This window comes from Pinus tabuliformis, chromosome 6 (genome assembly GCF_031772625.1).
Source record: "Pinus tabuliformis cultivar Carrire ecotype Pingquan chromosome 6, CPIR1, whole genome shotgun sequence".
NCBI classification, from domain to species: domain Eukaryota; kingdom Viridiplantae; phylum Streptophyta; class Pinopsida; order Pinales; family Pinaceae; genus Pinus; species Pinus tabuliformis.
In genome coordinates this window covers 1,634,967,819-1,635,039,907 of record NC_142292.1, presented here as the reverse complement: position 1 = coordinate 1,635,039,907, position 72,089 = coordinate 1,634,967,819, and the positions used below count along the sequence as shown (strand labels likewise).

General features: G+C 36.7%; 2 pseudogenes; both read left to right on the top strand.

Annotated features, from left to right (window-relative positions):
• Positions 1–44,643: 44,643 nt before the first annotated feature.
• Positions 44,644–45,030, top strand: LOC149265193 (putative pentatricopeptide repeat-containing protein At3g13770, mitochondrial pseudogene; annotated as a pseudogene).
• A 39-nt stretch (positions 45,031–45,069) lies between these two features.
• LOC149265192 (uncharacterized) lies at positions 45,070–55,063 on the top strand (annotated as a pseudogene).
• The last annotated feature ends 17,026 nt before the right edge of the window (positions 55,064–72,089 follow it).

Sequence of the window (72,089 nt, the reverse complement as noted above, 5' to 3'; positions counted from 1 at the left end):
ATCCTCAGTTAAATTCACGAAACAAGTTGGAAGAATCCACTGAGAAATCAATTTTCTAATTGCTGTATATTCCTTAAAACTACAGATGAAGCCTGAATGTCAGCCAAGTAGCCTTTTAAACTGTCTTTGCTTTGCATTGGCAGAAGTAAATAAAAGCTGCTTCAGTCAATCTTCATGCTAGTTTTAAGCTATAGATAGTTGTTCCAAAATTTGATCAGTTCCTTGCTAATTCTAAAAACATTCCCAGAAAAATACCAAAAAACAAATTCAGAAGCTGGCTCCTAAAAGGAATCCACGATATACAAGGACAAATCCAGATCCTAATGCACCAGCTGCTTTTGAAAATCTAAACTTAATCCCAAAGATCCTTAGGAAGCAAGAGCAAAGAGAAGATTTTGCTGATTTGAGTCCTGAAACAGCTCTCCCAAGCTGTGTTCCAACTCCTGTTAAGGTTTTATTTCGTTCAACCCCTACTTCCCCTTGTTCATCATCCACATCTCAAAGCACTCCATCCACACCTCCATTCACTGCACATACTACAACTACCACTACTGCTGTTCCAGTTACCCTTGTTATCCCTGTTGTCCTCGTTGTCCCACTTATCCCTGCCAATATGGCTAATAGATATGCACCCCTGCAACTGCCTGCTAATCCTGGGGCTTTACCTCAGGAGTACCAATCTAAAGTTACCTATTTTGATAGTACCGGTCCTTTCACAGCCCTTCAACATACCAAGAAGATGCAGGATTATTTTGAAAACTACGAAATAGATGATGATAGCGTGAGAATGAAAATTTTTGTTCAAAGTCTAACAGGTGATGTAAGAACTTGGTTCAGATCACTTGCCACAAATTCTATAACCACCCCTGATGAGCTTTACCAATCCTTTACCAACAGATGGGAGAAAAAGAAAGACCCCTTGCACATACTAGCTGAATATGATACAATTAAAAGAGGTCCTCAGGAGACCGTTTTGGAGTACTGTGCAAGATTCAATAATGTCTATAATGCAATACCGCAGAACTTAAGACTGCCCCCTGACCTTGCTTTGTATAAATTCCCTGATGGATTCGACCCGGATATGGCATATCAGTTAAAAGAAAGAGCTCCTCAGACCCTTGCGGACATGCAAAATGTTGCTGTTAGCGTAGAGGCCAACCTAATTGCCAAAAGAAACATAGCTAGAATGGAAAGAAGAACCACCTTTAAGGAAGAACCCTTAGCCTTAGAACAAAATCTTGATGCTATCACCAGTGGCATGCAAAGGCTGGGAGACAGAGTAGAAAGTGTTGAGAGGAGATCATCATGGGAAGGACAACAGTCCAATACCATAAGGAACCCAAACTTTAGGAAAACGCAGAACACAAATGCTGGTAGGTCAAGCCCAGATCATGACATAAGACCCCCTTTTCAAGATAACTATGTTGAAGGATCTACTTCTAGTGAACCTATAGAAGACACTCACATGAACCTGATGGATCTAAAGGGTGACCATCAAACTTTTCTGAGCCAAGAAGACCAAGATGAGCATAACTTTAGTCAATTTCAGACTAAGTCTGGTGAGTCTTTTGATTTTAAACAAGGTTATGATACTATTGTGTATGAAGTACACAAACAATATAAGCTGAGAACTAGGACCATTGATATTTTTGAACCTAGCAAACCAAAGGATGGCAAACAACCCAACAAGATTAAAGGCAAGGCTGTCATGACAGAACCAGCTGATATACCTATCCCAAACCCACATCATGTGACTGTAGAGGACATAACAGAAATGCAGCCTTCTATTGATCAGCCTCTGCCACCTCCCTCCTCTGAAGAAAATTCGAACAACGTTCCGAAAAGCCCTCCTGAAACTGAAAACCCGCAAACAGTAAATCCCCATAACGCTGACAAACAAGAGCAAATAGCAGATAATTCAAATGAAACAGAAAAAACTGCCATTATCAACACCAAGACTCCATTGGAAAAGCCATTTAATTTAGAGGCAGAAATAGCCAAGTTGAAGATATCCATCCCCCTCTCAGAACTCGCCAAACATGATGTATATAGGCAACAAATTCAAAGATCACTTCAAATCCCAGAGAATAAGGACGATGTAAATGTTTTGGATGATATCCCTGAACTGTTGTTTGGCCCAGAAGTTAATGAAAAATCAACATATGGACCTATTCCACCCTTTTATGTCAGTTTGCATATACATGACAAAGTTTTGCACAACACTATGTTTGATTCAGGAGCATCACACAATCTGATGCCCAAAGCAGTTATGGAAAAGCTGAACCTTGATATTACAAGACCCTACAAAGTTTTGTACTCATTTGACTCAATTCAAGTCAAGTGTTTGGGCCTCATCAAAGACTTGTGTGTCTCCTTAGTCCAATATCCCAACAAAACCATCCTCATGGATGTGGTGGTGGTTGACATCCCACCAAAATATGGTATGCTCCTGTCAAGATCATGGGGAGCAAAGCTCCAAGGATCCCTTCAACTAGACCTCTCCTATGCTACTATTTCAGTCTTTGGGCAACCAAAGAGGTTGTACAGAGAAACACTTATGAAATATGTGGTAAGTAGTGAGAGCAAGCCTGAAAATTTTCCCATTTACTCAATCCATTCTGATATGGATTCCTTTATTTTGTTTAATGATGATACAAATTCCCCAACTGATGATGAGCCTTTGGCTCTAGAACAACGACCACACATCAACGAAGAGTCAGTTGCCCACACCCAGGAGACTGTCACAACAGTCAATGCAACCAGCATGCTAGAAGAAACTCCCCAAACCGAAATTTCAAATCTGCCCAATCCTAACATAGCTGAAACTCTTAGCACAAACCACAAGCAAGAAATCACATGGTATTTAGAGTTTGATGGCTCTGTCAACAAGTTAGGAGCAGGGGCAGGTGTATGGATTCACAATACATATAACAACCATGCAGAAGGCCATTCCTACAGACTGAACTTCAAATGCACAAATAACATGGCAGAGTATGAGGCTCTGCTTTTAGGTCTTAAACTGCTCAAAGCTTTAGGAGCTGCAAAGGTGTCCATTCTAGGTGACTCTGATTTAATCATACAGCAGATGAAAGGTAATTTTGTTACCAATGACAATAGAATGAGGGCCTATAGGACTGCTGCCACTAATATACTCAATGCATTCACTGAATTCGAGCTTACCAAGATTTCAAGAAATCATAACATTCATGCACACAGTCTAGCCACCTTTGCAAGTACATGTAAACTTCCTTTTGACCCAAACCATCACTTCACAGCTGAAATAAAACATAGGCCTGCTGTCCCAAATAATGTTAAAGATTGGCAAGTGTTTGAAAATGATGCCCAGATCAACAATTTCCTCACTCTTGAGCATGAGTTTTTGAATATTAACATTGACATGGATGCTATGAACGATGCCCAACAGCAAACAAATGAAAACCAGCAGGCTGTGACAAATGCAACAACCAAACAAATTCTAAACCCAACTGTTTTTAACACAACAAACATAGAACAACTGAAACAAATGCATTTGGAAGAAATTGCCAAAACAGAGGCAGAGATCATTAACTTAAAGGACAATTTTCTGCTTGCTGGCCTAACCCCATTAGAAGACATGTTTGACGCCAATGATGTTCCCAGAAAGCCAAAATTACAACCATTGAATGCTGCTATAGAAGAACACAACATTGGGACAGCAGAGAATCCCAAAATGATCAAATTGTCCAAAAATTTACCACCTGATCAAAAGCCCAAGTACATTGATTTGTTCAAAGAATTCCAAGATGTATTTGCATGGAGTTATGAGGATTTGAAATCCTATGACACCTCGGTGATCCAACACACAATTCCCTTAAAACCAAACCAGAAACCCTTCAACAGAAACTTAGAAGAATTAACCCTATGCTTCTTCCCATGATTGAGAAGGAAGTAAAGAGGATGTTTGAAGCAGGCATAATAGCACCCATCAGATTTTTTGAATGGGTATCCAATCTTGTTCCTACAAGGAAAAAGACAGGCAAAATTAGACTTTGTGTAGATGTGAGAAATTTAAACCAAGTCTCCCTAAAAGACCACTATCCTTTGCCCAAAATGGATAACATCCTACAAAGAGTAGTGGGGTCATCTAGAATCTCTTTGCTAGATGGCTTTTCAGGTTTCAATCAAATACTTGTTCACCCGGATGACCAAGACAAGACAGTCTTTACCACACCATGGGGAACATTTAAGTATGTTAAGATGCCATTTGGACTTAAAAACGCTGGTGTAACCTTTCAACGAGCAATGGATATTGCATTTGCCAAGGAAATACATGATTTCCTAGTTGTTTACCTTGACTGCTTGACCCCTTTTTCCAAATCTGATGAAGAGCACCTCAAGCATCTTAGGCAAATATTCATGACATGCAGGAAATATGGCATTTCCTTGAATCCCAAGAAGTCTCTCTTTGGCCTTGAAGAAGGCAAATTACTTGGCCACATCATATCAAAAGATGGGATTAGAATTGATCCTGAAAGAATCCAAGCCATCCTCCAAATCCCATATCCGAGAAACATAAAAGACCTGCAAGCATTCCTTGGAAAAATAAATTTCCTAAGGAGATTCATTCCAAATCTAGCCGAGCTGATAAGATTATTAAGCAACATGTTAAAAAAGGATGCCAAGGTAAAATGGTCTCTTGAGACCAAGCAGGCCTTTGAGAGTATAAAATCTGCCTTAACCCAAACCCCTGTCCTCACTAGCCCACAATTTGACAAAGATTTCATCATTTTTTCTTTTGCATCTGATCATACTATAGCTGCAGTCCTTTTGCAAAAGGATGAACAGGGAACTGAAAAGCCGATTGCATTTTTTAGCCGAGCCTTAAGAGATGCCCCTTTGAAGTACCCAATCATGGAAAAGTAGGCCTATGCACTTGTTAATGCCATCAAGGATTTCAGAGTGTACATTTTATATTCACATGTGATTGCCTATGTCCCACACGCTGCTGTAAAAGACATATTGACCCAAGAGGGACTAGAAGGCAAAAGAGGCAAGTGGATAGCAAACATCCTTGAGTATGACATAGAAATAAAACCAACCAAACTGATAAAGGGACAAGGTTTAGCCAAATTGATGTCTAAAACAAACTTTCAAGCCTTAGACATTAACCAGCTGGACAATGAACAAGAGCTGGCGACTCCACAGATCAGTGAGACCTTTTTGCAATCTCCATGGTATGCTGATATATGTTTTGTACTGTTAAACCTGTTTGCTCCACCAAGATTGTCCAGAACCAAGAAAAGATTCTTGAAAATGAAGGCTTTAAAGTTCTGTGTCATAGATGATGCATTATTTTGGAGAAATCATGAAGGTATATTGCTTAATTTTTTAACCATGAATGAAACTAACAAAGTCGTGAAAGAATTCCATGCAGGTGACTGTGGAGGACATCTATATTGGAAGTCCACTGCTGATAAAATTTTAAGAGCTGGTTTTTACTGGCCCTCTCTTTTTGCAGATGTAAAGAAGTTTGCCATGTCATGTCACAAATGCCAAATCTTTGAGGTCAAAAGAAAGTTGTTGCCCCTGCCCCTGAAACCCATATCAACCGAGAAGCCTTTTCAACAATGGGGTCTTGACTTCATTGGAGAAATCCATCCCTCTTCCTCAGGCCAGCACAAATGGATTTTAACAGCCATCGACTATTTCACTAAGTGGGTTGAAGCCATTCCCTGTAGGCAAGCAAATGACACCATCATTACCCAATTCCTTGAGTGAAATATCCTTTCTAGATTTGGCTGCCCTGAGAAAATCATCACTGACAATTCCGCTACCTTCAAATCCAAAAAATGATCAATTTTTGCCACCAATTTGATATTACCTTGGGCCACTCTACAGCCTATTACCCTCAAGGTAATGGCTTGGCCGAATCATCTAACAAAAGCCTCATCAACATCATAAAGAAAGTACTAGAAGAGAACAAAAAGAACTGGCACAAAAAGCTGGTAAACGCCCTATGGGCAGACAGACTTTCAACTAAGAGGTCCATTGGGATGAGCCCTTATGAGCTAGTATATGGCATGGAGGCTAGATTTCCTTCATCCTTGGGCATCCCTACTATCAGACTGTTACAGGAAATTCAGGCTGAACCAAATGACATTCAAAGAAGGATTAATCAGACCATTCATCTCCAGCAAACCAGAGAGCAAGTTTATGACAGAGCTCAAATTTTGCAAGAAAAACTCAAAAAGATGTTTGATAAGAGAGTTAAAGCTGAGGATTTCTACATTGGTGACAAAGTTCTAAGGTGGGACTCACGAAGAGAAGACAAGGGCAAACATGCAAAGTTTGATTTTTTATGGAATGGGCCATTGTTCAGGGAAATAACACTTATTTTCTCAAATATGTAGAGGATAGTTCTGCTGAAGAAGGCCCCGTCAATGGCCGTATGCTGAAACATTACCATGATCCGTTTTAAGGGATACAGTGCAGCTTTGTATATATCTTTTGTACAGTAATATTTGTATATATCAAAGTTTTGTTTTATTTTTCTGAAGGTTAGAGGAGCAGCAATAAATCTTGTGAAGACACAACCAAAGCAAGTATTCCAGTATTAAAAGCTCTGTCTCGGCACTAATTTCAACAAAACAACAAGAGTAGCACAGTCACATCACAACAATTAATGGTAAAGGGAAGCTGTTTGCAGTCTTCAGTCAAAAATATCAAAACAGAGGAGTGTTTTAGTTTCACATCAGCACCCTTGGTCAAAGCAAAAGTAAAGCAAACACATCAGTTTTGATCCATGTTTTGAGAATGTTTCAAAGGCAATGCTCAAGCAACATTCTACATAATAGCAAGCACGTAGAAGAAAGCAGGCAGTGCTATGCATTTCACAATATTTCAGTTGAGGAGAAGGTTGTTCATATTACAAAGTTTCAATTATCTAACAGCCAGCATAAAGAAGTTCCTTCAATCCACAACAACCATAGAAGATCAAGGCAGTCTGACCTGTTGTTCTTGGCCTTTCACAAGGAAAAGCCATCCCCAAGTGGAGCCATTGTTAGCCTCCTATTGCGACAGGTGTTCATGTTTCATGATTGACATTTTTACATGCCAAATATGTCATCTTTCATGCTACAAGGTTCCATATTTCCAAAAACAGGTCAAAGAAGAAGCTGTAAAAGTGTGCTAGTCCAAATGCCACTGCTGAATTCCAATTTTGATGACTTAACCATTTTTGAAGAATGTTCTATAAAAGGGAGGGCCAAACAGCTTAACCTTGGTCTCCCTAGTTTTCAATTTCCTGTTTTAGAATATAGAGAATAATATCTGTCCAAACAGCTTAATCTTGGCAGATTGGTAGATAGGTAGAGAATCAAAGGAGCCCAATTGCTTAATCTGGGCCCTTGGCAGAAATAAGTGTAGATTTAGATAGGAAAGCAATCAAAAGAAAAAATTGTAAAGCTGGGTCTGCAAGTCTAAGTGCACCGAAACCGAAAAGAAGAAAACATATTAGGAAAGTAGGCTGGGTAGGTAGTTTTTGAGGTTGCAGAATGATGATTCATGATCAATTTTGTGTTTCTAAGTGTTATATCTTTTCAGATCACAGTCATGATGTAGTTTTTCATCTGGAGGAACTCAAGCTGGACATAACTAACTCCCCTTTCTTCTTATTCCCCAAATCACTCACTAATTTTCCCAAAGAGGTCAAGATCTGCTTGAGCCTCTTAGTCTCATCATGTTCCATAACATTAGCCTTGGTGAAAATCTGCCTCACTCAAGGATTTCCATTCTTCTTTTACAAAGTTCTATTCCCCCAAAATAGCATAAGGTTCTTTACCTTAGCGCTTTCTCATCATCTTCATATTAACTACTGACTCTATTATGTAAATCCCCATTTATTTTCCCTCTTCCCCTACTAAATCTATGTTAATAACTCCCCTATGTACATATCCCACCTTGTAGCACTATAGCTATGTATTTTTCAGTCCTGGGACATAGTAGTCCACCTGAGACTATTGTGAACCCATCCGTGTCATGAAGCTGGGATTGGTCTAAACCTCTGGTTAGACCAAGAACCTTTACCCACATCTCTGTCCTCAGAACCTTGTAACTTTACCCCTCCGCAATCGTTTGCACAAATATAATGTTTAAAAGTTTTAATAAACATTAAGTTTTGTTTTTCCCCACTTGTATAAACCCATAAAACCCACAAAACCAAAGTTTAACCCTCCCCGCGGCATTTTATGAAGATCCGAATATCCGCGCAGATCCCCCGTATAAACCCGCCGTCAGCTCCGCGCTCTGTCAGCCCTCCGATCCGCCCCTCCTAGATCTGACGGCTCTCGGCGATTTCAGAGCCATCCCATCCCCCGACCTTTAGCGCCCGATGGCTTGGCGGTTTTTCCGTCATGCAGGAGGACGCGCGTCTGCCTATGATTGCATCGGAGCCGCTCTGACAGTTACCGCCCTCGTACAGAAGGCGGTCCGATGAAAACCATAAACCGCCTTCTGTCCCTCCCCCTGATGACTGCACAGGACACTACCACGTCATCTGCACACATCGGCCTCCTACCGAGTCACCCATGCCACGTCACTTCCACCGTGTCCCTGCCACATCATCCACCGTACATGCTGACATCACCCTGCTGACGTCATCCTGCCACATCATCCACCGTACCATGGTCCCACTCGCTAATGTCATCATCAGTTTTTGGCGCAAAAGGCGAAAATCATGCTTAGGAAGCCCAGATTCAAATTCTGAGGCAGTTTTTCATGCGCGATTAGCGCTAATCGCGCATGGCTACGGGAAATGGGCCGAAATGGGAAACCCCTCATTGTGCAGCCCCCAACAAGCCTAAAAAACGCCGAATGACCCATTTTTCTTCGCAAGGCATACAGAAAGGATCAAAAGACAGTTCTAAAGGAAACAGAGGGCCGAACAACGGCCATTAAATTTTGATTTGACCCATAGCGAAGGACAGAACTGGCCCGATTCATTTGTCAAAGAGTATCAGAGGAAAGATAAAGCGGCAAAGGGTATCAGTTAAATTTTTTAATGGAAATCTTCAGTTCCCAAAGCAGGTCAGCATTGAATGGCCTCTAGCAAAGTCAAATCAGGAGGTGTAAGCCCATCCCAACTCTCAAATCACAGTTAAAGCGGTTAAAGCCACCGAACTACAATGGAGCAGAAGTCCATGCACAGTTATTGCAGAAGCACTGCACCAAGCCACCGAGGACAACGCATTAATTCAGTTTTGATATGGCTGACCTTAGCGCAGCCCATAGATATTTTCTTGCATTTATTTCTGGTAGGTTTAGGTTAAAGTAATCTTTTACTTTCAGACATGTTTAGGTCAAAGTTGTAATAAACAAATTTTGGAGAATTTTTCCTAGATATACCACCCTCTGTATTGTTTCAAGGGTTGGTCGATCGATATTTTTCACTGGAGACTCGCACTGTATACCTGATATGTTTTACTTAATCAAAGATTGCTGAAGAGATTTGGAGGAATGACTGTCTGCTCTGTGTCTAATGATCTGAGCAAGTGAATGTGGAATTCTTGTGCTGCAACATGACTCAATAAGTGCTTCTCACCTCTGTTTTCCATCTTTCACCATCTAAATAGCAAAAAGAAAGATTAGCTTAGAACTTGTTTAACCGCACTCTAGGCTCAATTTCTGCTGTTTCTTTATGTTTTTTCATTTGAATTGAATTGGACATGAATATGAATTCCCTGTGGCTCATATTTACCCTAATTCACATGTGTTTGACAGTTATCTAGGGAATCTTTACTGCCCCGAGATAGAGCTCATTCACCCTTCTCTGCTAAACTGATTGAGAGATCCTTAATTGCCTCTCCTTCCTTAGCATTCTTTCCATCCTTTAAACTTGAAAAATTGTTCCATGTGCAGCTACCTTGCTCCTTTTTCCTCTTGTGACCAAGAAAACGCATCAGCAGTCCTACTCCTTGACTCCATGCCCAATGGTTTGAATCTTTCACACTATACCTGCCTCTTTACCTGAAAATATCAATCTTCCCACCAAAACACAAACAAAACCCCTGAACCCAATAACTAGACTAAAATCATCATCAACAGAGCTAAATCAGAAAGAGAGAGCCCTCTCTGATTGCAGGTGGGCTAGAACTTGTAGTCCAAAGTTGGTTTGTGGTTACCTCGGCCGTATCCCTTTACTCCAACCTGAGGGACAACCTAAGGGATAACAGGAGGCATTCACAATCTCAAGGCTACACCAAAGCAAAGTTTCTCTCGGCCCCTGAAGCAATCTATGGGAAAGACAATGAGTGGTTTTTCCAGCGCAGGAGCACCTACAAGATCCTACAGGAGATCCCACAAGATACGAAATAGTCACCTACAGGATTGGCAGTGAGCATTTTTAAAGGGAAAAACCAAAATTTGGCTTCATCAGGCAGTGACAAGGAGGTAGGAGCTATACCTTCCCACCTTTTCCAAGTAAAAACTATATATAAGAGACTTCTATTTTGTTGAAAAGATTGCAGTCTAGGGGAATTATACACATAATTTTCATTTAAAATTCCTCATCCATTAGAATTTGGTAGCATACATATATAACCCTCCACACCCATTAGAGAAAAATGACAGGGGAATTTAACAAGAGGGATCTCACAAACACACTGAGACTTCATCAGCACCCTCCTGTACTAGAGATATTCACAACGCACAATTGGATGGGTTTCTTTTAAAAATTGAGGGGATATGATGATGAAGTGGCCAGAGCCCTGAAATCATAAGCAGAATCACCACACTTCCTTTAGGGTTGCCTTGGAGAAAGGAAGATAAGGACAACAGCCAAATTGCAAAGAAGAAATTCTTTTTGGAAGCAGAGGAGGCAATGGAAGACAAAAATGGAGTCAAAAGAGCAAGCCTGCCATATCCTTGGAATGATATTAGCTACCACCTCATTAAGTATATATCATGTGAATGTAGGTACAGTGTGGTATATGGGTACCATTTTAGGCTTCTCCAAGAGCTGAGGTTTGGAGCAAACACACCTCCTCAAAACAGACTAAGCATACCCTACTTTCTTCTTCAATCAATGATAGATATGAGCATTAAGGTGCAGGGAGGAAACCATCAACAACTAGCCCATCATGGGTTAATTAGACTTATCATAGAATATTCCCTCCAAAACCTAAGACTCCCTATCACATGGGAAACTTTCAAAGATATGCAGATAGAGGAAGACATAAATGCCCTTCAATATGACAAATGCCCCACTACCAATGAAAGGGATGAAGAATAAAAATAGAGGGATGAAGAAGAAATAAAGAAGGATGAAGAGGAAACAGAGGAGGAAGAAGAGGAAGAAAAGGAGAAGGAAAGTGGTGAAGAGACAAAAGAAGATGCAAAGGAAGAAACTAATGAACAGAGTGAGGAACTAGAGGGAGAAGAAGAGGAGAAAGACAAGAGTGAGAAGGAGAATGGAAAAGGGGAGACAAAAGACAAGAAAGAACATAGGTCTACAATGCAAGGCAAAGAAGGGGAGGACTCACCCAGGGTATCTCTAGAACCCACTGAGAAAGAGGCAACAGCTGCCCTCACTGCCCTAAGTACCCCTATCAAGAAAAAAGGGAAGAGACAGAGACAAACTCCATTGTACTTTAGGATAAGAAAAAGTACAAGGATCAGGCAAGGAAAACCTCAAACACCCACCAAAGTTCCTATTATCATTGAAGACTCACCAAAACAGTAGGAAAAGATAGCTCCTCTTGTGAAAAATCAAGGGGAAGGATCATTAGGACAAGCCTCTCCCAAGTCTCCTATCACTTATGTTAGGAGGCCTATCACTAGATCTGCCTCATCCAAAGGAAAAGGTATCCTACATGAGACACAGAAGGACCTACAGGAAGCAGAGGCCATCCTACATGAAGTTCTTCCAGACCTATAGGAAACTCAAAAATTGGACAAAGAAGGTATCATGCAGCAAGAAACAAAGAAGGAGGATCCAGAACTAAGGGAACCTAGTCTTCAACCCAACCTTGACTCCTACTACAGGTTCATTAAAGGGGGTAGGGTCATTCCATAGAAATTTTCCATCCCCTTATTCTTTTATCTTGAGAAAGAAAGGGAAAGAACACATAGGTGGATGAAAATTGCCAAATCTAAAGGAGTGGGGGACATAGGTCACATGGAGGACGACGTAAAGGAGATGGGCAGAGAACTGAGCAGCCTCAGGGACAGATAGGAAATGATGAAATCTCAGTTGGAGGAAGAGAATGCAAGGTTAAGGGAACAACTACAAGAGAGAGAGAATCAATTAGCATCCATGGTCAGTCTATCGTTAGAGGCAATCAAATGAAGGATGCTAGCAAAGTCCTATGCATTGTATATTAAGGAACAATGGTTGCAGTTCCAAATCAAAACTTTAGCACAAAGAGGAAATATTCCCTTCCAATATTATAGGAAACTAATTGATCTCTGTGATCAAATCACCTTGGAGGATAGAGCTAAAAAGTCTAAGTTTTACCTACACAACTTGGCTTTGACAGATCTGAATGTGTGGGACCCAAATTCAAAACTAGGGGACTTGCAATTGATGGCCTTGGCATCATGAATGAATAATGAGGAGGCAAGAGCTGCAGAGATGAAGAAATTAATGGCAAGAGAAGATACATAACCCCTCATGATAAGAGCTGAGAAATCAAATCCAATGGTTGTCATCAACACCCACAACCTGACTGCAAATGACCATAAACTTGCACCTAGGTACATTGCTACCCAAGAGCAAGCAGTCACACACTTTGAAGACATGTTCAGGTTGTTAGGGGATGACAACATACAAGCTTATCAAAGGAGATGGAACACTTTTCCCTACAGCCTGAAAATCAGATAGTACCATTCTCCTCAGAGAATGCGAGAGGCACTAAACAGAACACCCATGTATAAGCAAGATCTCCAAAGACTCAAAGTCAATTTCATTACCTTGAGACTCAGTCCACCACTGCTCTTAGGAATGTTGGAAGGAAGAAAGGAAGAGGAAAAAAGAAAGCAATGGGAGGAGATAGAGAGGAAGGAATGATTCTATTCATAGGAAGAGGAAACTACAGTAGAAGCATGGGATGTCAAGGAAGCCACTAGAGCAATGAAGGACATGGATATAGATTGAGTTGCTCATAGGATGAGCAACACTTTCAATAGGGGGGTGATGATGAGCCTCATCATTGGGTAACTATATGTACCTTAACACACCTCCAAGCTTATTTAAATCAACTCTTCTCATAATTCCTTACATATCTTGATTATATTTTGCTTAATGAGATGTTATGCCTAGCGGAATTATGTGCATTGATTGCAGGTTTTTGAGAGCAAATCATGACAATTTTGGCTAATTAAGGGCAGAAACTCAAATGAAACAAGGAGGAGAGATTGTAGGAGATAGATCCTCCTCATTGACTCCTCACTCATTCAAATATTCCTCCATCAAATCACACTAGCTTGGAGTTGCAAGCAGCCGAGTCATGAAGATCAAAAGGCAGTTGAGCCAGTGACAGTTAAAGAGCCAATTCATCTTGAGTTTGGGAGCGAAGTGTCCCTAGATTTAAGGAAGTTGTTGGAGACTTTAGTTGTATAAATGAGGCCTAGAGCCTCATTAGGATTTGAATTTTGGATGTAAAAACACTAGGAAGTTTCGAGTTCAAGACTTGTGGAAGACATTGTTAGGTAATTTTCTATTTTGATAATGAGAATGAGCATTTCCTTCATCTAGCACTGAGTTGAATCAGAGGGATGAAGCTCTTGGGTTAGGGCCCAACCCTAGCAGCAAAGGCTCCTCTTCTTGTATTTGTATGCTTAGTTTATTTCATATATTAATGGTTAAATTGTATTTAGCATTATTTCAATACAAGTAGTTGTGGATTTGATTAGTTTGCTTCCATTTGTGCATTGCTTCAGCATTAGCTTAGGAATATAAAGGAATATCAAAAATATGTTAGTATGTGGATTTGGCCTCACTCCTCCCTTCAGGGAGCATGGTTTGAGGAAAGAACTCCTGTGTAGCCCTAAAAGACAGAATTCTGATTTCTCATGGAATTTAGGGTTTTCTATTACTTAGGTCAGCATTTTACTAGTTTTCAAGAATAGGATTTAATTATCGTTTCTGTTATCTTCAGTCTTACATTAGATCTCATCAAGGTTTCATATTATTCTACAATTTTTCCCATGCATGAAATAGGTAACTAGCTCATGAAATTATGTTTTCCTTAGTTAATTGAAAAGCTTCTTGTTTACATGATTTATGGATAAATATGAATGATTGATGCAGTGCAGGAGTTTCAACAGTGCGGAGAGATTTCATGATCAACAACCCCATCCTAACCTCATCCATACATGGTTATCAATTTCTTTCACTAGATCTCTCACTAAATTCATCATCCCACAAGAATACTTCTCCAAGCTTGTTGAGCAAATCCAACCATCTCACAACTCTTTTTTTTTTCATTTTGAAGGAGTCCTAGGAACTCCCTTACCTCATTTCACCCACCATTCACCTTCCCTAAGCCTTACATCACCTTCCAAATCCCTCCTGTTGCTCATGGTTGTATCCTGTAGGAATACAGGGGATCCTGTAGGAGCATTAGGACATCGTGTAGGATGCATTAGGACATCTTGAAGGTTGACCTGTAGTGGCCTGTTTTGAGGCTGAATTGTGGAAAAATTACCTAGGAAGCTAGAAAAGGACCCCTACTTGCCTCCAAGCCATCTGACCATCCACCATTATCCCTAATCCACATGCCACATCACCAAAAGAAGCTAGCATTCACACTTTCACACAAAAAAAAAAACAAAAATGAAAAGAAGTCATTTTGTTCATTTACATGCATAATAGTAGAATGCTTGATGTTTCAAAGTGCATGCCTAGGATAGTAGGATTGCACATATGATAACTTAGCATTCTCATGAAGCAAAGCCTCTTAACAGTTAGATTAGATGAATGGTGTGTTTAAGCATTTGATTTTCAATCTTTTCCTTACTGCAGTAGACAAGATTTCTTTTAGTGTATATTTCCCTTTTCCTCATTGGTAATCAAGCTTCTTTTGGATCAATAGAAGTCTGGTTTGAAAAACCTTAGTGGTCTATTGCCATATTAGCAGTGACAAAGAGTACACCCATCACATTTACTTTTGTATACAACATTGTCACCTCCAAGTTTGTACGAACCCTGGGTTGATAAAGTAAAATTGGTAGCCCCAAGAGTTGAAACAGTCTTGCTGCAATACTGGTGTTCATCATTGCCAGAGTAAACAACTAGCTTCTTCAGAACTCATTGTTGCTAGAGAAAACTGCCCAAGCTCCTAGTTATTCTTACCATTTCGTAGCAGGGGTTTTGTCATCTTTTAGAACACATTCAAATAACATGCATCAATAGAAGTAATGGAATAGTGTTCCAGTTACTAGTAAATCAAAGGTGCAAAGGGAATCGTGTTCCGATGACTAGTAAAGCAAAGGTGCAAGTTTCAGTAGTTCCCAAAAAATGATAGCCAAGTTTGGTGTCACCTATTACTCAATCACCACTAGCTAAGAATCAGATAATTGGCTATTAGCTTATAGAATTAGTGGCTCATTACAAGGGAAATACTTACTTACTTTAGGTCATTTAAGTAGCACTCATGGGTAATCTAATGCTTCACACATCCATCTTCCATGTTGTTGTTTCTACTTTCTTGTTATCACTAATATAGCTAAGGGGAGACGAAAGGGTGGAAACCACTACCCAATCATGGATTCATATAACAATATATACTTACCTAGTTGTAGCTCCTTTTCTAGTTGGATTACACACCCTGTCCATTGGTCATTCATATAGATCTCAAAGGTTGAAGCCACCTCAGAAAACATTGCCAGAGTAAACTACTATCTTCCATAGAAATCCTCCTTAGAAAACGTTGCCAGAGTAAAATATGTTGATTATAATTTAGACAACTTAACAAAAATAACTATTTTTAGGTATGTATAAGCCCTCTTAAAAATTTTATCATTTTAATAGAGATATTTTGACATTTTACATTTAAAGTTATTGAATTAAAAAATAATTGAAAGTATGTGAAATATGGCATTCATTAAGGTCATCAAAGTATTATGGTCATGAAAGTATTGCTTCTAGTAGTGAAAGAGATTGAAGAAATAATGAGAAAACTACATGACCAAGATGGAAAAAATATACCAAATTCTTTGTGTGATCCCATAGGTCATATTCCAAGTGAAATTCTTTAGGTTGCCTGAGAGAGTACATTCTCCTTCATTTGAATTTCACATCATACAACTAGCTCTCGTAGTGGTACATAAGTTGGCTTGGCTAGCTCTTTATGGCTTCGCTTCCTGTTGATCCTTCCTTTGGAAGGCCCTCATCCTTTCCTTCCCCAGCCTGATTGTCCTTTCATTACCCTAGCTAGTTACTCACTTTCTAGAGCATAGTAGTTGCATAAGGATGCCTTGTCTTCTTGTAAGCAGGATTTCTAGTTGAGAATTTTCTTAAATTTTTTCCTGGCACATCACCTCATTCGCTAGTTACTCTCCCTACCCTAGCAAGCTTGATAGGGTCTTGGAAATTTATTAGGTCTGACAGGATCAGAAGCACAAATCTAAACCAACTTGAATTTGTGGTCCACGAAGCATTACACGGGTACTAACCCATTGTAAGAAAGACATGATCTTACTTAGAAGCATAGGCGAAAGCACCAAAAATAAAAAGTGATTGTAGTTTACCTACCAGCAACACCAGTAGAACACGTTTAAACACCCATAGTAGCAACCTTACTAGTTATGCAAGCCAACTAGGTTGGTATAAAAGTACTATTGAAAGAATCTAAGTAGGGAGTTCCTCATGCCTTACACTATCGTGGTTTTCGTGCAGAGATGAGTGGTTTTGATTGATGTACTTCAGCTTACACTTATTCTTGAATGGGGGGGAGTTCCATGCTATATCTAAACATAAAATGTCATCCATCTTGATGTTGCATATTGTTTCCTCTAATTTGTTTCAAATCAGTTTCATTATCCCATGGATTCACTTCCACAAGAATTGAAGACTTCTCACCTATTAATGGGTCCATGGGTTCACCTACATGGGATAAAATTTTGCAACCTACACATAGGAATTTATGAGGGCTCGATGCCTTTTTTGATGGTTTTAACAAAGCTACTAGTGCTAAGGGGTACGTGGGACTTGCATGCAAGCCCCATGTCGCTACGGGGCAAGTTTTATTTATTTATTTATTATTTATTTAATTTTATATTAGTTTCAATATTTAGTTTTTTATTTTTAAATTAATTTTCCTCGAATTGAAAATTTGATATAAAATAAATTGGTGCATGCATCACATGTGTATACCTCACCCTCTCTCCATTTATAGGAAAATAAATGTTACCCAGTACTCCTTTCAGCTAGTCATGTCCATTGATAATGAGAAGCTTGAAGTGTGTGGAGAGGAATTTTTGATTGAAGAACGGCATAGTAATGTTGTTTATTTGTGTTATTTTGTCTACAATCACAACCCATCTCATAAAACTATCCCTTCTGAGAAGAATATGACTCTATTGGTTCTCTTTCTGGTGCCCATGTCATAGGTTCTCATTGTTTCCAACATTTTTTTCTTGACAAGAGTTCTTTTTGTTTTTTATGTGAGTTTCTAAAATATTTTGATAGTGTAGAGCAAACATGATGAACTTGAAGAAAAATTGTTTGAGGAAAGAGAAGCAATGGAAGCTAGAGATCATAAGTTGTATGAACCACTATTTTCAAAGGCACTCTTCTAATTTGACAGTTGTTATTTGAAATTTCCTCATAGTACATCATAATCTCTTGTAGTACTATGATTGCTGGTTGTTTCAAGTTCTTAGAAGTCATGTTTACTTGTGGTGCTAATCTTTGATAGTTTATTAAAATAGTTCTCCATTGATATGAAATTGTAAATGGTGTCATTGATATTGACAGTAAGGGTGATCATGAGAATAATACTTTGAATAATTAGAAAAAATTATGAAAATAGAGAAGAAGGTAAATTGATATTAAAAATTATGTATTTTTGTCATTCATCTATAGTGATGGTATCCTAGAATGAAGCCTGCAGATGGTACCATTTTAAGATAATTATATTGCAATTTAAATGCTATGGATTGTTGTTTGGATCTTTTGTGCATCTTGACATGTTTCGTTTCTCCAGAAAAGGCATTTGTTGAGGGAATGTACCAAAAATAAACACATAAATAAATATTACATGGTACACATTAATATTTAGTAATATATATTAAATAATACCTCTCAACACATTTAAGTTAGCTAATACAATAATTTATGGTTAATTGTTACTTTATTGCATAATATAATAATGGATGGTTAACTACTTCTCTGCATGATGTTTTGCACTATGCCCCTTATCAACTGTTGTTTTGATGATGAACAAGGGTCATAAACCACTAAAGATCAATCTACCATATAGTTCCACCTCTGAATGCTTTAATGTGCTTCCCTTGATTCAATATCTTCTCCAAATTAGGTGAATATTTTCGAGTTACAAATACTGGAGGTGTTGCTGCAAATTTCAAACTATGAATTAGCATCCTTTAATGCCAAATGTCAATAAGGGGATATGCTATTTTAATAGGCTCAATGTTTTATAGGTAGTAGTGGTCTCGAGTATTGCAAGGATATGTGAAGCAATACTCATTTTCTATGACCTCTCTTCCAAACTTGAATCTCCCTAAAACTATTTGCATCTTCAGATTTCCATATTCTTAGTCAAATATGGATCTCTCATAACCATGCAACATCAACAATCTCGAAGATTCAATCTACTACCAGTTGTACATGACTGTGGAAAAACTAAGACATAAATGTTGGTTGTTTAAGGTGCTTGACATGGGTCTGAAAGGTGTATTTACAACCTCATAAGAGTACCTCATTCTCAAATGTTTCAAGTCAAACAGTAGATGATAGGTTTTCTTCTTTGTAAATTCAAGTTGTTATTAATGTTTTGATGTGCTTTAAGTGATTAGTTGCTTGCATGCTTATTGGCACCATGAAATCTTGAACATGTTACTTCACTAGATACATGTTGACATGTTATAGGCATCCCTCCATGAATTCTAGCTTGAAGCCCACCACATATGATGTGCATCTGGAAATTAAAGATATGGGAACCTTAGTTATGTCAAGGTCATACATCAGACACTTTGCAAAAATATTTGGGAAATAATACTATGTTTCCTCCTTGAGTTTGTGGCAGTAGGATAATCAACAAAACCAAAACACTCTCCCTCCATACACTTGGATGAGAACACCAAGCTTGTCAATTGAGTATGTAGAAAATACTTGTTGCTTCTTTGAAGGAATGGTTGTGTTTCTAGGAATCAAAACAATCATAATAATTCCTGATGTATCATGACCAAGAGATAGAGGAGAAAGATGTAAGAAGTATTGTATATTCATTTCCTCCTCCACTTAGAATGGAAACTTGCAATGCAACTCCATAAGAAACAATCTCATCGGGCTTAATGCTTTTGCCAAGCTCATTCCCATTAAAGAAGTATTGCAATAAATGTTATACTTTAAGAATTCCCAGCAACCAAAACAACATCATGGATGAATCTCTTACCATCTTATCATCTCAAACACTTTTCTACAGGCTCCCTCCACTTTCTAAATATATCGATATTCAATTCTTTAGGCCTAGATTTAGTTATAGTTGAATAAAAGTCCATGCATTCATATAATGATAAATCTATGTGGTTGTATGAGCATTGGATGAATAATTCCTCCTCGGAAATATTGTTTTAATGCTCATGCCAAGCAATTTATCAAGACCAAAATCTAGTTCAATGGCTTCAATACATTCACACGATTTTTTTGACATATATGATATTGAGCATAGGTCTTGTTCCAATCAGGATTGACTTCATTCTCAAATTTGAAATTTGTGCGCAAATACCCATATAATATAATGGATAACATGGTGTATCTTATAAATTGGTGGACGATATGGCCTATCTTTGACTGTGAACTGAATAATATTCATTACTATTTTGTCATGCAATGCTACACAAAATTGAAAGTAAATTTGATTTCCATTAATATGCAGCTTTGTTGGTGTTCAAGTATGAATCATGCAATTCACACAATCCACATTTAATTTTTAAACCGGGGTTCTACTAGTTATTTCAAGGCTATTGTGCATTGTATATGCAAGCCACAGTTTCCCTACCCAACATTGAACATTAATTATAAATTCATCAATGTGTAACAACAAGCAATAACTGTAACAACAAATAAGAGTAACAACAAGTAATAACTGTAACGACAATAAGAGTAACAATAATTAGGACTCATAGAAACACACTGATAAACATTCACAACAACAATAAAGTCATGGAAATAAACCTAAACACACATTTAATCTAGCAGCACCTGGTCATGAGAGTGGGCCCAACTTCCTAATCAGGGTTGTGGTGAGATCAACGAATCACAATATGCTCAGAAGATCAAATTGTCATTAATTAAAGAAATATTACAAGTATGTTGTTACAGACTCAAAGTTAGAGTATTTCTCCTATAAACTTAATGAATCTTAACAACGATAGCTTTCACAGCCCGCAACGTTACTTTATACATCTCGTCAATAATATAGTTCCTAGAATTACGGTGTTGTTTGCCTTTAATTACATGGTGGTTTTCAGAACGAAAAATAATGTAAAAGATAACAGTGTGTCAATCGAGATATTGATTCACCATTGCAGCCAATGTTCAAGGATAGCACTGCCATCTTTGATGGTATCATTCAGTGAATCATGGTCTTGGTCATTCTTCCTTCAAATCTCCATAAATAACTGAATTAGCAAGCCACTTAGGTAATAATCCCTATGACTATGCTTCGTTGACCAATAATCCATAAAGACATGTCAATAGGTATACATGTGCATCTTAAGATATCGATTAACCATTAATGGTGTGAAATGGGTAAAAAGAACAGGGTAAAAGGGTGAGAAAAAGTATGCAAATCTAGCCACCAACAAGCTCTGTAAGCAACAACCTCATCGGGATTGATTCAGTATTTCCATAAACCAAAACAACATCATAGATGAAGCTCTTACCATCTTAGCATCTCAAACACTTTTCTACATGCTCCATGCACTTTCTAAATAGATCTATATTCAGTTCTTTAGACCTAGCTTTATTTATGGTTGAATAAAATTCCATGCCTTCATAATCAATCTCTGTGGTTTTTGAAGCAGTGCATGAAGAAGTCCTCCTCAACAACAACATTCCAATGTTCACATCAAGTAGTTTATCAAGACCAAAATCTAGTTCAATAGCTTTAATCCATTCACATATAATTTGTTTTCACATATATGATATTGTTGAGCATAGGTCTTGTTTCAATCATGACTGACTGCATTCACAACTCTGAAATATGTGTACAAATACCCATATAATTTGGTGGATAACATGGCCTATCTTATAAACACGTGGAAAACATGGCATATCTTAGACTGCAAACTAATTAACATTCATTACTCTTTTGTCATGTAATGCTACACAAAATTGAAATTAAAATTGGTTTGCATTACTATTTCCTTGATTGAGCTCAAAGTGGACTCATGATGAGATTAATTTCATCTGTTGCAACTTTGTTTAATTTATTGGTGCAATTCTCAAATGAGTATCTTAGTGGTTTTTTTCATTATATGCAAACAACGGAAAAGGTTTTCTCATATTATGTATTTTTAGATCTGCATGTTTTTGCAATCTGAGGCCAATTCACTTACTACCATTCTTTCGTTATACCATTTATGATCTTATTCAATTTAAATGCATCTAAAGTGCTTCCTTATTAGACTCATTTGTGATGTGTTTTTTTAAGCACCATTATCATGGTTCCAGTAGCACGAATGCCTTATTTTCTATGAATTTCACCAATGAATACATCCATTGTTTGAGTCTTATGTTCAAATTGTAGTATTGCACGATTTAAATATTTTAAAGATAAAAACATGTAATCATGTTCCTCATGAAAAGCTTCATGAATATGTGGAATGGTCTGCCTTTTCAAATTTCATTGACATTTATTCAAAATACAAAGATCCTTTTGCATACAAGAGGAATCAACAGAGTTATATTTCGTGATGAAATAAAAAGAGATAGACTAAGTTTGGGGTTGTTATTGATCCCATCTTTATATCCTTGCATGTTTTCATGGAAATTTTTGTTATATTATCCCCCCGCCCCATCAAATTCTTAATATATGTAGTTTTGTATTGGAATCTACATGGGGTCACTGGCATGTTTAGATTTTGAATGACAATAACCCATTATTTGTTGTACCTGTTATATTGTTTTTTCCTTCAAATTCTTAATATCTATGGTTTTGTATTAAAATGTGCATTTGATAAATGCATTTTTTTATATTCTAAATGAAAATAACCCATTATGTGTTGTGTGTAGGTATTTGCAAATTTACTTTTATCAAAAATTTGATCAGGAATGACATTGGCTCACAATTTTCGAAATGGGCACATATGGATTGTATTAAATCACACCTGCAAGGACTGAATGCATTTTGTATTCAGTTAGACATTTCCATTTCTTTTGGGTTTCAGGAATTCTTAATCTTGGCCCCTCTTTTCCTTTTATCACGTTTTAGATTTGCTTATTTCACAATCACTAATTCCCACGTTCATCTTTAGGAAAAATGCATTCAAATGTTGCCTTCTTTGCGTTTCGTACCCATATTCACATTAACCTATTATGCCCCCTTCAAGAAATTTATGTTTTAAACTCTTTTTGCATCCAACAAATGAAACAATATTAGCATTATAGCTCGAACTCCCCATGTAATATATATGTATAACAATTTATTTCTTCGTCACTCTCCAAGTACTGCAACATTTGCAAGTTTGAATTCAATTCTACAAAAGTGAACAATGAGTTGAAAAAAAAACACCTCCAAGAAAAATACAAGTTTTCTTACTTTTTTTTCTCTATCTTTACTGATAAATGGAAAGATACATGGATTTATATTGATAGATACCTTGTGTGGGTTGGGGTCTTAGGATTTAGTTTTCAGTGTCTCACCTAATTACAATGTTGGAACTACATTGGATGATCTTTGGTATGGGATCTTTCAATTTGACAACAATGTTAAATGTACTTAGAAAATCTAATTTTATTTTCAGTATATTTCTAATATGGGGTCTTATTTCCCTGGGTTTTGGTGGAAGGGAATACGTCCATTGTATTGCATGCACATTTATTTATGTGTCCAGCCTTGCAATGTTTTTAGAGGAAGAAACTTCTCTTATATTTTTTTCTAGAAAAGTAGCTACTTAATCTTAGTCCTTGGCCTGTTTCCAAAGTAGCATAATGAGTACCTCATTATTTTCTATAGCTTGTAATTGATTTGTATCTTCCATGTTTTTTTATTAGACAACTCTAGTCCAAATTGAAGCCCTAAAATTGGTTTTCTTTTGCTCTATATAGAAGTACCTACTAGCAAGGACTTAAAAACACCTATATTTACAAGTAGGTTGTCCTCAATTCTTGGTTTGGAGTTTGATCTATAACATACAATAATATTAGTATCTTATTATCCAATGGACTTGAGACTAATGATGGGAATGAAAAGTTTCACACCTTACTAGTCAAGGTTCAAGGATTGACCATAGATAGTGGAGTTTCACACCCTTGGTCAAGGTTCAAATGGGTTTAAATATCATAAAATACATTCCATACTTGCATTCCATTTTTAATATCCATGTTACATTCCCATTGTCCACAGTAATTCTTGCAACTTAAAGCAGGTCAAAGAGAAGTTATATGGAACCAAGCCCATCCAATGTTTGCCTCGGGCTATTTTAATGTCAATTGGGCTATGTTCTAAGTGTTAGAGTCCTATAATTTTTATAGGGTCGCTTGATTATAGCTGATGATTATTATATTTGAAATGTTGTAAATAATATTTTATCCTCCAAATTATTTCCAAGAAGGTGGTCAAAAAGATAAAATGTGGTTAATTTTACATGTAATCCTAATATTTGAGTTCATTATGTCTCTATCCAAAGTTCGGAGGCATTATGTATTATAACCAAAGCTTTCTGCTCATGTCATAAGGGTCAAAAATGACAAAAGGAGTTTGTTGCTTATGGTTAAGTCTCGTGCATCATCCAACCGCCTGATCGTCACTCCATCAGATCAATAGGGTTTTGCAATCCCCCCTTGCCATCCTACCTTTATTAGCGGGGGGTGTCCAAAAATGGTTTCCTCATCATCGACCCCACCCATACGTGTCCTCTCCTAAACATTTTAGAACCCCCTTCACTAATACCACAATTTGCCCTCTACCCACCTTCAAAAGCGATATCCGCTCCTTCCCGTAAACCGCCTTCCTAGTTACGTCAACCGCCACGTCCACCCGACATGTACCTCATCATCTTCCACTCCTATTTTTCCACCTAATCATATTTCCTCCAACCATGTGCCTCCATGTCACCTCCCACCTCCACGTCATATGTCTGTTTCATGGTCAAGTCAAACTATCTTTTTCCCTATACAAAACAGTAATTTCAAACATCGTTTACAGACAACTAAGAACGAACTTTTAAAACCTGAAAGAGGTTTTATTTTATAATATCCTCATGTAAAAAACCCTCTCTCACTTTTGTAACAACTATTATGGTTTGAGAGATTCGGATGAATCATGGCAGGTATATTTTCTCAGATTTTCTTGTTTTTAGTCGGTGTTTTCAGTCAGTGTTTTCAAAAGCATTTTCCGAGCAAGAGGAAATGAATTTTCAAAAACAGAAAGAGTTTTTTGTTTCCTGCATAATAATTTACAAAAGTGTCTCTCATTTTTCTAACATATATTATGGTTTCGGAGAAACAAAGGTATTACAGGACCCTATTTTTCAAAATTTTGAGAGGAAAAAGCTCAAAAACAATTAGTGACTTGGATGCCACCTCATCAAATAAGTGTTGTAATCAAATTTGAATTTCTCTTCTTTGTCACCAAAAATCCATAAAGATAGTGCCAAGTAGATTCATTAGTTTTTAATGTACTATATTTTAGTTCTGTTTGTGTAATACAGTTGGAGATATTTGTAATAAATCTTGATAATTTTTCAAGATATTTTAGTTTAGGATTTTTATAAATACTTCATCATTTGAAGTAAGAGACATTGATTTTTGCATATAATTTTCCTTCACCAACAGATTGTAATTTTCTAGTTGCTGGAAGCATCAATAATACAAGGACATTTTCACAGGATTCATGTGGGGTACAAATTGGTGATGTTTTTCTTTTGTTCATGTGTTTAATCATTGTCTCCTTTTCTCTATCATTTCTGAAAAGCTTAATTACATAACAAAAACTGTGATGAATAGGATATGTTAGTAATTTATATGTTTTATGCTGAAGTCAAATTAAGGAATTCTTCATTGTTCCTTAGTTTCTATTGAATCTTATATTTCTTCTATTTCATAATCCATTTAAAATTATGAAAGATCCAACTAGTGCAACCTAACTTGCCCTATGAAACTCCAAAATTTGATGCAAATTTAGTTAATCTTTAGACTCCATAGCCCAATGGAATTATAACAATTTAATCAACCAAGCAATCCAATAAAAAACAATAAGTATAGTCATAACTAGCCTAAAATTCACATCAAACAAAGCTAAATTTTACAGAGAGATCCCTCTCTTAATCTGGCAGGGCTAGATCCCAACTTCCAAAGTGATTTTGATGTTTTCCTATGTGTTTGCTCCTTCAACCTCAAAAATACAGAATGACAACACTAAGGGTAGTTAACTAGAACCATCCCATGTTCCATCATTATCCATTTTTTATTGGGATTTACTTGAAAATCCCTAAAGCAACACGAGCCAAAAGTTTACTTCTAGCTCTGGACTTTAAATATTTGTAGCATATTTATTGTTAAACTCCATTATTGGATATTTTGTGCCTTCTATGATGATTTTTGTCTTTTCCTATTTTAAAATGCTTGACTGTGTGGATGATTGATCAATAGATGATAATCATAATATTTGTTTAGGATTTTTATATACTATAATAGTTTTGAAGAATGAGGACATTTTGATCGTTGCTTCCAACATATTGAATGTTGATCAGTGGGTTAAACACAGTTTTTTAGCACACTATTATGCAACAAGTATTAATACCATAAATGTTGGAAACAAAATCCTCACGGACTACAATAATCGGGATAGATGGTCTAAGTTGATTTCTACTTTGTAGAACATGCATAGTTCACTTGTACATTGGAATCTTATTAAATGGATTAATGTGCCTACAATTGTATCTATGGATTCCCTTAACTCCTTATAAACTCATTCTTTATCAAGGTTTAGGGATGGAATTGCTGAAAGTGTGATGAAGCCTCTTTTATGCTTTATCTCCTATTCAAAATCCTTCTATTTTGTTAAAGCTTATCCATATTTTGCATGGGTAGCCAATAGAAATAAATTTCCTATAGATTAATTGCTATATTTGGAGAAACTAAGGAAACATTCCAAGACAGAAGATTAAAGTATACAAACATGTTTTCCGCTCAATTGGATGCCAATTTACCTTCCATGGATTGGATACCCAAATGTGGAAATTGCAATCGGTAAAATAGGTTGGCTACATTAGGAGGTCTAGGAGCAAATGTTGATTCAAAAGCCACATATAATAGAAGGTTAATTGCAAGAATGCTTGAAAATCCACCTTTGGGTACTCCTAAAAGGCCTAGAACTTTTATTTCTAATGAAGATAATAATAAACATGGCACAACAATAAACTAGGTTTGTTGTACCCAAATGGGTCTTAGGTATCTCCTGTAGACATGATTGGAAAACTTATTGATTCAAAATTTGAATCCCTCAAGTCCATCAGGCCTTTCCCTACCCAATTAACTCTTATTAGCTCATCTATTAATAGGCCTTCCCCTTTAACTAGAAGTTATCCAAGTCATGTTCCCTCATATTAATCTAATTCCCCTACATTAGTCAATTATCTAGTGGCTTCACCTGGTGTTGATAATATATCATTCAGTTCTCAAAAATATTATGCACATCCTAATCCTCATCTAACTTCCCCTATGCCACCATACTCACCATATCCTATTTCTACAAGTCATCCTATGTTTCGTCTCCCTATTGTAAACTATCCACCCCCTGTATGTCCTACCCTCCTAACCATGCACCCTATACACATTCTCCTACAACACCTATTACTACGCTTTCATTTATGCCATATTCACCTTCAAATCCCAGAGTTCCATACACTCCCAGTCCCCCATAAACTACTCCCTACTCACCTTATCCTCCCAGCACACCCTTTACACCATCAAGTCAATCCCTCTAGTGTGTAGAAAAACCTACTATGCCAAATCTAGTCTTGGAGTAGGTTATGAACTATGCATGTGGAGTAGGTTCCAACTATAAATCTATCCAACTAAATGGACTATGTTATTCACCTAACGCAACAATTGCAATTTCTTCCTTCTTGGATGGTGCTTTTAGGTTGTTCATGATATCTCTTTCAGGTCATGATAGTGTTGTCATGCAAAAATGTAATCCTACTTTCAATTTCAATCTAATTTCTCTCCTTCTACATTACCGCAAAGCTAAGGCCGTAGATATTCTCTATTTCCTATGGCTCACTTTTAATTTTAATCTCATCTCTCCCCTTCTCCCCTTCCACAAAGCTAAGGCCAAAGGATGAGATCACCAAAATTAGTAGCAAAATGAGACAACAATCCACAATAATTCTTATTCTGCAATCTGTTGTTTCTCAAAGAAGCCATATCAATAAATACAACTGTAAGTAACACATATGAATTAACAACACATTATGTAATGTATTTTGCAATAGTATCAACAATGTTTACACGTGCTTCCAAAACAAAGAGCTCAATTACAGCAACAACCATTACAACAATCTCAACAATATAATTTGCATGTTGGCCCTTGCAAAATCATGAATATGTGAGCCTGGAATCTGTGCCCAACTCATTGGTAGGGACTTGCTAATTTGAAACTTCCCTTGTTTAATAGTATCAATCATTATATAAATTCTTAGTGATATTATATTATCTACAAAACCAACTCTTAAACTTATTATTTATAAACAAAAAATAAATATATACCAAGCACATCAATAGAAATGAAATATAATTTTATATATTATAATAAATATGATGTAATAATATATACTAACAAGTGATCATCAACTTGGATTAAAGTATATTACAATAACCATTAGTAGAATCACATACTAGAATAATTATAATGGAAACTTTGATATTATCGATTTTAAATATTAATTTATTATTTAAAAAAAATTAAGTTTATAGAACTCTATATTAATGTATAATTTTGAGTATAATTTTAGTCTAAATTTTGATTTCGTTCCAATTTTTCAATAGAGAAATTAGACCAACAATAAAATAAAAGAATTTTAGTTCAAAGTATAAGGAACCTAAACCATCTAATTAGTTAGTCCTTAGTACTATTGTTAATACAAAATAAAATTAACTGACAACACCATTTATAAAGTAATTTAAGGAATTTTTTACCTACACCAAATTTAGCAACAGTGAGAACATTAGAGGAAAGATAATTATTCAAACAATAACATGTATCCATATGGAATAAAATTAAAAGGAGGTGGAGACTTGAATTGGACCCATCGAAGTGCCAAGATACACTGGGGCCTTCCCATGTGTAAGGATGGCCTCAATGGAAGTTAGTTTTAGAGCCATATCATGGTGTTCTAGAGCCATGTTGCTATGACATGCTTAGAGGTCATCAAGCTGAAGGAGAAACTCTCTTAGCCTAATTCCTCTCAAGGAGGACTTTTCCAGATAGCATTTTTATATGCCAAAATAATTCAATAGTGTTTAAGTAAATATTTTTCAGTGATGGGTGTGGTTGGTATTCAAAACCCAACAAGCCACAGAAGGCACCACCTTTGCATCAATGAAATACTCGATTTTCTAGGACATATTCTATTGCATACAGCATTAATCCTTAATAGTACATAATCCTTGGGTCCACATAGATTGAAATCCTCTACCATCTCGCATACAATCTTCTATGTTAATGAAATGGAGGGAGGGATGGCCACATATCCATCATTTATTCTTGATGAGATCGTGGCTTTTCCCTCCCCCATGTGTCCCTTCCTTGACCCCTAATATAGATAAAATTATTTTCAATAATTTAGTATGTCCACTTTAGTAAAAATGTTGAGTTCCCTCTAGGGTTGGTCACCTAGAAGGATGGGTTGGCTCTTGAAGGTTCTATAGCATGTGTAGAAGGTCAGCTTGGTTCAGTTCCATCGGTTCCACTTCCTTAACTATACATGGGAAATCAAATCACATCATAGTAGCCTCTCATCGTATGTTTACCCCAATGGACTAGGTATCTTGGGTAAATGTGTGAGGAGGGTCTTACAAGGTGGTATCAGAGCATGTTTCACCCCTTGGACTAGATGGGTAGTGTGTTTGTTACACATTCATGTCAGATGCATATGTGTTACTTATACCTGTGGTCTATGAGCTTGTTGCATATGCATGGTGTTGGTCATGGTTACAGTTGTTCCACCATGTGAAATTTTATGGTGTTGTTGTTGAATGTGTCAACATGAGTGCATGTTGGTTAAGCATTATTTATGCATGATAGTGTTTACATGTTGTTTGATATGGTTGTAGTTGTCATGCCTGAGGTCATGATGTGTGGTTGGTATGTTCATGCATTGATGAATGGACTATGGTTAGGATGATATCTATATGGTGTTATGATTATGATTATACATGTATTGTGCTAATATGGTTGATCTTGCAAATGAGATATCCTCCCATAAATTATATTGAGGTATGTTGGTTATGTTTATGTTTTTTTAGCTAGTATGGCATACTTTCGGGAAAGAGATCAAAGATGACTATCAAGATGGTGGACTACAGTTCACGAGATTATCCTTATGGATCATATGTGCAACATATTATTGGGCATTCTTCGTACTTAGTAGACACATTGAGAAGTTTGAAGGCATAAATAAGAAGTTGCAAAGTAGAAATTGATAGAATCATGTAGTCATAGGAGAAAAAAGCAGAATTCAATGCAGTAATCCTTCCACATTAAATAAGTGGCTATATTAAAGAAGTGGTTGTAACACCCTCCTTCCACATTTATCCAAGTTACCTGGTCCACTAGGGTAAACATGTGACGAGAGGCTACTATGATGTGATTTGACTCCCCATGAACAATTAATGAAGTGGAACCAACATAACTGAACTGAATTGACCTTCTACACATGCTACAAAACCTTTAGCAGCCAACCCACCCTTCTAGATGACCAACCCTTGAGGGAACTCAAAACTTTTACTGACCTAGAGCCCCAGTCTCTCCCTTTCCAAGCCCTCCAAGCAACTGAGAGCCCCAGTTTCTCCCATGTGCCTGCCTGAGTGCGACTATAGCTTTTTTTTGCCATTGTTATGCCAGTGACTGCGAGATTTAAGGTTATTTTCCATGGCTAAGATTGAGTCACTTCTTAGAAACTTATGATAACAAACTCTATCAAGGACTTGACTAGGCCCCTACTAGCGATGAAACATATTTCATTAAACATATCACAAATATTCATCCTACAGGTTATGACAACAAATCTGTGTATAGGGGTCTCATACTTATCTGATATTTTCTAGGAAGCATTGACACCTTATCACATTAGCTACATTATCATCTATACAGTCATATATTCAATGTTCATTCATTTATGAATCAAAACATGATCAGAGCTATACATCATCATTATCATAAAACATACTCTTAACCATCATATAAACAACAGAAATAACATAGATATGACAACCATAAATACCACATATGAACCAGTACATTTGCACATAAAATACCAAGGAGAAGAAACTCTTATTAATGAATGATTAGGCCAACCAGGTTTGATACTTCCATGTTCCACCTAACCAAAGATTGGATGAACCAAATTTCTCTTCAGCCAATCACCCCTGTGCCATATTCCAATCATGAATGTGGGATTCATAACTAAAAATCAACCAGGGCTTCCTGAGGCTACACCATCTCGCCCTCTTCAATAGAATCAAGCTTTTTCGTAATCCGCATTGGATCACTAGGTACTAAATGGGCATGGATTCCTCCAGACTTCTCCACCTAAATTGCGAGGAATTTTTTTGTCTCAACCTCTCTGCTTTATCGTGTATCCCACCATTATTAGTCAAGGGATTCCTAGGCCTATGAGGTCTCCACCCTCTGGACTTTGTTGTGTATACCATCCTTGGGTTCCTAGACACCATCAAGGGCACTCACCACTGAGATTTACCATGTATCCTACCATTCACCGGTCAAGGGATTCCTAGGCTCAATTGAGGTGTTCACATCCAGGCTTTACCATGTATCCTACTAGGATTCCTAGTCCTTATGAATAATCCTAAGACCACCCCACTCAGCTTCGAGTCTATCTAGAAATCCAACTCAACTAAATACAAGAGAACCCACCACACCATGGCTATCTGGAAATGGCAAGGAAAGGCTGGAAAACACTGTCACACCTGGCAAAACCCATGATAATGACAACAAGAGAACCAATAACACACATGTATAACCATGCATGCCAAAACTAGCTAGGAATCCATACATGCAACTCGATACCTACAAATAATCCCACTGTAACCTCTTGATCCCACTCTTCCTTTCTTGATCTTTGCTTCCTCTTTTCCTTCTTTTCCTTTCTTGATCCAATGTTGAAGTGCTCCAAGAAAACTCTAAGTGTCCAAGAGTGTGAGAGAGAGAGAATAGAGAGAGAACTCTAAAACTAAACTAACAAAAGGTACCAACTGATCCTCAGAAGCCTTTTTATTAATGAGGCCTCTATTTTCTTCATTTTTCCATTATTTTCCTTCATTTTCCTCTTCACATGCAACATGTGACCTTTCACCTTCCTTTTCTTCTAATTTCCATTATTTTCATAAATAAAATGCTAATTAATGCCATTTTTCCTTTTCAAATACCTTTTCCATTTCCTTTGCCAATTTCCTTATCCATAATAAACCAAATGAACACCCACACTAAGATGTTTTGCCCAACACTCAGCTTGGAATAATACTCCCATAACTGTGGTTATTATTTTGCATTTCTTAACTTTCATTACATGAAATTTTCACCAGGGTTGTTACAAAACCCTCCCCCTTGGGGAACACTGTCCTTAGTGTTCAATGACACCTACAACCAACAAGAGTGCTGAAAGAAAATCAAACTGCCCATGGAACTATATAACTTAGTTCATTGTAGTATTTACAATGATAAACCTGCTGAGAAGAAAACTGACATGACAACATAACAACATGACAACCATAATGACATGAAATCGATACCGCTTATTTGATCTTTATAACACAACTCGTGGTAGCATTTACATGCATATACATTTGTACATATACCAAATCATATACCAAAACATATATCAAGGGCATTCACTCAACCAAAAAATAGAGAAGGATACATAGCCCGCATTTGATCCACCATATCCCATGTGGCTTCATCGGGCCCAAAGTTCTTCCACTGAACTTTAACCTGCTCGTTTGCTCAGTTCCAGAGTATGAGAATCTTTCTTTGCAATATACATTGTGGTTTCAATTGAAATTCTCCTTCAGGCTCCATCTGTAATAAAGACAAGTCAATCACATGATAAACATATTTAACATACTTCTTAAGCAATCACTAGTACAATCACATGATAAACATATTTAACATACTTCTTAAGCAATCACTAGTACAAAATGGCTAATTAATTACTAAAAAAATGACTAAAATTTGCATATAAATGACCAATTTTCAGTTAGTGACCACTAGTAGTTAATTTACAGTATCTTATAACGCGACCAACTTTTAGTCGTTTTTAACTTAGTCATTAATTGGTTTTCTCAATTTTATCGTCTAGTATTATATTTAGTTATAAATTTGGTCATTGATTTAGTCATTAATTGCCACAATTAATGACCAAATATACAACAAAATATATTACTATATTGTTGCTCGAGAAAACCAATTAATGGCCAAAGAAATATGACCAAAATGTTGGTCGTGTTATAAGATACTGTAAATTAGCTACTAATAGGCATATATGTGCATATTTTAGTCATCGTTTGAAACCAATTAATGACCAGAGAAATATGACTAAATTTTGGTTGTGTTAAAAGATACTGTAAATTAGCTACTATTAGTCATATATATGCAAAATTTAATTGTCCTTTGGAATCACATATTTACCATTTGCAGTAGTTTTTTTTTTTGTAGTTTCATATTTATTATATAAATGACTAATTTAGTAGTTTATATTCATTTAATTTAATTTCATTAATAATGATTTTAAATGACTAATTTAGTCGTATATTCATTTTATTTGTGTTCATCATTAATCAATATAAACTACTAGTTTACTAGTTTTAAATTGATTTTATGTGTTCATTGTTAATCAACATAAATTAATTAGTATGATTTTGCAACTAAATTTAAAAAATTTCATACAATGTGCATGCTCATCTAATATGAAAATGCAAAGTTTCATATGTTAATTATAATACTAAACAATATCAAATGCATCTATAAATAATTTCAACCACATAGTTTCCAACTTAATATTGTTTGAACTACAATTTACACATGAAATGATGTTTCATCACTTCAAAAATTATCATTGTGTTTCCAAGGCATTACAAGTGAATTCACCAACTCTGAAGACTTGACCATCAATGTCTATGTGTGTGTCTTATGTGGGATATTGAATCTAAGAATATCACTAGACCGGTTCTATTCTCTCTCTATTTTTGCATTTGTCACTCCAGTGTTCTTGCTCTCAACCTCTTTCTTCAATTCCTGCTTCTTAGCATCGATACTAAGTTAATTTTCCCAAAACAAAAGATGATACAATGCAGAGTGTAAGACATGAAATACAATGAGCAGTAAAATCTAAACTAAAGTAGACTATAAAAAGTTTATATGCCATATACCTCAACATCAGTAATATCAAATCAATTTTCCCCATACAAGCAAGAAACTCGAACAAGTTTTCTTCAGTTGGGCGATAGTGGCCACTATAATGAGGCCAGATGACCTGTATAAACAAAGAAAACAAAATGTCACCATATAAAATAATACCTTAGTAACTTAGTATTCAACCTTCAGGGAAAGCTTAAGCACAATCATGCCAACTAAGTTACATGCTAAAAAGTTCAAGTTGTAGGTAACTTGTGAAAACAAATAATCTAAGATGTGATTTTTAATCCTTGTCATTCTATTCGCAACAACATTTCATTTTCTAATGCATGAACTTGGTCAAGTAAATAAACAATATGTGCTCAAATAACAACATGAATGTAAACTTTTTTGATAGTCATGAAAATCTTTTAACACAAAAATAGTTATAAGGATTCCAATCAATATCGTGTAATACTGATTTCATTTTCAAGCTTTGGTTGTTGTTTAAATTGACATGATACCAAGTATTTTCAATTTCCTAGTTAAAAGACAAAAAAAATCATAAGAAACGTTCAAAATACAGTTAACAATAAAGAGAGGATATCATGGAATGGACATTGCAATTATAAAAAATTTGTTAATTGTCCACCGATGTCTTGTCTGGAATTCTTAAAACATTTGCTTTACCAAAATAACCATGAGGTGAAAGAATCACAAGATTAAAAACCATAGGAATGCCTACTAAAAAAATTTCCAAAATCGATGGCTCAGGTGCCTAGAGGACCTCTAACAGCAAATGAATCATATCCAATACATGCTCTGCATTGTCTCCCCATCATTTTTCCAATCACATTTCCTGTAACATGCCCACAACAGAGTCAAGTAACAATCAAACAAAGACATTGACATTTGTTTTTATCTTTTCTATCTATAAAATTTGAATCTGAATTGTTTCAAGAACATATTAATTCATATTTAAAGTCTTCCTGACATATGAGAAGGTACCAATCAAGCATGACATTAGAAAAATCAACCTCAATGAGGTCCTCTAACAATTTCTACAAAATATTTTTCTTGCTATGATATCTTGGGTATAAAAAAGAATATATTTGCAAAAGAAAAATACATAAATTACTTATGTTCAAACTCTGTATATGGTGTATTCTTAGGCATTTTTTTAATATGTTCCTTCGGATTTATCAAAGAAAATTGTAGTTTGGTTAAACTCGATATCCTTTCATTCAACATCAATTTTCGCAAGATAAATGTCACACATTATTCATTCCCATTTCTCAACATGCTACATATGATAACTTAAAAGTCACATAAAACCAAGAGCAAACCCTTTTCTAACCAAAACAAAGAAGCAAATAGTGCCTCTAATAAAACTTCATTCTAATATCAGCAGATGAAAAGAGAGTGGACCATTTTTGCCTCTTGACTTTGCCTATTTTTGTTATGAAAGTGCTCAAGCTTCAGGAACCAACAAATGTGAGGGAAGTTGTAAATGTGAAAAAAATTATGTTGACCTTTGTAGACTTCTTCAAAATGATGTGAATGATGCCATTTTCAGATGTGGTAAATCTCATAATAAGAAATGGCCACATTGGATGTAGAGATTAAATATAAAAACTTGTGGACATGGAATGTATTCTAATAAATTGCATTGCAATGACTACCATGGGCCTCCACCTATTACAACTCCTCCGTATGTTACTCTTGATGATGACAGAGAGATGGAAATGATAAATATGGGTGGTCCTAGTCTGCATGGTGGATATCTTCAAACCAAGGTCGTCATCTTAATGAACCTAGGTTATGACATGGTAAACCTGGATCTGGTCCTCACCCAGGGTCTATCAAGGATATTTTCACAAGAGTCTCACAATTTATCTAGTAAATAAACAGTTAAATTGTATATTAAAACAAATCAAAGCGAACTGCTCAAAATCCTCTTAGGTGGGTTGTGGTCAAGTGGTTAAATCAAAGCACTTTCAGTGCACAAAACTGGGTTCAAAGCCACCCGAAGACATGTTACTGAATTAATATGGCCAATGAAGTTATCTACCTCATCCAAAAGTGGTCCAAAAGTGGGTGGAAGTCTTAACAGCCTTAATGGCCCATGGTTGTGGTCTGTCTCAACAAACGAGGAAAGATGCAAGTATTGGATGAATTTAATGTGGCCAACAGAGTTATCTACCCCATCCAAAATTGGGTGGAAGTCTTAGCAACCTTGATGGCCCATGGTTATGGCATATCTCAAAAGACAAGGAAAGATGCAACCTTGGATGAATTTAATGGAAGAGATACCCTTTGCCATGGCCTCTAAGAAAAGGTAGAGCCCAATTCATTAACAAAATTCCTTTTTTCCAACTGTAAAAAATAATATCACAAGATCCTAAACTGGATGGAAAAATACCTTTGCTATTATAGCTGTCAAGTCATGCATGGAATGTGTGACCTCGTATGATTCAAAGAAATATTCTTCTTCAAACTTTTCTATGGCACTTACATAAACCTATGCAAAAGTACATTAAATCAACTTTGAATATCAGATGGAAATAAAGCAGAAATATCAACTATGGTGTTAATATTAGTCCCAACAAAAAGTTATTATTGGCTAAAAATGAATGTGTTACACACACAATAGTGCCAGCTCCTTTTCTTGTAGAAAAAAGACAACCAGTTGGATCAGTTGAAGGTCGAGCACTGATGCTAACTGATGTCCACGACAAATTTGGGCAAGCCAACACACCCTCAAATTATTAATTCAATCAAAATGGGAAGGTCTAAGCCCTCATCCAAATGCTAAAACAATATGAAATGAAGGGCCTGAACAAAACCCCACCCATATAAAATACTAAAGAGCTCAGTTAATAATTTTACCATTACATAAACCAAAATTGTTTCATAACTTTGCAACCAGATTGAAGCTCGGGCAAACCATGTTTGGAAACACCCATTTTCAAGAGCATATGCCTTATAAAATTTACAACATCTAACTTCACAAAACTATATTGCTAATTAATTCAAGGTGTTGAGCTACTTTGTGCCTCAAAAGAAAACACATGAACTGAAATAATTATTCTGAAAGGAAAAACTCAAAAATTCCAATCAAAATTTGGCGCAGACCTTCGCTTAAATCTGTACCAAATAGTGCATATCCATGACAGATCCTTCAAGTCTTCAAAACCAGAGATAACCCCACCTTCACATGGTTGTGAAAGGCTTTGGTGTCCACCTCACCAGAAAGAGTAACAAAACTTTTAGGCCTCTACTCATGCTGAAGTATTGTAGTTTTCATTCCATAATTATTGAGGCACCCCTTAATTGTTGTTGGTGGGTCCAAAGCATGTTGAGTGCCTATGGTGAACATATTCTTGTTCCTTGAAAAGCTATTTCATATCTCTGCTCCAACAACAATATTTTTTAGAGGACTAACAGTGTGTAAGTAAGATGCCTTCAAGGTATCACCCTTACCAGTTTTGCAAAGCATGAGTCACTTTCAGTATGACACCAAAAAAATTTCTATGCAATGCTTCATAAAATAGTTTGCAATTGCCCCTAAATCTTACCAAAAAACCCACTAAAATTTACTATTTTAGTTTACAAGAATGGCAAGCCAAGTCTTACAAGGTCAAATAAGAAACAAAATGAAGCTTTGAAATACTCAAGCCTTCATCATATTTCAAGAAGTTTCCTGATGCAATGTAGAAAGCAACTTCACCCCCTACAGAAAGATTCTCGTTTCCAATTACTCCTGAGAAATGTGTTATTGGAGATGGTGTCAATACAATGCTTGTATTGACCCCTACATAATCATGCATATATTGAATCTCAACCTATCAAATTTACAATATATAATGTAAGCAAAGTTAAAGTGTAATCTGTCAAAAAAAATTACAAAATTATTTTTATCACTATAAAACATCAAGAATGTTGTTAAGCATTGTGTTTATCACAACATACCAGCATGAAATTTTACCAAGTAGATAACCTTGTGACTATTTATGATCAAAATTATGGGGCATGCTGAAGCCCGACTAATATAGATGTCTGAGTAAATGTCTACAATATTACAAAGAAAAGGCTCCAGATAGAAAAAAGAACAAGATGTTTTGTTGCAATGGTTCTCACATATAAAACCAATTATTATTTTTCATATCCTTCCAAATGGCTTATTTCAAACTGTAGAACTGGCAATTTGATCCCTTCTTAGGTGAGACTAAGTGGAAGATCACACTACAGATGAAAACTACAACATATTACAAATATATGCATTCAGGAAAATGGCACAATTGACACAAATGTCTAATCACCTTAATTGTCATGTCTTTCTAAATGGTAAAAATGAATGCCATAATAACTAAAAGAATGTTTTAACTTATAGAATGTAGTAATGTCCCAATTAATACAAAGTACTGCAGGTTGTTACTTTACAAAAAAACACCTATATTAAGCATGCAAATTGTTCAAAGTTAAATATGATGTCAAAGATAACTTTTATTGTTCAAATCCTACAATTAATATAGATGACATCTTGCACAACTAGGTTTTCTCTCTCAAGTTCTCTATTCTTAGGGGTAGCCATGACTTCCCTAAGGAGGGGTGGCTCCCTCTCCTCCTTTGATCCAGCCTTTGAGGTAGCCACAAAAGCTTTCAAATATCTTGTGGCAGCTTCTTTCTCAAAAGAAAAAGAGCCATAACATCATCCAAATGATGGTTTGTTAAGAAATGGAATAAGTGCTTAAACTCATTCCATCAATCCAAGGAGAAAATCACTTCATTGTTACCTCTAAAATCTGTGCTTTGAAATATAGATTCAATTATCAATTATAAACCCCAAAGTTACTTGAAAACATCACCCATTGTCACCATGGTGATCATCCTTGTCACATAAGGCTAGCTCTCCTCCAACATAAGGGAGGAATCCATGATAAGCCTACAAACTTGTCCTTCAAATGCTAAAAAAACATATTTGCAAAATGATATTGTTTTTGTCTTTTAAGATTTGAAATGGAAAGCTAGGCAAGACATAGTGCCTGGTCCCTGGGCTATAGACTCTAAGCAACAAACAAAACTTTAAAATTGATGAATAAGATGTGAGTCATGACAAAACAACCAAACAACAAGTGTTATCAGTCAAGAATAGATCCAATAAATATGTAACAGTGTTATCTCCTACTAGATGGAACACTTGAAGACAGTGTGCTCCCCCAACTTGATCTCTTGTAAGTCGCATAGCTGAAAATTCCTTTGAGGTGTGTGATGTCGTGAGCTATCTCAAACCAAAACTAGTGGGAGCCCACACTGAATGAACCAAGGGGAATCCTAAGGTTGTGCATCCAATCTCTATCAGTATAGATAGGATTAACAATAAGAGTCACTTAGCTACATAAAGCACTCAAAATAATAAAATGACATAATCAAGCTAACGCCCTCACACCTGGTCAAGTTTCCTATCACTTTTTGGTTGGACACCAAAATGGAAACTTTGTACCTACATATGAGTTAGGTCCAGTGTCTCTTGGTCCTATCGTAGTTACCAAGGAGCTTTCCTCTCAGTTAACAAAAAATAATATTTCTTCCTTTCTCAAAAATGTCAATGTCGAGGAGAAGTATCTATCAAGTGAGGAGACTTGAAATTGGTGGAAGAAAATATTTCAGGGAAATTGCCATCAAGTAAAGGGAAAAAGTCATAAAAAAATGCAATATATGATTTGAAGTCCAAGTACACAAATTTCATGTCAGGAAGGTTTCCTGATCTGCCAGAGGAAATTTCATTCTAATAATGTGATGGAATATTTCTCTTAAAGATTGTTGTTTTCATTCATCTGTTTTTCTATGATCTATGACCTCTGCAAGGCTAGCCAAATTCAAGATGCAAACAACCAATTGAAATAAATTTTGAATAGGGGTTTGTTTCTGAGTTGTACTACTTATGGGGCATTCACAGGAAATATGGAGGAAGGTGAAAGGTTGCTAAGGGAACAGTAGTTAGCAATTATTGTCAAAAATGATTTCTACTATGTATCATACACCATCACTGCTATGAGTAATACTTACTTAATGCTTGATTTAGTGCAAGTACAAAATGATGGAAGATAATTGCCTCTGGACCTATCGCAATAAGTTTGGTGTTCTACGGATCATGCAAAAAATGGTTGCAAAGTTTCAAGTTTTTAATAATGTTACCAAAATAGAGGGTATGAAAAATGATCACAAAATATGATTGCATAGAAGTTTTGTAGCTGCTTATGTTACAGAGCCTACCATCTTCTGCTCTTATTGTGAATTACATATTGCCACTGACATTGCATACTACAAAAATTCAATGAAAACTGTGCTATTACTACCATAAAAAAAATGCTTTTTGAGAAAGTTCAACTTGGAATAAATCCATTTACTAAGAGACAACAATAGAGTTTGTTGATAAAGTATTTGGTGTAAAGAAATAGAAGCACAAATTCTATTATGATTATTTCGGCACATTTCTTGCCCAACAGAGATAAAAACAAATAGAAATAAAAGTACAATTGTGCTTAGGATCACACACAATCATTTACAAAAAAAAATAGATCTCTAGGTTAAAAAGAAATTTGGCACTCACCGTTACAAATGAATAAAACAAAGTAACAATGATATCATAAAGGTTCTATCTAGATGCATTCATAGAATATCCAATTCTTGAATATGAAGTAATATGATCTAAATGTTTTGACTTGATTAGAATCCTTTTTGCAATTGTTTCTAGGTACTAAGTATAGAAATTGATACATTCCATTACTTCTGGATTCCTTTGAAGTATATATTGACCTTTACTTGAAGTTGTCATTGTTGGAAACTCATGGTTAACCAGGCAAGCTTGTAGTCCATATAATGGGTTGGGTGAAGTTTGTATTAGTTGAGGGCACTGTTCAAAACCCTAAACCTAAACCTACCCACCCCCCCCACCCACCCAAAAGAAAAAAAAAACATTATCCCTATTCATGGTTAAGGGATATCGTTAATTTCAAATTTTTCTAGGTTACTTATTTTTTATGTTTTTTTTCAAGGTGAGGGGGGTGGGGGTTAGTAGAGCTTATATTAAAAAATTTGTGGCCATACGATACAACTTATGTTTAATAAAAATATATAGTCTTGGGCAAGTATAACCTAGAATCTCTAGTAAGGATGAACCAATCAAAATACTATGGAGGCCTACCTATATCTGCTTCTTAGAATTCCACAAGTATACTACATAACATACTAGCATAATAAAAATAGTACTCAACAAAACATACTAGGTTACAAAAAAAAAGGTAAAAATGTAATGCTCATTTTGGGCTTTAGTTACTTGGTCCACATGACATGCCAGGACTTCATATTTCACAATTGTGGAGCCAGTATCAATGTATATAGCCACATAATTGTCTTCAGTGTGACTTTCCAGTAGCTTTGAGATATGACCACTTAGGGTGTATCCATAGAATGAGGTGGGCCAGAGGAGGTAGAGTCTACAAAGTTGTTTCTTAAGTTGAGAGTGGGAGATTGCTTAACCTCTAGGTGGAGTTGAAGTGAACCAATGTGCACCTAGCCATCATTTATAGAGACTCCATAATAGAAGCCATTTTCAACTGGTTCCCTCTAAAATGTTCATGGAGGACCAAGGTTCAGCCTCCCATTTTCCTCAAATTAAAAATATGATTTGATGTTTCTGGCATGCATTATATAATTGCTCTTAGTGTATATGGTTGTGGATGGCAATTTGGGGCAAGCATTATTGTTGAAATAGGTCTTATAAGTCAAATTTTTTATGCCACCATTGTTAATAATGCACCAGCCCAATATAATTTTAGTCTGATGGTTGTCACTAAATAATGCCTAACTATTTACGCACGAGTAGTCATTGATCAAGTTTAGAATGACAATTATTAACCAATTGTTTAGTCTTGATTCATCTCTTCCTTCATTGTCACAATGAGTTCAACTTTTCACACCTTTCTAGATTTAGACATTGTCCACTTGAATGCAAGAATTAAGAAAATGTTACATTTCAACAAAAAGCAGAGGTGGGCACAAAAATTTTTGTTCCCAACATGTTATTGGCATGGGTGTTGAGTCTCATTTTCTAGTATATTACCAGCAATAAGTGAATTGTTTTCTAGTATTTTTCAAGGTAGAAGAGGTTAGTGGATAAAATAGAATAAATAAGTATATAAATAATTTTTATTATATGTAGAACGAGTTGTGTTTGCTACAAACCTTGCTGAGTATATCAATATCAATGGTAAATATTTGAATTTATTTATGTATGTAGATGTATTATATTGAAAATCATATTTCTGCAAACACTCATCATCATTTCGAAAACATTGCTTGATTATCATATCTTATGGTGTGTGGGCTTGATAAAATCACTGAAAACACAGTTGGGACAGTCATGCTTTGAGGAACCAATGGGAATATTTTCAAAAAAAATTTCTATCCTAAATATCCCTTTATGTCTACTTTCTAATCCAATTTGAATCACTCAATTTGGATTTGAAACGAAAAAGTTATGACTGAAACATTGACAGTATGTCTAGTAGGCAGCTCAGGAACAGAGCTGGGACAGTCAGTTTTTGGAGGCCTAAATGACTAGATTTTGAAAAAACAATTCTATGGTATATTAATCTATTAATATAGTTTACAATGCAATTTGAATCACTCAATTTGGACTTGAAACGGAAAAGTTATAACCAAAATACTGACTGTCTATCATAAATCTGCACTTTTAAAACTCTGTTTTTTCTCGCTGTTCACTTGCATATTTGACCTATAAATTCTTATTTCATTCAAAACCTATTTAAATTTGAGATATTCCTATGAATCCACTTTCATTTTCCTTTGGAATCATTCAAATCGGATGAAAAATAGAGTTATGAATAAAAAATTGTTGGTTAGTATACTGGCCATTGCTTTCCCGCAGGTAACAAACACATTTTTCTTTATCCTTATGTGGATTTGTTTTACAGAGTAACTACTTGTGTTTTTTCTTTTCATATTTATTGGATTAGGAGAGCCCGTACACCTCTCTTCTTCCACGATTTAATGTTTTATTGCAGGTAGACACTCATTTTTTGCAGGTTCCAGGAGAATAAAAGATGTTAATTTATGAACGAGTGATTCTTGAAAGACATGTTAATGAAACAAGGGAATTTCATCCAATTCATTACCTAATGGATTCAAATGGAGAGTTTATTTCTATTTAAATATTAATCTTGCTGATGTCAAAGAATTTTCTTTTATTCATTTACCATTGACAGATTGTTGTTTCTTGAAATAGATTGATATTCTCTTAGGAACAACATTGCTGCAATTAAAATCATAGCCGTTGCAACTTGAGCTATTTATTTATTTACTGTTTTTCAATAAAATTGTTGTTTCTTTTCTGATTTATTTTATGATGTTGTTTTTGTTTTCAAAATAAATGAAGGAAGTTCTCAGGTTTCATGATGTCTCTCCATATCTATCCAGTTGTTCCCGAGTCTTATCAGTATATGGTTTCCTTAGATCTAACTGTTGTTACTCCGCCGGTGCTGTTACTCCACCAGTGCTGTTACTCCACTAGTGCTGTTACTCCGTCAGTGTTTTTACTCTGTCACTGCTATTACTCCGTTAGTGTTGTTACTCCATCGTTGTTGTTACTCCATCGATGTTGTTACTCTGTCGTTGTTGTTACTCCGCCAGTGCTATTACTCCGTCGGTGTTGTTACTCAGCCAATGTTGTTACTCCTCCACTGCTGTTACTCCGCCGATGTTGTTACTCAAAAAAAATTTCTAAGTACTCGGTGTTGTTACTCCTTCGGTGATGTTACTCCTTTGGTGTTGTTATGCCGTGGTGACATTTTTTCTAAGTACCCGGTTCTGTTATTCCTTCGGTGTTGTTACTCCTTTAGTGATGTTACTCCTCTGGTGCTGCTACTTCGTGGTAAATTTTTTTCTAAGTACCCAGTGCTATTACTCCATCCATGTTGATACTCCGCCAAGGTAAGTCTTCAAGTACGTCCCTAATCAACTTTGTGTATTTTATTGATGTTTCAATTGTGACCGAGGATGGTCATATCTTAGTTGGGGGGAGGTGTTGCATTTGATAGAAATGTATTGTATTTAATATCAATGATGTCATGTCAGCATTGTTATTAAAATTTCACGTCAACTCATACATCTCACGATTATTACCACCATAATCCATAACAATCCGTAACCCCCACTTATCCACACACATTGGAAATTGAATCATGCACGACGACATTAACTTGGTGAATGGGGAAATACATTTAATTGTCTAGGTCCTCTTTGACATAATGATTGGGTAGTAAATTTATCTTTGTTTATCTATAAACATAATTTTATTTTTTAAGGAATAATTATGAAAAGATGATTTCATCATGGCAACTTTCAACTTTCCTAATTTGTCAAGTCCCTGATCTTGTCAAATTTATGATGGTGACCACAAAATTATACTTAAATATTTCCATCACTATCTAATGAATTATTCCTCAAACCCCAATCTTAATAAAGAAAAATATATTTATCAATAGCCATTTGAAGGTTATTAGTATTTCTCTTTTGTTGAGAAATGGAGAAGTGCGGAAGCATGGTGGTCGCTCGCAGGGTTTTCGTTCAAATGCCTAAGCGTGATGTATGTTCATGGACTGTGATGATTGGATCTTATGCAAAGAATGGCCCTCCCCAGGAGGCCCTGTATCTTTTCCACCAGATGATGGGAACAGGCGTCCAGCAGAATCACTTCGCCTTCGCCAGTGTTCTTCCGGCATGTACTGCCTTGCCATCTCTGCAACATGGTATGGAGATCCATGGCCGAATCAGAAGGAGAGGATATAAGCTTCATGTTGTTGTGGCGAATGCCCTTCTGCATATGTATACAAAATGTGGGAGGGTAAAGATTGCACGCGAATTGTTTGACGAAATGCCGGAACGAGATGTCATATCCTGGACGGTTATGCGGTCTGGATATGCGTAGAATGGGTTTATAGATGAAGCTCTGAAGCTCTTTAATGAAATGCCTGAGAAGGACGTGGTCTCGTGGAATGCAATGATTACGGGGTTCGAGCAGAATGGACGCGCTAACGAGGCCCGGAAACCATTTGAGGAAATGCCCCAGCGGGACATAGCCTCATGGAATGCAATGATTGAGGGGTTTACACAGGTCGGGCTTGTTGACGAGGCCCTGAGACTTTTTTGGGAAATGCCGCAGCATGATGCATTCTCGTGGAATACTATGACCGCGGGGTCTGCACAGAATGGGCATGTGGACAAGGCCAGCGGTTTCTCTAGAAAAATGCCTTGCAGGGATGTGTTCTCATGGACTGCGTTGATGGCAGGATTTACACAGAATGGGCTTGTTGACAGAGCCTTGAAGCTGCTTAAGGAAATGCCTTGGCCGAATGTAGTCCCGTGGAATGCAATGATTTCAGGATTTGCATATAATGGGCATGCCGAGGAGGCAATGAAGCTCTTTAACCGAAGACATTCCCCAGTATTCTCCCGGCATGTGCCAACTTAGCAGCTCTGGAGCAAGGATTTGCAACAGCCCTCTTTTCGGTGGAGAAGATATGCAGCGGAAAGCAGCAGTCTGATCACTCTGCCTCGTTTCAGATCCAAATCGTGCTCCTTTCTAGAAAAACTCTGCTACAATGGGCAAGCTCTTCGGATCTAGTGTAGGACCTCAAGAAAATCCTGGAATTTAGGCTAGGGATTCCCTCGGCTTCTCAACAACTCCTCCACAAAGGTAAACAACTTGAGGATCCTTATCCCCTTTCTTTTTATAGCATTAAGAGAAATGTCTCCATATTTTTTACCCTTTGTTTGAGAGGGGGAGTTGTTGGACAGTCATCTTCAGCTGCGGCTTTTTCTTACAAAGATGTTGTCAATGCTCAGAAGCCCAAGAAAACAGCTCCTCCAGCTCAGGCTCCCAAACCTTTTTTGGTGGACAAACTGGAGGAAACCCCCTCCATTGAAATAATGCATCCTTCGCTGGATGAGCAAAACCAAAAGTATGCAGAGCATGCCATTATTTGCAGGTTCAATGGGCTATGGCCTCACACAGCAGATCTCTACCAATGGATTCACTCTAACTGGACCAACAACTGCAAGGTTTTTCTCTGCTTAAAGGTTTTCTTCATTGTATTATTTGCTTTCAGTGAAGACTACCAAAAAGCATTAACTGAAGGCCCATGGTTTTGGGGCTCAGCAGGTTTATTCCTCACCCCTTGGTTCCCAGATTTCGATCCTTCTTTAGCAATCATCACCAAGCTCCCCATCTAGGTCAGACTTCCTAATCTCCCGGCGCATCTATGGCACTTTGTTGTATTCCAAGGAATCAGCGACACTCTAGGCTGCTTTCTAGCCAGAATTTGTGTAGAAATAGACATGAGCAAAGGTCTACCGGATCAGATAAATCTCAAAATTGGAGACTTCCATTGGACTCAGTCCCTAGATTACGAGAACACAGCCTTTCGCTGCCGAAATTGCCATCACACAGGGCACCTTCAGAGCTCTTGTCCCTCGATGCATGCCCAAAAGAAGAAAGCCAATCCTAAGCCGAAATCCAAAAGCTGGAAACCTCATGATCCTTCTCCCATGGATGATTATGATTCCAGCTCAGATGAAGAGGAAGGGGATGCGGAAGGAATGGATACAAAGCAGGCACAGGATCCGCCTTCGACTGGTCCTGAGGATTCTTTTGTCCCACCAATCTCACAGAAAAGAACTCATGAGTCCTCCCCCTCGGATTCAGACAAGGATACCTCTCCGTCGGCCCAGCTCAGTTTGCAAATCATGCCAGCTCAGTAAAGTCATCTTGATTGGGTCAAAGTTGGTAAAAAGAAAGGAAAAAAATGCCGAATAGTTGATTCTACCCACGTTGGGTAGAATCCTCTGTTCTGCTCTTGTTTCTCTATTCTTGTTGTTACTTCTTGCTTAGCACTGCTCTCTTCTTGGTTTCTCTTTGGGGCCGAGGTGGATAGTCAATCCTTTCCGGCTGCCCATTTTCTTGCTTCTCTTGGTTGTAACTTCATATTGTACCATACTTCCTCTTAATAGAATTAGTTTTTACCGAGAAAAAAAAAAGGTTATTAGTATTTGAGAAGCAAAATTACATGAGTTGAAAATAGTTACTACAAAACGTTTTACGCCATCCATATCTCTTAAGGAGTTGGCTTGCCACCCCATCTATTAAGTGATATTTTATTGATTAACAATAACCATAGTTAAATTTTAAACATAAATAGTCAACTGGAGGATAGGAGGTCTCATCATGAGCCGACCTACCATGATCATAGGTCCTAATAGAGTAACATTACCACTACTGGTCACCAAGCCGGGGTAATGGCCTTCAGTCATAAAACTAAAGGACAAGAGGTCTCATCACAAGCCGACTTGTTCACTTTTGTTAGTTCCCGTGAATGGCATTGTTATTAACTGGTTACCAATCTAGAACAATAATCTTCAGTAGACATCTAAGTAAATTGAAATGATTATGTAGCTATGAACTTATTTCTAATAGATGGGACACTAGCATCTCAATGGGTTAAAAGGGCATCCCTGTCGAGGCTATGGATGCCTTCTGGGAGCAGTGGCCATGCCTATGGTATAGAAGTTAATTCAATACTATGATATAACTGGTTACCTTGTTTTCTCGAAACTAACCGCTGATAAATCCACTGTTGGATATATAAGGTTTGCTAGAACTCATGGTTCATGGGGTAATATTTAATTAGTTCTTAGATAATGGTGGTTATGGTTTATATCTATTATTGAGTTATAAATATTTACTTTACATGTTAGGGATGAAACTTTTAGGATATTTGATATTTGGCATTTTGTATCATCTCATCTATCATTCCTTTATGCTACAAGTTTAATATCTTTAACCAAAGATAGTTTCTTTACCCAATCAATCTCTATTTAATCCTAGCTTAACAACACTACTATTATTTTGGGGAAGGATGAAGAGGCCTAATTATGATTTTGAATCCTGATGAATTACTGATTGAGGATACTCATGAGATGTGCTATAGAAATCTTGATGATAGGGAAACTAATCAGTTTGGGGGAAGTAAATCCTGCTACACTTTTTGATTACTTTCTTTGAGCTTGCATGGCTTTCACCTTCTGCATCACTTACACAAGCTCAACCTACATTAGCTTCAACGAATGTTAATCCATAGCTGTCATTCCACATTATTTTGTTGAAAGTAACAATTGAGGTGAAATAACATGAGTATTTGATTTATTAAATGTTTAGGAGAATGTCATAAAATAAATAAATAAATAAACCACTCGGCATTATTCACTCATATTTTTCAAACCATTTTTTCTTGTACTTTATACAGAGGCATTGGGTTGCATGTGAGCATGCAACATATTCAATTTGGGGGAATGTTGGGCTCTTAATTTGTCAGTATTATTACACTTTTTAACATTCATTTCATCTATTTCCACTATCCTTTTATCACATTATTACCATAGTTTATTATATAATTCCATTTCATAATCATTTATGCTCTTGTGGATAAATAATATCTGATCTCATTTATGTTTAATAATTAATGATTATTATGCATGATTTTGGTTTATTCATTTGTTATAACCTCACTCATGATTTTAGCCTCCAAGATCTCTTCCAGATTGCAAATTTGGTCTTCAACAGATAATTAGATATTCCAACTCAGGAATTCGTTGGGATAAGAAGTGACAGTTTTTCAATGGATGTTTTAGGAAAATTAAAGCGAATCTGGAAAATCTGAGACATGGGTTTTGTTAAGAACAGACCAAGTCAGTTTTCAAATGAGCAGTTTTTAGAAATTCAGTTTGTATTGGGAGAAAAGCAAGGTTCTTCGAAGGACATATTTGCAGATTTTCTATTGCGAACGTTTTCCAGAATTTCCCAATTGTAATAACCAAATTTGACTTGTTCCAAATGAATCATGATAGACAGATCTCTCAGATCTCATCTTGAATATTGAGATCAATTTGTTGTAAGTTTCCTTTGGATGTTTGTATATTTAAAAGACACAATTTAGAGAGAAAGGGGGAGCTAGATGATGTAAGAATCGAGCCTTGTAACAGTGGAACTCCTGTTAATGAAATTTCCAACCTTCTGATATTTTCCTCAATATGTGAGTTAAGCATAGCCCTGACCAGGGAGTTGGGCCCACTCTTCTGATCAGGTGTTGTGCGTGTGTCTTTTTTATGTTTATTTTTTACTTCTTGTATTTTCTTTATTGTTGTTACATATTTCCATAGATTGTTGTGAATGCTTTTCTTTCTGCAATTTAATTTCCATTACTGTTACATTGATTCTTTAATTTTTTAGTCACGAACCCTTGGTCAATGTAAGATTGTAACCTTGCTCCTCCATATACCTTGCATGTTAACTTGAAAAGTGTATGCACTTGGATTGACATATTAATGTGGTAAAGGGTTGAATCACAACATTCACACTTGGACACCAACAAAGCTTAAGGGTTTTGAGGTCTTTACACTAATTATTTTTCCATCCTTGCAAGGGATGTCCCATTTTCCGGGCTTCAAGGTATAAAAAGCACCATAATATGGAAGTCAATGCACCGGTGCAACTATTTTTACATAATTACATCACATATACTATCCTCTTCTCAGGATTCCATCCAAACATTTCCAGAGTTGATTTTAGGCCTGGCCATTCTATGATTAGGTGTGCAAGTTGTCATGACTATCCTCTTCTCAAGATTCCATCCAAACATTTCCATAGTTGATGTTAGGCCCGACTATTCTATGATTAGGTGTGCAAGTGGTCATGACTACCACTTAAGAAAGTTATGTTTTACCTTACTCCAGAAAGCTTGACCAAGGAACATCACTGGCTAAGGGGGGGGGTCATTTGTAGAATGATTGTTGAACTGAAATAATGTCCAAGATTTGTTTTTGAGCTGACCTTATTGTTGTAGCTTTTATAATGATGTGCAATCTGTCCACATGGATACACTTTGCTGGAAATTGTTCACTTTGTACCTTCTTCTGGCATCTCTTTCACATCAGCAAGAGCAGATACAAAAGTGGATCCTGTGGACCTTTACACATGGTACAAATTTCTAGTTTATGCCAGCACTCCTATTTTATCATCCATCATATGGAAAATGAATTCTATGAGATATTAACCAAGCCATCATATAGTAATAGGGAAAAACCCTTCTTTAGAAGGGTTGTGACCCCTGTCAAGTCTATAATCATGATTTAGTGGTGCTTACAGCCTACAAAAATGACTTACAAAGTTAAAGAAGTTACCTTCTTTAGATATTGGTGACAATATGCAAAGGTGTTAAGCAAACCTTATCATTGCCTCGATATGATGATATTGTAGAGATATTGTTTTTAGCCAACAATTATATCAGAACACTGGTTTAGATCTGATTTCTATACCTAGATTTGAAAATAACATTTTCATCAGGTTGCAAAGGAATAACTCATTTTTGAAGGTCTCTTATTTTTGAAGGTTGGTTGGTTAAAAATCCTGAAGGAACACATTAGAGGATACTTCATCCTGTGCACATGGATCACTAATTTAATGCACCTCTTTTGGATCCTAGAGTTGGCCACATTTTTAGGAAGTTGTAGCTTGCACTTGAGATCCTTTTTATGAGGAGTTGGTTAACATGAAGAAGAATACCCAAGCTTTAAGGGATACAAGGCAACTAGCATATTCTCCAAGGTCAAAGAGTCAATAAGAAGTAAAGTGCTCCATGCCCGAGGGATACAAGGGTAATTTAATATTAATATACCACTGGAGGTTTTTAAGGAATGCCCTAGATATAAGGATGATTGTAACCTTTTTCAGTTCTTAGCACAAATATCAAGAAGTTATGCCTTTCAAATGCCATAAAAAATTTCAAATAATGTTTCACAATTCTAAAATTCCATCTAAAATGGCAAGTGGCATTTCAAGGCAAAATGGGCATGTCTTAATCTAGTTTAACTGTGTTTTGACAGGGAAATTGACCATAGGAACCTGCCCAAGTGCTTTAAATTGGCATTGACATAAATTTTGACACTAATTTCACATTGAATAAGCTTCTAGAAAACCCTTACACCCTGTCTTTGTTCTAAATAAAATTTACCACTTATTATTTCCTCACACTTTCTTCCAGATTGTTTGAGCAAAGGTATCTCCTACACAAACAAGAAGCACTTCTGTTGTGTGTGAAGCATTGTGATTTGGTTTTGTAGTCACAACTAGAAGACAGTTGTGAGCAACAACATTGTTCCACACTTCATTTCTTCACATTTTCTTCAACAACTTTTAGGCAAAAGTGTTTTCTACAGCTACAACAAGCATGCTCTATGCATTTTGGACAACATGGATATTATTGGAGGCTACATTTAAATTTTCTTACTCAGTTATCCTTTCTTCTTATGCTATTTTATATTTATAGATAGACAGACATATATTGTTTCCCTATTTCATTTTTTTTGTCTTTTTACTTTTTTGATGTGGGATGAGGTAGGGATCATGTTTCCAGCATGTACTCCTCTCCCAATACCATGAAACTTTGCTTCCAAGGATTTTTGAGATGGAGACTCAAAGGCTTTCTAAGAGAGCCCTCAATAAATGTCCAAGGCATTTGTCACACTTCAAAAAATAATCCCAACTCAGAGTGACTTTCTAAATTAAAATTGAGTCCCTTTAGGGTTGATTAGAAATGGGCTTCTAAGAGGTTCATTTAAGGATTTCACAACTAGGTATATTTATTCTAAAATTTTAACATAACAATAATTCTAATAATGTTGATGCATCACTAGGATAACAAGATTAACACATCCAAAGCATTTCCATAATTTACATTGAAATGAAACTCAATCAAGAAAGTATCCAACAAAATCAAGAAAGAAAAAGGCAACATATAATAAATAATGTAGACAACTGACTAGAAAATTACTAACAATACCTGTCACCCGATTCCCAAGGCTTCTTAACGCTACTTACAAAGGTTTGTTCTAAGAGAACTAAATTTGTCATGCTGCCCTTCCATAACTTTTTCCATGTTGTCATCATATGTAGGAATAAACACATCGCTAGCCAAAGACATCATGTAATCCAGTGTAGCCATTTCATATGAATGATTTTGGAATGGCTTTAAATCCATAGGAATAAGAAAAGCATCCTTCCTCACCTGCAGATTTTTGTTGATCAGCATGAGTGCTTGACATAAGAAAATCCAACTTCAAAGGAAAATGAGTTGAAGTGAGTGAATCGGTCAACTTATAATATTTGGATAGGTTGAATAGAGGGCAGGCATCCTTCTTTCTCCCCCATAGATTTCTTCAGCAGCAATATATACCTGAATATTTCTATCAAAATAAAAAGCTTTCAGTACTAATGGGGTCTCCTCTGGTATTACAGGACACAGTCTGTCCTTCCTCTTCATTTAAGAAATTATGACGTCTTTCCACTAAGGGTGGGCATGCCTCTGAAAGAAATACAAAAAGATAATAAGATCAATATTGTTAAAAATAAATATTTTGACTTGACCAGCAAAATATTATGATTTCCAAACATGTAATATACCTCAGTCTGATGAGTTCCTCAACTTATTCATCGATATAGCCAAGAGTGCAACCAGAAAAAACCAATATATCCATTTCATAAAAAAGATGAAGAGCCACAAAAGGACCATGTTGTTGCAATATTAAAAAAAAAAAAATTGACCCAATTCATCAATTTTTGAAGTGAAAAGCAAAGTGTTGTAATTCACATGACAACATAGATTTTAAACCTCAAGTGGCAGGCTATTATTTTCCAGATGTGCATATGTCTTATTCAAATGAAAAACTTTGTGCTTTCTTATGAGAGGAAGGATTTGTATCATGGTAGGAAACTTTTTTAGTACCCTTCCATGAAAAGCCCAAGGTATTAAATGACAGTCTTCGATACACAACCTGATGTAGGTAATAGGACATGTTTGACCAGCTCACATGAGGCATGGTGAAGACTACCCCATCTTCTACCTTTACCTCCCATCTTCTGCCTTTGCCTTCATCTTTGAAGGAATTTTATTTACTATTTGAAACTTCCCTTTGAGAGATGTGACAAACTGATCCACATCAAAAATGTCTTCAAATTCACTGTTCACATAAAATTAAAGATTAATTTTTGCAAAAGGAAACATGAAGGATAAACCACCCCCACAAGTAATTAATGCCATGCAATACCCAATACTGAAATGAATCAATAAAACATACTCAAGGTTTGTTAACAAATAGGAGGAATATTGAAGTTAAACACCTGGGATCTTCCCACAATGAAGCCTTGTCGAGCTTTGGGACAACCACAGTCACATTGAGATAATTGTAACCATGTCACATATCTAACAAGGGAAAAATATTGACCTTGATAAAATGATAATATATCACAAAACAATCACAAAAGAAAATGCAACAAACACGGTGACAGCATAGGCTTTGAAAAATCCAAAGCTTTGTACCATAGGCTTTGTACCAACAAGGATAGTTGTCTCAAAGCCTACTCTAGAAAGGTGTCAAAAATTTTAGTCCCAGTCCATCACCAAGTTGCTCCCCAGATCTCAAATTGGATTCAGGGATCCAAAAGAAGTGAGGGATAACACTCAAGATTTTCTTCAAGAAGTGAGTCACAGGCTTAAAATGGGTTTTGTGGAGAAGAGAAAAGATGAGTCAAGGATTAATAAAGAAGTTTTCTTGGATGAAATTCCTGATGTTCCTAAGCATCCAAGGAAAATCTCCTGATAGATTACAAGGAAATGAAAATGCGACGAGAGATATGAAAAACGATTCATCTAGTTTGGTTTAAGTTCCAACTCTGATGGGTTTTTCTGAAAAAAATGTTCACCAAATAGGTTGACAGATACTTCTCCATATGTGTGCATTAATACTTCCCTGGAATCTTCCACCTCTAGTACCAAATATTCATGGGATTACAAAACCAAGTTAGGCTCATCCTTGTCATCTTCCCCTTGCAAACCTTTTGATTCACCTAAATATGGAAACAAAGTAGTTGCGAAGACAATTTCAAAAAGGTTGAGAGCTGCTCAAGGGCATGAAGAGAAGCAACACAACAGACAAATTCAATATTCCTTAGGGAAACTCCTTGCTTTTCTTGATGAAAATAAACAAGTGTATCAGTCAAAAAGATACCAACAAAATAATAGAGCTAACGTGAGTGATGAGGAATGTTATGAATTCTTTTGTGATATGCATGAACCAAGTAGCAAGATTAAAAGGCCTAGTAGATGGGACATGCATGCAGAGTGGGATGGATATAATTAGACAACAAAAATATGGATAATAAAACATATATTTCACCCAGTAGCCTGCTGAGATCCCAGTCTCTTCCAGTATCTGCCACAAGTTTTGAGAGGGGTAGTGTTGGGAAGAATGGTAATGCTTCTTGTGATAACAGGGCAACTGAAAATGGAATTGACCATGACATATGAGGTGACACCCTACCTATGGAATAAATAAAATATAGGAGAAAAATATCTAGGTTTAAAGCTAAAGTTTTAAATTTGAAAGGTAGATTTCTGCTGAGAAAGTGGAGGTCAAGCAACAAGAAAATGGATTCTTTGTGTACCTTGCAATCAAACAATTATCTTGAAATTCACTTGGATAAGGGATATGATTTAGTGCCCAAAGATAATTTTGAATCAAGAATTCTCAAGGAGAGATTATCTAATCTCTCGGTTGTATCACAGTAGAAAACTCCTCCACAATCAAGAGATGTTCCAAACATGGAAACAAAACAATTGCAGAGCACATGCAACATACATAAAGTCTCACCTGTAGATGAGAAAGGATTTGAAGAATGTGTTCTTGAAGCATCAATTTTGGTCCCTACAACAATAGAGAATGAAACATTGTCTGGTATTGGTGTTGACTACATGATAGGTGTAAGAAGCATTCCATTGTTCTGTTTGACTCTACACATTGTCTATGCATTTTATGATTTCCACTTGAACTATCAGGCTTATTTTCTTGAATGATCTTACTGGTATATGTATTCTAGGAAATTTTACCTAGAGAGTTGTTGGGTGTTCCATCTTGTTGTGCAATAGATGAAGTTCCTAGAAATGAATTAAATGAATCATGTGACTCAAAAAAAACCAAAACAAAAGGTGGACGTCCAAGTCCAGTATCAGATATGGACTTTCCTATCAAAGAAGAAACTCCTAGCCACAGGGGTTTCAAAGAAATAAGTTCAAATATGAAAGTTCGGTGGCTGAGGATGCTGCTCTTCATAATCAGGGGTTGAGATTTAGGGGTCCAATTAGTTTAGATCACATGTTCATCTGCTATTTTTTTGATATGGGCATAATGTTTTTGAATTGACACAATATTTTTGATTTGCATGTTTTTTTTAGAATTTCATTTATGCCTTGACCTTCTCAAGTTTCATGGCCCTAGAAAACCAAGTCATGCATCTAGAGATGTTTTATTGCAGCAAAGATTAGAGTTGGAGGACCTCGATACTGAAAAAACTAACATTGATGATGAAAAGCAATGCAACTTACAATCTGAGACTAAAGGTTCACCTTTGTTAGGATTTCTAGTTTCTATAAATAAGAATGTAGATATAGGATTTGTGCTATTAAATGAGATTTCACATCCAAGAGAGAGATGTGCTGATTTGTTGTACCTCACAAAGTACTCATGGCTAGTGGTTTCTTTGGGAATGCTGACATGATTTTTGCACAATGGTACTCGTCAACTCATCCATTGGACCCCTCTCTATATGAGAAAATAGAAGAATGTTACAATGATGACATGTAATTTTAAACAAAGGAACTTGATACTGAACTGAGCCACTTATGTTCCATCTATGACAGTGGAATTCATGAGAGAAAATAAGAAAAATGTCTCCTTTTTTGCTGCATAAATGAAGTGTTGTTGGAAATGCTAGCTCCATTCATTAATGCCCATCCGTGGGTGAGACAATAAAAAAAAGAGTGTTTGTCACATGCCTGTTGGTAAGCAGCTGTTGGAAGAGACATGGAGGAAAATTTCCTATTATCTTTACCTACAATCAGAATTTTAGTGTACATTTGAGAATCTTGTAGCAAAGGATCTCAATAGAATTGACATGGCCAGAAATGCAGGATGATATTGAAATAGTGGGCATTGAAGTTGATAGTTTAATCTTCAATGAGTTGATTGAAGAGGTGGTTTTTGATCTAGTCCGTTGAGAATGAGCATCTCATATGTACAACTTGTAACATAATATTTGTTTCCATTTTATGTTGTAGTCATAGTGTTTATTTGTGGAGGCCTCAGCATTGGGCCATTGTAACATATGCCTCATTTTAGGGTGTGAATTTGATATTATTTTTACCTCGTCTGACTTCAGGTTCAAACATAGCTCCACACTTATTACACTTATTAGGTGTCCATGCATGTTAGGGCATGTTCCAAATCCCTGAAACTAAGTGTAGGATAAGAAAGATAATAAAGATAAGATTAGGGCATGTTCCAAATCCCCGAAACTTATATATTATGATAGGAAAGATAATTTTAGCATGGAAAATACTTATGTTCCCACCTAGGCTCTGAAAAGTAAATACTAAATATAGATTACAACAAGTAGGTATCTTCCCAAAACAATGTGTCTATTATTTTTATCAGGTTTTTTTGGAGCTCTGCAACCCTAATGGTCATGCGGCCATGAGGTAGGCAGCACGGAAAACCACAAACAATAGTCAGAAAGCAACACTGAAACCAAGAAATTACAGCAATGACAGAGGAAGACAGGAGGGGAGAGATCCCCTCCTATAGAAATGCAATGGTAGGAGAAGGACCGAGCAATAGCAAACCAGACGAGGAAATGAAGATACCAGGATCTATTCTCAGAGCAAGATGGCAGGCAGGAAGCAGAGGAAAGTGCTTACCGTGCGTAGTGGAATAACCGAGATTCATTATTCCAATGAATAAACTGGAGTGCTATAGAAGCTACATGAAGGACCATGCATTAATATGCAAGTTTATATGAGTATGGTTGTCGGAGAAGGACCTCACCAGGTGGATTTAGAAAAAATGGTAGCCTCGAGGCCATATAGAGCTAAAGTTGGGTGCAAGAGGCTTCTTTACGGTAATCTTCTCAAACCTGCAAGATAAAGAAAGAGTTTTTGAAAACGATCCATATTTTCATTATACTGCAGGATTTCTCATGAGGTACTGGGAGGAATGCTATAACCCTGATAAAGAAAAATTTCTAGCGGCCCCAGTTTGGGTAAGACTATTCAGATTACCAATGGACTTCTGGGATCCAGAGATCCTAGAGGGAATAGGAAATACCATAGGAAGCTTTGTCAAAATAGCTGAATCAACAAAGAAGGAAAGATACACTTCATATGCAAGAATCTGTGTCTATATGAACATAGTCGACCCGATCCCAGGGTTAGTTGAGTTAGAATACCATGAGGAAGTCTAGCAACAAATGTTGGACTACGAGCATATCCCTTTCAGATGTAGAAGGTGTCATGAATATGGGCATCTCTTCAAAGAATGTCCTCTTAACACAGAAGAGGAAGAATGGAGAAACAAGTAATAGAGGAAAAATCAAGAAGATATAGAAGGGTTCCAGGAGATAAAAAACAAAAAAGAGGCCTACAAAGGAAAACCCCAAGGAAGGTAGAAAGGAATCACAAACCAAACCAAATAAATCAAGCAGATTTGAGGTTCTACAAGAAGAAGAAGAAGAAGAAGATAAGGAAATTCGAATAATAGACTATCAGGAGGAGAAAAAAATAGGAGGGTAGCACAAGCCAAGACACAAAACATACAAAGAGAAAAACCCAAAGTGAATCAATGGAAAATGAAGGAAAGGAAAAAGGAGAGAATATGGAAAGTGAAGTAATGGAAATTGATATCAGCAGAGGGGAAGATCCAATGTTAGAAGAAGAAATCCTAAGGAAACTTCTAGACAAATGGAGACATTTGGATGAAAGGTTCATCCCAGAAGAGGAAATTTTTTTTTATATAGAGAAACCTTTCAAAAATACAAAGAAAAACAAGATCAAGGAAACACAGAAATGGTGGAACAACTAGGCATTCAACCAGAAAATAATCAAGATCAACAAAGTAAAGTGAAAGGAGGAAAAAAAAGAGGTAGGTGGAATATTCAGGAATCGATACAGATTATGGGGGAGATGTTAGTAAACATTGGCAGAGTAGTCCCGATCTCGGCGGTATTCCACCAAACAAACCCAACCACCCAATGATAATTACATCCTAGAATATACGTGGACTTAATAGCAAAGGTAAATAGAGATACCTAGTAGAAAGGATAAAAAGAGAAAGACCTCAAATAATGCTGTTACAGGAAACGAAAATAACAAGTAGGAAAATGGAGGAGATCTTAACCAAAATCAAACCTACATATGTATGTATGACAATTGATGCAAAAGGCAGCATGAGGGGATTGCAGTCTTATGGAACCCCGCGGAAGTCACAGTAGATTATTGGATCGGAATGAAAAGGATACTCACTAAAAGGTTCTACCTTATAGGCCACAGTGAATGGTTCTTGGTTTCGTCTGTATATGGACCTCATCTACCAGTGGAACGAGGAAGCTTTCTCCTTCAACTGCAACAGTTAGGAAACCTGCACAAAGAAAATTTGTGGCTAATAGTCGGGGACTTTAATATGACAACCTAAAAAGGTGAAAAGAAAGGTGGACTACAAAGAGAAGATCCAGACATGGAAAGATTCAAGGACATACAATAAGAACTAAAAATGATAGACATCCATACCATTAATGGCAAATACACCTAGAACAACAGTAGAGGAGGAAGAAAGCAAACAGCTTCCAAGCTTGATAGGTTCCTTGCAACAGAACATTTCATAGGGAAGGACATATTCTATGAAGCAACAATCTTACCCTGCCATGGGTCCAACCATTGGCCCATAAAATTGGAAATCGTCATGAACCAACAGAATCATAATAGACCCTTTAGGTTTGAGGCTTTCTGGTTGAGAGATCCAACCTTCATAAGAAAAATGGAAAATTGATGGAAGGAGAATGAGACTGGAATAAATGGAAGAAACAAAATGCACACTCTACAGCTACGATTAAAATATCTCAAAGGTAAAATAAAGAAGTGGAATAAAGAGGAATTTGGAAATATTCAAAAAGACTAAGAAAAGCTTCAGATATAAATGAAAGGAATCCAACAGAAAATCATAGAAGACGGGAGAACAAATGAATTAGCAGAGGAAGAAGGAAAGGTACTAAACAAGCTAGAGGAAAGAAGAAAGCAAGAGGAAATCTTATGGAGACAAAAATTGAGAATACAATGGCTGAAAGAGGGGGAGAGAAATACAAAATTCTTCCATAAGGCTATGCAACAGCACAGACAACAAAACAGGATATTCTCTCTAAAAGATAGCCAAGGCAACAGGTTAACTCAGAAAGAGGAGATGGAGAATTTGCTAGTACAACACTTCAAAGGAATCTTGACCGAAACACAAGGAAATAGAGAGGAAGATATATCAAAAATAAGCCAATACATACCCAACATGGTGAATAGAGAATAGAACATGGCACTCCTAAGGGTTATAACAGAAGAAAAAGTAGAAGAGACAGTGAAGGTGATGGCAAAGAATAAAGCACTAAGACCGGATGGATATACCTCAGAATTCTTCCAAGCCACATGGAGCTTCATGAGTCAAGATATTGTAAATGCAGTGGAAGAATCTAGATGCAGGAAAAGAATGCACCAGGCTTGGAATGCTACCTTCCTCGCCCTAATCCCAAAGATGGAAAAGGCTGAGGAACTACAAGGTTTCAGACCAATAGCATTGTGTAATGTAATTTACAAAATCCTAGCTACTATAATGGTAAACATACTAAAATTCTGTCCACTATTTGTCTTCCTGAGTATAGATTTTAGCTAAGCTACTATAATTCCCAGAGCTGAGCTACTATAATTCCGTCCACTATTTGTCTACTATACAGAATTATAGTAGCTTAGGAATCAGTACATTCACTGACGAACTCAGAACATAATGGGATGATGATCAAACTAGACTTAGCTAAAGCATATGACAAGCTAAGCTGGGAATATCTCCAGAAAATATTCAAAGCTTATGGGTTCGATGACAGATGGATAGATTGGGTAATGTCTATGATAACTATGCCAGTCATGTCCATACTGCTAAATGGGACACCCTCAAAAGCCTTTAACCCATCCAGAGGACTCAGGCAGGGGGATCCACTATCCCTGTTTCTGTTCATCCTAGCTACTGATGGTCTGGGAAGACTGATAAAAGCTAGAGTGAATAGCGGACAACTAAAAGGACTCAAACTGTGGGGAGATGAACTACCCCTAACCCATCAACAATTCATGGATGATGTTATGCTGTATGGACAAGCCAACCTCAAAGAAGCAAAGCAATTAATGGAAATCCTCGGTGAATTTACAAAAGCATCAGGTACTGAGATAAACAAAGAAAAATCAGAAATCTACTTCTTCAACACTCAAATGACTTCCCAATCATTCTTGGCAAGAACCATGGCATTTAGAGCAGGGAAACTCCCCACTAAGTAACTAGGCATTCAACTAAGTGATAAGAAAAATAGAATTGTGAACTTGGGAGGCCTAATGGGAAAGATATAGAAACAAATGGACAGCTGGACTTTTAGGGCTTTAAACACCCCAAGCCGCATCATCCTCCTCAAATCAGTTCTCCAATCCATCCCAATTTATCAAATGACTAGCCAAGCTATACCAAAAATAATATTTCAAAAAATGGTGGAGATTTTCAAAAAATTCCTATGGCAAGGGGCAAACAAAGCTAAAAAGTGGGCGCTGCTATCCTGGAAATGGCTAAGTAAAACATTAACAGAAGGAGGACTAGGGCTGCGAGATCCATATATTCTAAACTAGGTAATGGGGGAAAAATTGTGGTGAAGATGGATACAAGGAGGAGAAGACTTGTGGAAAAAGCTGTGGGAGAAAAAATACGAGATGGCTAGATCTCCAAAAGGAAAAATGAGAAGCCAATCGGAAAAGAAAGGCTTGGAAATATGGAACTTGGCAAGATCAAATAGGGATTTGATAAGAGAACATAGCTTCTAGAAAATAAGGGAGGGGGACAAAGCGAATTTCTGGGATGAGGCATGGCAACAAAGAGAAAAACTTCGTCAACAACCTGAACTCCAAGAAATTCAATAGTTCACCACCCAAACTGAGGAAGATGAAGTCCAAAACTACTAGCTCCCAAAAGGGATGGATACTGGAGAAAATGGGGAAAAAAGGAAGACTGGCAAGAAGCACCAGAAACAAAACAATGGGAAAATTATGAAAAAGAGATGGTGACAAGGAAAATAGCGGTCAAAGAAGGGATGGACATCATAATATGGGGAAAAAGAACTAAAGGGATGTTAATGATAGTAGAAGGATACTACACAAAAGTAGGTAGTACTAGCAACCTCGAAACAAAGAAATGGGACATAATTTAGAAAATGAAAACCTGGCAGAAGATAGCATTTTTCACTTAGATTATGACCCATGGGCGAGCTTTAACTTGGGACTAGTTGCAAAAGAATGGGACGCAAGGCCCATCGCGCTGCGTTCTCTATCAGGAAAAGGAAGAAACGATGGAACACCTGACCAACACCTACCGAATCAGAAACATCCTGTGGCGACACCACCAACAACTCTTTGAGATCAGCGATAGAGACACAAACAGTATAAAATTAACAATAGAAAAATGGAGGAGAAGACCGTACAAAAATGCAGTCGTGAATAGAGCTTGGAATCTATCCATAAGGTTCATCCTGTGGAACATATGGAAAGAAAGGAATCGGTTCATTTTTAAGGAAGAAGGAAGAGTAACAAATGATATATGGAACCAAACAATCCATAACATAAGAGAAACCATAATTATAGAGAAGTGGGATGACGAAGACTGGAAAGCGGACCAAACAGAGACACGAATTTTGAACCGTATGCAACTAAAAAAAAGAAAAATAGATATGGCTACAAGGAAAACCTAGACCAAAGACGTAGAGGACAACAATTACTACAAGGCTCCACAGCAGGGCTTCATAAAGCTAAACTTAGACGGAGCTGCAAAAGGAAACCCAGGGAAGGCAGGCATTGGAGGAATATTCAGAGATGACAGAGGAAGGACACTAAGGGTATATGCGATGGACTGTGGAAATGCATCGAACAATGAAGCAGAATTCCAAGCGCTAAAAAGGGGAATAGAAATATCCATATGAGAGGGGTATCATAAAATTCAGGTAGAAGGAGATTCAAAGCTTGTTATAGACATATTCAAACAACTACAGAACAAAACCCCTGCAAAAAAGTTGAGCCACAGTTGGCGGAGCGCTTGGATAGTTGAGGAGATAAGAAAACTGCGGAGAAAGATAGCATACATACTACCATCCCATGTGAGAAGAAGAGGTAATGCACCAGTCGATAGCCTACCAAATTGGGGATGCAACAATGGAGACCAACAGATGGATGTAAGCGGAGCAGAGCTAAACCAAAAGGAAGAAATGGCACAACTGATACAACTCATAGGAAAAGATAGGAATACGAGTGAACATCTAGAGAAATCGAAGAGAGATGACCGGAGCGGAGAGGGAAAAGCACATATATAGGACAGGATCGGAGAGGAACAAGGTAGGATCAGACAGGTGATCAGAAGGATGACAGAGTAGGGTAGAGGAGGTACACCTCCTGAGAGCACGGGGCAGGAGCCAAAAAGTAATGTCAGAGGAAAGGGCAAGACAAAGAAGATGAAAACGGGAAAAGGAATAAAGACAAGTGGCAGATCAGATTCAGAACTACTATGGCAAGAGTATCCGGGAGAGGAAAGTAATTAATGAAAGACAATGGTAGACAGGACAGGAGGGTAGCATCCCAAGATAGGAAGGAAGGGATCCGTGCCTGGAATAAAATAGGACAGCTTGCGGTAAAGACAAGAGCCAGGAACAAAAAGGAGATAAATCTCAAGGAAAATAGGAAAGAGGCATTATTCATGCAGACGAAGATGAGGAAAGGTTACGAGAACAGAAGTGGAGGAAGCGAGAAGACGCAGAAGGTGGAAGAAAGGCAAAGCTTGGTAAGCTGGTATGTAACACCTCTGGCCCAAACCTTTGAAAGCTTTAAATGTTTGAGAAGTAGGCCTTTAGGATATAGGTACTGTAATCGAATCTGGCATCTTCATATCAATTCCTATAGAAGTTCCAGTGGTATGGGGAAAAACCCTGAAGAGATTTCGTCTACCCTGGCCAGAGAGAGTGAGAGGAGAGGCATAGAAACCTATGAGAAAGAGGGCCACCCTGAGCAAAAATTCATCAGCTCCCCACTCAGAATATGGGTCATAGCTAGCCCCATAGGTGTGAAAGGCAGAATGCCTATAGAACTGAGAGAAGGAAGCTGGGAAAGGAAATTCTCGATGTCCAGTGTGGCGACACTGCAATTTAGGGGGAGGGGTGGGAGTGCAGCCAGCAGAAACCCTGTAAGAAAGCCTGAGAAAACCGGGTCCAGGGGATACCTCTTCCACCTACCATCATCTAAGGGTGAGCCCCCGGGAGGGAGGAGGCAGAAAAGGCAGGAGTTGAACTTCTGTGTGGGATGGGATAAGAGAGAAACCCAACGTTTCCTCATGACCCTAGGAATAAAAAGCGATGGAAAATCAAGAAGGAGGAAGGAGAAAGAAATCGGGGAAAATGTTTTAAACCAAAACAATATGTCTGACATATGCTTTGATTCTGTGATAGGTTCAGTTTCAAAACAAGGTAGGCACTTAGAATAGGTCAGCAAGCAAAAGATCACAAGCAATAATCACCAAGATGAAAGCAGAATGGCACCTAGAAGAGGAATGAGGGCAGCTAAGAAGGCGGAAGGAACAAGTGGTCAGACAAAGAAAAGAGGCAGGAAGCCAGATGGAGACCAAATGAAGAGAATTATTGACTCCTAGATGGAAGGAAACCCGAAGGAAGTAAGAGGCCAGATATCAAGCTGGGAGAGAGACCTAAGAGATAATCTTAGGTATAGAGATATACCTATGGATGAATGGGAAAGAATGGTGCAAGACCCCGGGACTACTAATGGAAGACAATCCTTGTTCAGAAAAACCCTGCACCAATACTGGGTTATGAAAAATGTAGTGGCACGGGCCATGACCCTCCACCGTGAGCACATGGAAGGGGAAGAATTCGAAAAACAAGAAGACAAGAAGGAGAAGGACCCAGTCTGAGCTGAACTTCTAAGGGAAATAGCAACCATACAGATACAGACTTACCGGAACAATCTTGCCTTGGGAAGGATTGAACAGACCCTGAAAGAGATAAAGTGGAAAATGGAACAGAGAAGCAAGATGCCAGGATCCAACGCTAAGGCACTAGCTCTGGTAATATCCTCAGATGAGGAATGATCAAGCAAACCAGAATGCTTTGAATTTTGAACTTGATGAAGAAAACAAACATGTTTATTTTTTTCTTTAGAGATAGCAGTAGAGACAGTCAACATAGAAACAATGGATGGATTGTTATGAACTTATTCAAATTTTGGACTTGTTTTAAAGTTGACCGATGGTCACTTGGTTTCCTTTGGGCAGGTGACTACCCGAAGCACATGGATGTAAAAAGTTTTGGAAAATAGATATGAATAGAGACCTTCCACGTTTACAAAAAAAAAAGTAGGTATCTTCCCAACAAGTCCTCTGATAACTAAGTAGATTCAATAATATCATATCAAGACTAACAAATGTACAGAGCTCTAGAAGTATTATAGACTTGGAATACCTTTTTCATAATCAATAAATAGTAAATACCATTGCAATAGGACAACACCAATATGTAGAAAATATTAAACATCGCTTCTTACTTTCAATTCTTTATAGATAAAGAAAGTGAAAAATAAAGAGGATCGATTTTCATGCCCAAACCAACCACAAGGTTGAAAGTACAACAACACTTTATCTCCTATAGTCAAATTTGTAACACCATCTCACCTGGTCAATCAATCCAAGTTCGTCCAAAAATTAGGTTATGAACTTTAGATGGAGGTAGCACCAAATCTAGAACCTCTCCAGATTTCTTTAGCACCAAACATCCTGAAAAACCCATGCATACACAAATTAGCAAGTTCTATCACCATAAAAATCATAGGTTGCAAACAAACACCAATTGTCCAAGTCAATTCAGATAAGATATTCATTGCCTCCAAAGTGTAATGCAAAATTTATCCATTAAATGGCCTCTTGGAGTGTTGCATAGCCCTTTGGAGGTTATCTCCAATCTAAAGCAATATTATGATTCCGTTTTTAAATGAATGTCATTATAGTTAACATTGCAGAGAGAAACTCAACTTATGATTAAATTTTTCCCTTCTAGAACAAAATAGTTGGCTTGAAAATACAACTCATGCATTTTTTATAACTAAAAGAGATTGAAAATATCAATTTTCATGAGAATATCACCTTTTTAATATCGTAGTGAAACAAATAAATGTTGGTTTGACTTTTTCATTGGTCAAACAAGTCCTCTTATATGATTTGCAAATGACAAGAGATATTCTAGAATGATGGAACTTGAGATCAAGAGAAGTACATAGAGCATTTCCTGTAACTGACTATGCCTTGAATAATATAATCAAACTCAAGCTTGTATACATGAAAATTATCCTTCTATATGGTTATGCTATCCTTCAGACAATTCAAGCCATACTCAAGAAAATCTATAAAGTTCTTTGCAAAGAAATAGGCTTAGTGGACTTAATAACTCTATCATGTATTTCCAAGACTTTTAGAACTTTTTACAAAAAATACCATTTTTGAATTTCATCCAAGCAACAACCTCAAGGACAATTTTGTAGCTGAATACAAAAATGGAAAATAAAGCTAGAACCAAGGTATTGTATTTATTAATAACCAAAAATAAAGAAAAATACCACTTCCAATTGTAGATTGGGTCTAGCCCAAGTGGTTGCATGGTAGAAGGTTATACTTCCCACCTAGGTTCTCTTCTCCTAAGTGACATGACAAAGCTCCAAGATTTTATAGAATCTGGCTTACCCTAGGCATCATCCTCAGAATGGGGGGAAGTAGCCAATGGATTTTCCCAAGAAATGAATTACAGAATAAAAATTAAAAATTAAAATTAAACAAAAGAAATACCACTGCTAGTCAACAGAAACAACCAATTTACAAACATGCATGATACATATATCTGAAAGGACGATTATCTAATCAGAAAAGAGAGAAAAATATTTCTGAGAAGTGACCTTCCAGGTGGATAAATACCACAAAGTTTCCAAGAAACTTTGTTTTTACTTGAGGACAGAATGTATGCAAAATGTATGTTTTTTGCATAGGCTAGGCCCATTGGAGGATGGTGGCTAGCCTATTTAACCAGAAGAAAATTTGTATCTCTTGAATTAACAAATTCTAGGAAGCAATGAGATTTGAAAAAAAGAGAATTGTATACTACATCAAGAGATACCTAATCATCCAGACCAACCTAGAAGTCTTTTCTAGATAACTAACACCTTTGAGAACAAATAAAGCCCCAAACACCTACTCTGTGATAAATGTTATCCCTCCATGATTGACCATTTCATAAGTTTCCCCAAGAATATGGTTAAAACATTTCCAAGTCCTCTGGTATGCAAGATAGACATAAATTTCCCATGATGCTGACAAAACAATAACATTTGAACCATGTGAGCCTAGTGACAGACTCGATTTACAATAAGATGTCATATTGAATAAAATATTTTTTCATTATCTTCACTATTCAAACACATGTCAAATACAAGCTAGGCTTTTTGAGAAATCGTGCCTTCATTTCCTTGTGAGCGCACAATAACTTTAAGGATTTCATGACTTCCTTTGTGAGCATTTTTTATGCCGCTGCATCAAAAGAAAATGCTAGATTGACCACAACTTTGAATACTTAAATGAGTTTTGGAACATATGAATGCAAAAGTAATTCAATAGGCTACATTATGCCATTTTTCATTAAGAACATTGCCAAAGAAGTATCTGATGCCAAAGATGAAAGAGTTGAGCAAGAAATCGTTTGAAATAATCTCCAAATGATAACAATTTTGTTGAGTTTTCTTGGAAACCACATATATAACATTATACCTATTTTACTTCAAGTTTTAAAAATTACATTGTTGAAAATTTGAAACCTCTCTATAGCCTTAACACTTTAGAACAAGGAGATAACTTCATACACTAGTTGAACTTTCCATTATATCATTGATTTCAACTAGTTCCCTCCAAAAATAAAGCAATGCTAGATGCAATTTTCTCCTTTCAGTAAATAACCATTCCTATGTTATAAATGACCCAGAGATTAAAATTTATGATAGAAAAGTAGAATTAATCTAAAAATATCTCTAACATTATGCAATTTTGGCACACATATTTGAATGGGAAGAAAGAAAACTGAACATCAAACCCCTACAAGTCGAATTATAGAGAGAAAGGGGAGGCAGAGGGGGGAATGAATACTAACCAAGGAGAAGTGTGCCCTTGCTATTGGATATCTGGGACCCAATTAGTGTTCTAGTTTCAATAGAAATGGAAGCAGGTGCGCAAGTGACAAGTCTTCCAGATTATCATAACCAATGTAGGAGCCATCTGGCATTTGTGTGCTTGCTCACCAAACGCTCAATAATGGTGCATTCTCCTTTCAACTTACTTAATAATGAATTTTCCATGTTCATCATCTCCAAGTTCTTCTACAACTACAAATAGCCCAATGGACCAGATAATGTTTCATAAAAGACAACAGAAATCGAATGGAATGCAGTCAGGTAAAAACTTTGTTTCTAGTCTATTTAGTGGCAATCCTTCTGCCGCAGTTCTTGCAAAAGGAGAAAATTGGTGCTAGATTGATGATAGAATTAAAATACTCGTTAATGGGGCCATTGTCTACCTAATCAGTATCCAAAGAGAATTGATGTTGCTTACTTTCTACCTGAGAACATTCGAACCATTCTTGGCTCATAGGTGCACATCATCAATGGTTTCTTTTCTAGATGCAAAGAAATTATAATAGGAGAGGAAGAATGCTTATTATCCCTTATCAATCAATTATTAGGCTTATCTAAATCTTATATTAAAGAATCTACTCAATAATATTTCTCAAAATATATTCAGCATTATGAAGAAGATATGACTCTAAGAACTTACAATATTATACAAAAAGGAAATATTCACATTATGAGGAACATGTAGATGTTGTTTAGGACTATAAAAATGATTTGAACACCCTAGTTCAGAAGTCAAATGCTCTAGAATTTGAAAATGCAATACAAATAAGCTTAGAAGAGATGCTATGAACTTGAAAATTCTACAGAAGTGGAATTGGTAGGTGATGAGGAACATGTAGGTCATCTTGAGAATTGTAAAGATGAAGTCAACATCCCAGTTCATAGCTCATGTGCTGTAAAAATTTGAAAGTGTTTTCTCAATGCTTCTTTAGAATTTTTTAACAGTGAGGATGGAGAAGAGGATTCTGATAGATAATCAAGGATTATTGTATTTCACATTCAACGCCTTAGAATTCAGCCTCTTCAAGGGGGAAACCTCCTTTACATTACACAAATGAATGATTCCTTCATGATTCAAATGACAAAACCTCCTTTCTATATATAAGAGTCTAAGGATTCACAATATAACCCAGCCGACCTAACAATAATAATATAAAGCCACAAAAATAACAATAGAGGGATTCTATGGGGCACAGTAATAACAATATGGGGACAATAGGGGCACAACAATATTAATAAGGGATACAACTACAATAGTAATGGGGTAATCACTAGTATTGTAGGGACCTAACAAGCCCCTCTCCTTCAAAAAATTGTTGTCCTCAACACTTGAGTAGTTCTGGATGCTTTTGTATAAAATTCTCATCCTCCCATGTGGAATATTCAGCGGATAAGTTTTTCCACTTGATGATATACTCCGAAATTGATTGATTTCGTAGCTGTCGAGTTCTTGTTTCTGTGACTACTTCCGGTTCCAATATAATTTTTCCTTCCTCATCAAGTTCTGGCAATATTGTTTGAACTGGGAGCTTGTCGCCTATAACCTTCTTTAAACATGAAACATGGAAAACTGGGTGCACTCGAGAAGCTGCAAGAAGCTCCAATTTGTATGCCATAGTACCAATATTTTGCAACACCTTGTACGGACCATAATAATTTGGTGATAATTTGTTATCCTTCTTAGCTTGCCTGAGGGACATTTTTTTATATGGTTGTAGCCGTAGGAATACCCAGTCACCTACATCAAAACTTCTTTCGTTGCGATGTTGATCTGCCTGTTGTTTCATTCTATTCTGCACCAACACGAGGTTATCCTTTAAGAGTTGGAGTACTTGTTTTTTATGCTCGATGTGATGTTCCACTGCTTGAACCTTAGAATTTTCTCTTAAATATGATGTGATGGATGGTGGCTGATATCCATAAAGTGCCATAAATGGGGTCATTTTTGTTGCTGCATGGAAGGAAGTGTTATACCACAATTCAGCCAGAGGCAACCATTTGACCCATTGTGTCTGCTTATTAGATACAAAGCAACGAAGATATCCTTCCAAACATTTGTTTACTATCTCAGTTTTCCCATCAGATTGAGGATGATAAGATGAGTTATGAGTTAATTGAGTACCGAGACAAGAAAATAATTCTGTCCAAAAATTTCGAGTGAAAATGGGGTCTCTATCACTTACAATAATCTTTGGATTTCCATGTAGCTTTTGAATTGTTTCCATAAATGCAGTAGAAACTGTACTGGCCTTAAATGGATGTGATAATGCACAAAAGTGTGCATACTTGGTAAGTCTATCAACTACCACCATGATGACACTCTTTCCCTCAGACTTGGGTAAACCTATGATAAAATCCATTGAAACCTCCTCCCAACATTGGCTTGGAATGGATAAAGGTTGTAATAGACCCGGGTCTTAATTGGTTCAACTTTATTTTGTTGGCAAACCAAACATTCTACCACAAACTTTTGAATATCTGATTTAAGGCCATCCCAAAAAAATTCCTTCTTAACCCTGTGATAAGTTTTTAAAAATCTTGAGTGCACTCCTAAGGGAGAAGTGTGCAATTCCATAAGAATCTTTTGTTTGAGTTGGGAATTATTACAGAGGTATAAGCGATCTTTGTACCATAACGAATCGTTTTGCCAGCTAAATGTATTAGATGTATTGGAATCTTGTTGTAACTTTTGAATAAGTGCCCACACTTCTTCATCATTCTTCCATTCCTCCCTTGCTTCGTTTATCCAATCTGGTTGGATAATAGAAATGGTGCACAATAATGCTTCCACATCCTCATCCTTTCTTGAGAGTGCATCTGCCACCACATTTTGCTTCCCTTTTTTGTAGATGATTTCAAAGTCATAACCAACATCTTTGTGACCCACTTTTGTTGCTCTTCAGAGGATAATATTTGTTCTAAATAGTATTTAAGGCTATCATGATCGATTTTTACCTTGAAGTGTCTTCCCATTAGGTAGGGTTGCCATTTCTTAAGTGCATGTAGTATTGCCAACATTTCCTTCTCATAAATAGCTTTGTGTAAAAACTTTCCCTTGATTGGTCGACTTTCAAAAGTAATGGGTCTTTCATCTTACATTAAAACAGCACCAATTCCATTTCCTGAAGCATCACATTCCACAATAAGGTTTTTTTGAAGTCCGATGTAGCTAACACCAGTGCTTGGCTCATTGCCTCTTTAAGATGTTTGAAGGCCTTTGTTGCTTCTAGAGTCCATGAAAATGCATCTTTCTTCAATAATGTTGTTAGAGGTGCTGCTATTCTCCCATAATTCTTAAAAAACTTGCGATAATACCTTGTCAACCCTAAAAATCCTCGCAGATGCTTTATGGATGTGGGGATTTTCCATTCCTTAATGGCTTTAATTTTGCTAGGGTCTACCTTAACTCCTTCATGAGATACAATATGACCCAGATATTCCACCTCTTGTACTCCAAAGAAACATTTGGATCTTTTTGCATATAGTTGTTTCTCCTCCAATAGTTGTAGCACCCTGTCAATATGTTCAACATGATCCTTCCAAGACTTGTTGTAGATTAGTATATCATCAAAAAATACTAACACAAATTTTCTAAGGAAGAGTTTGAAAATGGAATTCATCAAACCTTGAAATGTAGAAGGTGCATTGGTAAGGCCAAAAGCCATGACCAAAAATTCATAATGGCCCTCATGAGTTCTAAATGCTGTTTTCGAAATGTCTTCAGTCTTCATTCTGATTTGATGATATCCTGAAGGAAGATCCAACTTGGTGAAGTAAATTGATCCAGTAATTCATCAATTACAGGAATGGGAAACTTATCTTTAATAGTGAGCTTTTTGAGCTCCCTATAATCCGGACACATGCGCCATGATGCATCCTTCTTGTGCACCAATACTACTAGAGTAGAGAAAGAACTTTGACTAGGTTGAATTATACCAGCCTCTAGCATTTCTGCAACCATACGTTCAATTTCACTCTTCTGGGCATAGGGATATCTGTATGGCCTGATGTTTGGAGGAACACTTCCTGGAATCAGATGAATAGCATGATCATGATCACGAATAGGTGGGAGACCTTTGGGAGTCTCAAATACCTTGGAATGATTGTCCAAGACTTTTTCGAGATCTGGAGAAATAGATGATTTCGATGTGGAAACATCTAGTGAACATAATTGTGCAATTACACCTCTTTGTTCCTTTTTTAGAAGCTTTGTCATACCGTTAGAGCTGATTATCTTTCCCAGTTTCCCTGTAATACCCGTTAATTCAACTTCCTTTCCTTCCGCAAAAAATTTCATGAAAAGTTCTTGAAAATTAAAAGCTATTGTACCCAAGTATTGTAACCATTGGACTCCTAGTACAACATCAGCACCTCCCATTGGAATGGAAAGCATTGGGCTAGTCAATACATATTCTCCCATGGATAGCTTGATATTATGGCACTTTTCAGAGCAATTTATTGTTCCTCCATTTGCAACCATCACTTGACA